The 60,948-nt window shown below is 37.3% G+C and overlaps 6 protein-coding genes across 10 annotated transcripts; 3 read left to right on the forward strand and 3 right to left on the reverse strand.

Moving 5' to 3' along the window:
- The first annotated feature begins 1,148 nt into the window (after positions 1 to 1,148).
- LOC135839657 (ankyrin repeat domain-containing protein 12) lies at positions 1,149 to 8,323 on the forward strand. Its single transcript, XM_065355777.1, has 7 exons — positions 1,149 to 1,310; positions 3,056 to 3,367; positions 3,503 to 4,031; positions 4,685 to 5,804; positions 5,895 to 6,107; positions 7,457 to 7,708; positions 7,936 to 8,323. Exons 2-7 carry the CDS (start codon positions 3,061 to 3,063, stop codon positions 8,113 to 8,115), a joined length of 2,601 nt encoding a protein of 866 aa, XP_065211849.1. The 5' UTR covers positions 1,149 to 1,310; positions 3,056 to 3,060; the 3' UTR covers positions 8,116 to 8,323.
- Positions 8,324 to 8,636: 313 nt separating this feature from the next.
- Positions 8,637 to 15,646, reverse strand: LOC135839659 (2-oxoglutarate and iron-dependent oxygenase domain-containing protein 3-like). Of its 4 annotated transcripts, none has more exons than XM_065355779.1 (9): positions 14,746 to 15,646; positions 13,903 to 14,639; positions 13,575 to 13,787; positions 13,402 to 13,472; positions 12,697 to 12,893; positions 12,382 to 12,616; positions 9,699 to 9,852; positions 9,349 to 9,475; positions 8,637 to 9,211 (listed from the first exon to the last, which is right to left on the reverse strand). In XM_065355779.1, exons 4-9 carry the CDS (start codon positions 13,425 to 13,427, stop codon positions 9,069 to 9,071), a joined length of 882 nt encoding a protein of 293 aa, XP_065211851.1. In that variant the 5' UTR covers positions 13,428 to 13,472; positions 13,575 to 13,787; positions 13,903 to 14,639; positions 14,746 to 15,646; the 3' UTR covers positions 8,637 to 9,068. The 4 variants fall into 4 exon arrangements, with proteins under 4 accessions (XP_065211851.1, XP_065211852.1, XP_065211854.1 ...); XM_065355780.1 differs by having other exon boundaries at positions 13,903 to 14,151; positions 14,416 to 15,646; XM_065355782.1 differs by having other exon boundaries at positions 13,908 to 15,646.
- Positions 15,647 to 15,960: 314 nt separating this feature from the next.
- Positions 15,961 to 40,842, forward strand: HIPP1 (HP1 and insulator partner protein 1). Its single transcript, XM_065355776.1, has 6 exons — positions 15,961 to 16,418; positions 16,815 to 20,060; positions 20,169 to 20,281; positions 20,599 to 20,774; positions 25,336 to 25,681; positions 38,248 to 40,842. The coding sequence occupies exons 2-6, from the start codon at positions 16,913 to 16,915 to the stop codon at positions 38,410 to 38,412; spliced, it is 3,948 nt and encodes a 1,315-aa protein (XP_065211848.1). The 5' UTR covers positions 15,961 to 16,418; positions 16,815 to 16,912; the 3' UTR covers positions 38,413 to 40,842.
- On the reverse strand, positions 25,878 to 29,543 carry LOC135839658 (uncharacterized). Its single transcript, XM_065355778.1, has 4 exons — positions 29,139 to 29,543; positions 28,689 to 28,898; positions 28,306 to 28,614; positions 25,878 to 26,232 (listed from the first exon to the last, which is right to left on the reverse strand). The coding sequence occupies exons 1-4, from the start codon at positions 29,301 to 29,303 to the stop codon at positions 26,017 to 26,019; spliced, it is 900 nt and encodes a 299-aa protein (XP_065211850.1). The 5' UTR covers positions 29,304 to 29,543; the 3' UTR covers positions 25,878 to 26,016.
- Positions 40,843 to 46,880: 6,038 nt separating the features above from the next.
- SRPK (SR splicing factor protein kinase) lies at positions 46,881 to 51,038 on the reverse strand. The gene has a single exon (XM_065355784.1). It carries the CDS (start codon positions 50,503 to 50,505, stop codon positions 48,313 to 48,315), a length of 2,193 nt encoding a protein of 730 aa, XP_065211856.1. The 5' UTR covers positions 50,506 to 51,038; the 3' UTR covers positions 46,881 to 48,312.
- A 6,897-nt stretch (positions 51,039 to 57,935) lies between these two features.
- On the forward strand, positions 57,936 to 59,673 carry LOC135839661 (uncharacterized). 2 transcript variants are annotated; one of them, XM_065355786.1, is made up of 6 exons: positions 57,936 to 58,126; positions 58,378 to 58,537; positions 58,618 to 58,776; positions 58,871 to 59,026; positions 59,116 to 59,250; positions 59,340 to 59,673. In XM_065355786.1, exons 2-6 carry the CDS (start codon positions 58,416 to 58,418, stop codon positions 59,521 to 59,523), a joined length of 756 nt encoding a protein of 251 aa, XP_065211858.1. In that variant the 5' UTR covers positions 57,936 to 58,126; positions 58,378 to 58,415; the 3' UTR covers positions 59,524 to 59,673. The 2 variants fall into 2 exon arrangements, with proteins under 2 accessions (XP_065211858.1, XP_065211857.1); XM_065355785.1 differs by having other exon boundaries at positions 57,937 to 58,126; positions 58,412 to 58,537.
- The last annotated feature ends 1,275 nt before the right edge of the window (positions 59,674 to 60,948 follow it).

Raw genomic sequence — 60,948 nt, forward strand, 5'->3', positions numbered from 1 at the left:
ACAACTCCAATTTGATGGAATTTTGTGGGAATTTCGAGTTTCAAAAATCTGCTGGAGGCTTCAGAACTGCTCAAAACGGGTTGAAACCGTTTCCAATCGATTTGGAATGTCGAAAATAGGGTATATCCCAAATTTCAGCTTTCTTGGTCAATTTGGTTAAAATTTTGATTTTTTCCCTCATTTTTGGCCTAAATTGGATTTTCAAAAATTCACCAAAAATCGAAAATGCACTTTAGCACTTGAAATTTTGACAGGTGATAAATTTTTAGGATGTCCCCTCTAAGAAAAAATTTGTTCCGGAGGATCGGCAGGAGGGGGTGCAACTACTCCTATTGTCATATGCCGGACTAACTAGCCAATTTCAGCAACTACTCTTTTTCGAGTACAGTATGGAAAAAAATAATCGAGTTCTCCATCGAAACAATCCATCTCAAGTGATAGTGAAAAGCTTACCATCGCATAAGTCAAATTCGTAAAAGCTAGGAACGAATGCACAGGGCTAGAGAAGAGAAGTAACGAGCTTTGCTGCAGCATTTATCATTAATTTCGTACAAATTACAGACAATTTATATGAAAAATTATCATCTTTTGAACTTTATCGATAACAATTTTGAAATAAATTTCGACTTTTCGAGTGATGAAATTTTTCAAATTTTTAATTTTTTGAAAAAAAAAAGTAAAAAACTTGTTTGTTAAGTTGGATATTTGAACGCATGGGGCGCTAATGTAGCAATGTGATTGAAATATTTTTCTTCATTACGTTACGGGCTACTTATAGACAGTAAAGGGAAGACTTCGCACTCAAAGCGGGACTAAATCAAAACCAGTCGCGTTTCGGACGCCAGGTTTTGAAGAATTTGTAGAGGGCGCCGCGCATGTAACTTCGCGATTCTATAGCGATGCTCTTGAATCTACGTAGTTCGTACATTTCTCGCGCTGTGAATTATAGAGGGCGCTCGCGCATGCAACTTCGCGATTACGAAAACCTTGCGCACGGAAAATGTACATTTTTATAACGATAGTGCGAAGTCTTCCCTTTACTGTCTATAGGGCTACTGTAGGCGTAACCATAACTGTAACGGGACCGCTATGGGCGTGACGAGCTTCGTAAAAGGTGACGAGCGTGACCTAGCATCCATTCTGTGTTTACACTTTGCCGTACGCAGATATCAAGTGATAAGAACTAAGAAAGCAGAAGAAAATAATTATTAATTAAATTGGAAGTTTGAAAACTTCGCGAGTAAATTATTCCGAGATTCTTTTGACAAGTGTTGAATAATAGGTAATACAAGGAGAACCTGGAAAATGCTGTAAGTATTCATTTGTTATGTATCTATGATTCTGAGCCACACTCAAACACATACGATTTCAATAACCAAAGTTCTTTTGAAACAAACGAAGTGTCATTTCATAGTATATTATGCTTGAAAATACCGAAGCCAAGAGGAGTAGGCTACTTGAATAATACCCTATTTTCCAACTAAATTCCGATATGGGTGTTAGTGTTATGAAATTCACAATGAACTGCTTTTGATCGCTACTGTGTGTAACACTTTTCATAAACTTTCGTAATTCTGGTTCAAAGTTATTGTGTTCGAACGTTCTAAAAAAAAATTTGGTTGCTTAAAGTATATAGATCTACCCATTATACTTGTATGTCATTCGATTGTAACTTGTAGTTATTATGTACCTATTCATCGAATCATCATGATTATGTTTTTATTATGGATGCTCCGCAAACTGCAAGTCCAGGTCCACTGCCCAGTATCATGCGTTCCCTCATGCATAGAAAGGTGTATATTTTTATTTTACAATTAGCGACACATTTGAAATAGTGGGCATCACTGGCATCATGTATTCGAATTCACTAAAAATTATTTTACTAAAGCTAAAAATCTATTTTGAAAAAGTCGATGCTAATTTCGTGAACAGGGTATCGAAATACCCCAATTATCACAACTTTCACGATAATTTTGGCAAAATTTTCCAAATTGGCTTTTTCATTCAAATACTAATAGGTACCTACTTACTTAATCGGTTAATCCTAAACATTCAAATCAAAGACCTTTTGATAGGTATAGGTAAAATCTGTTAGTGTCACTAGTTCTATGTGGAATAATTTTGTTGATCGTAATTTTTTTCGTAAATGCCATAGATTTTTGGAGACAAAAAGCAGACATCCGATAGAAAAATGAGTTCTGGGCCCCTATTCTTAAAATTCTTTATCCCCGTTATTCGTGCAATTTGTGTTATTTTTTTTGTATAGGGGTATTCTTGAAATTCTTTATGGTGGGTTATCTGTCGCTATCTGTGCAATAAATAGCGCGGATAGCGAGATCAAAAAGGTGTCGTTATGAACGTTATGAGTGTTATTTCTTGTAAAGACAGTTGGCTAAGAGAAAATTTCAGTGCAGAAAGTGGAGTTGTCCAATGAAAATGTGATAAGCTAAGGAGATCTTGAATTTTAGAAATTTCAGCTCAGCTTAAAATCAATTTTTTACTCCAGTTTTGAAGTTTTGGGTCTGATTAAAGTGAAAAATGTTGTAAGGATTTATAGAGGTGAAAAGAAATGCTTTTATAAACTATTTTTAGCACGCAAAATTTTCGTTAAAATTTTTTTTCAAGAATACCAATTTTAGATAACATAGATTACACTAATAACGACAATTTTGGGATAACTCAAATTGCACAAATAACAGGGATAAAGAATTTCAAGAATAGGCGCCCTGAACTGCGAGAATATCAAAAATAACTTTGAGAACATCGTTATTTAAAGAGACAATCAATTTTTTTCATAATTTTTGTGTTTTCAAATGTTGCATATTTTTTCCTCAAACTTTTAAAATCACTGAAATCAGTAAAATGAGTCAAAAAACGAAAATGTTATTTTTATTAACCAAACCATAACTTGACAAAAACTCAATTTTTTCTTGAAAAAAAAAAAAATGAAAAAACATTTTTCAGTAAATATGGAGATATCAATTATATTATGGAGTTTAATTTTGATCGACCAAAAAAACAGTGCTCATAATTATGTATTCTGTTACACTTTCAGAGAACATGGATTTGGAAGATAGAAATTTGAAAGGAAGTATTGGAGGCAGTGGTGGTACAGCCTCAAGTGCACCAGAGAAGAAAAATGAGGATAACGCATATATTGCTAAGGATGAAGCAAATAGCAGCGGCATAAGTACAGTGAGTGAAAATGTGGAAGTTGAAAGTAGACGGTCATCTGCATCCATAGACCAAGAAGAGGAAGGAAAACGTGTCAAAAGGAGAATTGATAAAGATGATCACATTCGCAAAGATAGTTACAGTCACAAGAAAGATGACCAAAATGTGAAAAAAGAAGATATCTCACTTAAAAGTATGTAATGTTTTCTCACTTTCAGTCTTTCACACGCTATTGTTAGTGTTGATGCTATCTCAGCCATGTTGCTGGATGCTGGAGTATTTTCAATGGTTTAATGTTGGTCTTTTGTTTCTCTTTCTCTGCTCACAGGTAAAAACCCATTTGGAAATGTTGGAAGTTTGAAAACAAATGTGGCCAGTGTTACAACCATGTCTACATTTGAAGTGACCAATGCCACTACAAGTGGCACAGCATCAATGACGGTGACAAATCCAACAACATCAACATTGTCAGTAGTGACAACAGCAGTTGCAGCAAATACCTCATCGATGATGGTACCTACAACAACACAATGCGACTCTTCAGAAAATGATGACCCATTCAGATGCGGTGTTGACAGCCCTGGTCCAAAAGTGCCACCATTAAAGATTGTTATACCATCTGGGGAAGCTGGGGAACAGGGCAATAGAAATGGTAAAATGGTGACTAGACAACATGGAGGTCTACCTTACATTGTTGTACCGAGTGATGAGACTGGTGCAGTGTCTCTGACATCTCCTAATAGTCCTAATATTATGAACACCATCAGAGATGACGACTCATCAATTACCTCATCTACTGCAAATCTATCTAATGAAGAGCAAAGAATTCAGCAGAGGGTCTTACGCAGCACAAACAGGTAGCTATCTCCAGATATGGCTTGATTATTATTTATTTTTTTCTTGTATACACTTGAGTACACATTTTCTGCCAACAACACATGAAACTAGTCAACAATTTGCTATCTTTGCTATCTCATTTCACCCTCCATGCACTCATTTCTCATCTAGTAAAATGAATTTCAATTTCAAGCTAAAAAATCATAAATAACTTATCCACTATAGTAGAATATGAGGGTTGTTCAATACATAATTCATAAACAGAAAAAGTAACTTGGAGGAGAAACAATTAATGAAGCTGTAGCGTTCAGGAGGGTTTCAGTTTGTTAAGTACAGTAGAGTGTTGGTTACGCATATGATCAGTTGTTGTAAATTTATGGTCATCTATTACATTTCAGTGAGCCCAAACCTGTGGAACCTCCATACACTATAAACACACATTTAGGACACTTTATTACCTCTTCATTATTCTCAATTATGTTTTTAAAGGTCAGAGGTCTAATAAGACAGAAATCACTGTACACTGTGTGGTAGGTGGTTAGTTCCCAGCTCAATTTTTGGAAAGTTTACCTATTTTGGTGGATTAGTGGAGGGTACAGGGAGGGGGGGGGGACATCTTGTTTGTAATATTTTTTCACTTGTGACTCGAATGATTTTTATTTCAAATTTTCAGCCACAAAATATCACTGAACAGTAGTAATGGCAACAACAATGGTGATGATAGCGCTGCTAGTAACACTAGTAGCAGCAATACTGATGCGACTCGTCATTCCAGTAATGGAGACAACAATAGTATTCTAGCTGGCAGTAGCACTAATATCAACAATAACAACAACAGCTCTACTACATCCATGAGCAAGTGTGATGCAAGTGGTATGGGTGTTGGTGGTAATGGCAGCAGCAGTAGTAATAGTAGCCTGAGCACTGCCAGCAACTCTGGTGTGAATTACAACAGTGGTAGTAACAATGTCATGAATAACCCCAACAATGTTGATAATGGGAGTAACCTTGGAAATAACAATGGTTCTAGGGCTGCTATTTGCAATTCTAGTAGTTCAACCTCTGCTACAAATGCTACCACTTTTGCTAATACCACTTCTACTAGTTCCATCACCTCCACAAATAATAGCAGTGGCGGAGGTAGTGGCAGTAGCTCAAACAACAACAGTTCTGCAGCCAGCAATATCACTACTCACAGTAATCTGACAACTGGTAGGACCAACAACAGTGGAGAATGCAGTAGTGGTAGTAACAGCAGTGAAACTAGTGGAAATTCATCTCCTGCTACTATGGAAATGTCTCCTTCTGGTGACACATTCATGAGTAGTGCTACTTTGAGCAGTAATAAAGAAGATGGAAATGATGGTGGGGGATCTGTCAAATCAAAAACAGAATCTAATAGTGCTAAAAGTGGTAGCACTAAAACTGAAGCTGGTGGTAATTCAGGAACAACAAAAATGAAACCTGAATTACACAGCAGTAGCAGTAACAACAGTAAGACTAAGAGTGATTTGGAAGATGACAGTAATAAAGGTAGTACAAATAGTGATACTAGATGCGCAATCACTAGTTCAGCTACTAGTTTTGTGACTTCTATAACTGATACACAAAATAAAGAAGCAACAGTGCCAGTTGTTGAGCTACATCCTCGTAAGCGGAAGCTAAAATCAAAGCAAGAAATCAATCACACAACGACCGAATTGGATCATTCCATCAGTTTTGGCTCAGCTCCACATCCCCATGAAGTACCTGTTACAAATTGTTATCAAATGTTTATGGACATTAGGAGACAGGTATGGTGCACTACATCTACCATATTATTTGCATAGTAGGTACATATGTACATCCATAATGAAACAAGGTAAATTTGTTGTTGACTACAGATAGATGTGAAACGTAAAGGATTATTTCCAATACAACCCAAACCTCCACAAGGATTCAAAGATTACCTGATGAATCGATGTACATACACATTAGCTGGTAATTCAATACCCAGGCTGAAACGGCGCAATGCAGAACCACCAGAGGGAATTGATGATAGGCTCAAAGATTTGTATCAGGAACAAGAGGCGGAACGCTACAGCTTGCGTATGCAGGTGTGTTGTCATGCTATGCTTTAGCCATACACATACAAACATGTGCCACATATTTATGAATCCATTTATATGCTTTTAAGCTGTTTTATTTGCATTTCACATTCTGCATCATGATTGGCAATGATGTTGATGGGTATTGTATATATTTATATGCAGATTGCATGGTGCATGACGTTATTGACATTAGTGTTTTTATTGTTTTAAATATTTCTGAACAGGGTTTGTTCTCATTCATTCAGGTCCATGTATTTTTTTTTAGTGAGTGAAAGTGAAACATTCAAATTTGAAGAAAGTTATGAAAAAAAAACTTTGATATTACAGTTGGTATCACACAGCAACAAGCTTTTTGTCAGAGGTGGCATTTTATGATTTTTCATTAGTGGCCTGTGATACTAACAAAAAATTCAATTTATGATGGCAGCTTGAACTTTCTCAAATTGTGGGTAGTGGTGGTACCCTCTGTGTGATAGCAAAATTAATTCAAAATTACCCAACTATTTCAAGTAAAAATGCTTACTTTGAATGTTCATGCTTTTCTTGGACTTTAGGAGGATGAAAATGAAATTTTAGTCATAAAAATTTGAATCACAGTAGGTACCTATTAAAAATGTAGAAGCAGAATGAAATTGTAAACATGTTTTGAATCAGATTTTCTAAAACTTAGACATGTGGGGTAGAAGGAAGAACTCAAGGTTCGGGCTGTAAAGTAATAGTAGGTATGATATAAGAAGTTTTTATATTCTACCTGGCTCTAAGTACTTACAGTATTAATTACCACATTTTAGTGATGACTGACCTGAAAAAAATTTGGCATCAGGGGGCTTGATGATTCTGGCTAACAGTTTCAGAGGCCCAGTAAAAAAACAAATTGGTGGCAGCAGCTGAGCCAATCCAAAATTTGGTATTTCTCTGTATGAAGTTCATGGCATTACACCAAGTTATTGAAAACTTTGAAAAAATACAGACTTGATAAAAATTCCAATGTATCCACAACAGCATGTCAGTCTTGGAAATTTATCTTATTTTGAAGCATTTTAAATCTGAAATTACATTATGTACATCAAACTTTTAGTAGTGATTTTCTAATAGTTCGCCAGATTTGCTATTTGTATTTAAATTTTGTCAGGCCTTTTTTAAAATTTGGGATTTCAAAAATTAAGTTGACTTTAGCAACAAACATATCCATAACTTGTATGTAAGTCAAAACTTTCCTATGAGAAGAGACTTTACACCCATTTTCTCATCATGCTCATTTATTTTTGATACTCTGCAATATGTACTGCTCAGATAGGTAGTATAATTCGAATGTCTATGTATAATTCTCGCATTTATACTTTGTTTATGCGCAGCATGTGGTAGAAAAAGAAAAGCTGGTCCTGAGTGTGGAACAAGAAATACTGAGAGTACATGGCAGAGCAGCCAGAGCTTTGGCCAACCAAGCGTTGCCCTTTTCAGCCTGCACCATATTGAAGGATGAAGAGGTTTATAATGTCATCACTCCCGAGCAAGAAGAGAAAGATCGCAACGCCAGGTCTCGTTATAATGGCCGGTTATTCATTTCATGGTTGCAAGATGTAGATGACAAATGGGAGAAAATTAAGGTGAGCAAATAGGGGCAATCTGACCTCGCAATCAAAGTACATTGCTAGTCTTACACCTACCTCATACCTTCCCACCTATTTATGGTTCCTCATTCTGATGACAAAAGTTTACTCAACTTCCAACAATGTGCAATAAATTGCCGCTTACCTAGCAGATAGAACCCATGCATGTTTTTTTTTACCTTGAAACCCCTCAATCTAGCCACTGTTTCATTTTGATTTTCTAGGAAGAAATGTTGGCTCGCCATCATAAAGAAGCCGAGAGTTTGAATGCGGTTCAAAAATTCAATTGGGACTTGAAAATGCGTCTTTTAGGCCTGTGGAAGAAAAAGAATACTGTTCCAATTGATGAAAGTCATGTTCCTATGATTAGTGTGAGCGACGATTTTGATCTGTTACCAGAATGAAAATCAACCTATCCACTGTAGAAAATGATAATTTTTGACTCGCCAGCAATGTTTTTCACTTTGAACACATGTGTGGTGTACATAATGTATAATAAATTAGTTTATAAGTATGTAAGTAAGGGATATTATTGGTCCACTTGTAAACAAATATGTACCTATACAATTTTTTAGAGAAACTTTCGTGAATAAAGTAATTTTATCTGTAAAATTTCAGTGTTGATACAATTGAATTTTGAATTTGCTGCAGTTAAAATTGAGCTGATGATGAAATATGCGTTTGCCCAATAAAGTCCAAAATTACAAAAATAGTTCACTTAAAAGTGGAATATCACTCCTGAAAAATTGTAAGATCTGTTTTCAAGTATGGCCACACTCAAAGGAGGGTGTTTTGATTCAATAAATACTTCTAAGAGATGAATTCTCAATCATGAGTTGATTTATTGACCATCAGTAAACACTTGAGGATTGAGAAATCAAAGTTGTATAAAATCATCTAAGGGATCAATCGATTACTAATAACATTACACATTGCATTAATTTGTACTTGAGAAATGAAAAATGTAACACGCAAATCAGTTTGTACACAACACAAAACTTAAGAGGTAGATAATACGAGAATGTAATACTGCATGTCTGTGTAGTATTTGTATCACATGTACACAGACATATTAATACTACACCAGGACCTTGCATTTTGTACATAAAAAATGATAAAGTGGAAGGAACAACAAAATACATAAATACCTAGTAGCGAGGAAATAAAAACAAGCGTAAAAAGAATTTTGTTTTTTAGTTTTCTTTTGAATCGGAATCCAAAAAAAATTAATTACATACTATACACTGACACGAGACAGGGTTGACCACTTTGCCTGTACCCAACGTACTCGATCATGCATTCGCATTGTATGTACTATAGCCAGCATCATTTGATACCGAGATCGAGAGTGCTGCGTTTAACGCAACTTGGTTGAAGGATCTGGTATCGCTTCTTTAGGATCACAAGTAAATGAAATTGTTATGGCAAATCTGACACCGTGTGTAACTCGTTCGACAAAATGCATATTCTCGTGGCCTGATGTAAACAATAGAACACGTCCTACGCACCAAGACATTTTATTACGTTTAAATGGACAGTTGAAACTATGTATTGCCTACATATGTAGTATTTCTACATTATTGAAATGGTGAACACTCAGAAGCACCTACTTATCAAGTGCAAAGGTGTTTTCTTACCTTTTTTAGGCTGCACAGCGCTGGTAGAATTACCTTTCTCCAAGAAATTGAACTGACCTCCGTTGAAATCGATTCCGTAATCGTTCAAGTAGAGTAATGTTGTGTAATGGAATGAAGGGTAGGTTTCCTGAAATGGAATAATACGTGTACCATACAATAACATATATGAGTATGAGTGGTATACATAATGACATAATGACTAATGACCATGCGCCATTCAAAGGCGGGTGTCTCCGGCAGTAAATTCTCAGGAGCATCGATGGCTGTACCATACGTATGTAATAATATTCTATACTAACAAACTCCCAGCAGAACTCTTGAAAAAAATAAAATAAAAAAACTATTATTACCTTATCGATGTGCGGATGCCAATACTCGTCGTTGCCGGATAGAGGTGGTTTATTAGTTAGACGTGAGAAAAACGTAGGTTTCGTTAAATAAACCTTGTTTGGTAAAATTCCAAACTTGGAAGCGAGAGCATTTTGAATTTTTTCTCGTACTTTTCTGTACACAAAAAACAAAAATTTCAATAAAACGACGACCGATCTCGTTGATGCGCTTACGAGTACCTATCTAAATCTATACTTGTCTTTCAATCATAATATGCATCTATGTTCGAGCTGCCAACTTACATTTTCAAAAAAAAAATTTCTTTTGGGTACTCGATATTTCTGCGCAGCCTGTAGCTAGAGGTACTTACATCAGGCTATACTCACAAGGGAACCTCTTGAGGTGTCCGCCTCCGATTTGAACGGGACCGCGATTTTTGGAAAGAGCATGTTCTAAAACCCCCAAATCCAAATTTTCAGCTGCCCAAGTTCATTTTTCGATTTTTGGCAAATTTTTGAAAATCCAAAATTGACTATTTTGGTGATTTATGCTTTTTTTTTAAGAAGTACGTACTTGATCAGTAAAAATGTTCAAAATAAGTCCTAAAACTAATATTAACCCCCCAAATCCAAATTTCGCCATTTCCAGTCATTCTGGGCCTCCAGCGCTATTTTTCAATTTCTCCAGAATTTTGAATTTGCTCCAGAAAGCGTGAATATGAACTTGGGTAGCTAAAAATCGAGTTGTGTCTTATACTCGATCTGTTTAACGAGTTTATCCACATTTGAGTCGATCAGTCGATTTTGGGAGGGACACCTCAAGAGGGGTTTTTTGACCACCTTTTTCCATAATAAGAAATCCAAAAAAATCAAAATTTTACCGTTTGAGAGGAAATTTTCGAAATTTGCGCGAATCGCTGTATTTCGAACACAACAAATCCCCTGAGGCCGAGTTCCGCCATTTCCAGCCATTCTGGAGCCTCCAGTGCAATTTTTCAATTTCTCCAGAAGTTTAAATTTACTCCAGAAGGCGTGAATATGACGTTGGGCGGCTAAAAATCGAGTTGAGTGTTATACTCGACCTGTTCAACGAATTTATCCACATTTGAGCCGATTCCGGAGGGGATACCTCAAGAGTGGGTTTTTGACCAGCTTTTTTCATAAATAAGAAATCAAAAAAAAAAAAAATTTCCGTTTGTGAGGAAATTTTTGTAATGTGCGCGAATCTCTGTATTTCGAACACAACAAACCCCCTGAGGCCGAGTTCCGCCATTTCCAGCCATTCTGGAGCCTCCAGTGCAATTTTTCAATTTCTCCAGAATCTTCAATTTGCTCCAGAAGGCGTGAATATGAAGTTGGGCAGCTAAAAATCGAGTTGTGCGTTATACTCGAACTGTTTAACGAATTTATTCACATTTGAGCCGATTCTGAAGGGGACACCTCAAGAGTGGGTTTTTGACCAGCTTCTTTCATAATAAAAATATCCAAAAATTAAAGGGAAGCCCAAGACAGGCTGGAAATGGCAAAAATTCGCTCTCGAGTGGTTAATTAATGACAAAATACTCTTGAGATGTCCCCTCCAGAATCGGCTCAAATGTGGATAAATTCGTTGAACAGGTCGAGTATAACACTCAACTCGATTTTTAGCTGCCCAACTTCATATTCACGCCTTCTGGAGCAAATTGAAAATTCTGGAGAAATTGAAAAATTGCACTGGAGGCTCCAGAATGGTTGGAAATGGCGGAACTCGGCCTCAGGGGGTTAGTTCATGACAAAACACTGCGATTCGCGCACATTTCAAAAATTTTCTCGCAAACGGAAAATTTTTGATTTTTGAATATTTTTATTCTGAAAAAAGGCTGGTCAAAAAACCACTCTTGAGGTGTCCGCTCCAGAATCGGCTCAAATGTGGATAAATTCGTTAAACAGGTCGAGTATAACACTCAACACGATTTTTAGCTGCCCAACTTCATATTCACGCCTTCTGGAGCAAATTGAAAATTCTGGAGAAATTGAAAAATTGCACTGGAGGCTCCAGAATGGCTGGAAATGGCGGAACTCGGCCTCAGGGGATTTGTTGTGTTCGAAATACAGCGATTCGCGCAAATTTCGAAAAGTTCTTCTCAAACGGTAAAATTTTGATTTTTTGGATTTCTCATTATGAAAAAAGGTGGTCAAAAAACCCCTCTTGAGGTGTCCCTCCCAAAATCGACTCAAATGTGGATAAACTCGTTAAACAGATCGAGTATAACACACAAGTCGATTTTTAGCTGCCCAACTTCATATTCACGCTTTCTGGAGCAAATTCAAAATTCTGGAGAAATTGAAAAATAGCGCTGGAGGCTCCAGAATGGCTGGAAATGCCGAAATTTGGATTTGAGGGGTTAATATCAGTTTTAGGACTTATAATGAACATTTTTACTGATCAAGTACGTACTTTTTTAAAAAAAAGCATAAATCACCAAAATAGTCAATTTTGGATTTTCAAAAATTCGCCAAAAATCGAAAAATGAACTTGGGCAGCTGAAAATTTGGATTTGGGGGTTTTAGAACATGCTCTTTCCAAAAATCGCAGTCCCGTTCAAATCGAAGGCGGATACCTCAAGAGGTTCCCTTGTCAGTACAGTACGTACAGTAAGCCTACCTGTTAAGTACGTACGGATACTAGCGAAATGAATTGATATCGCGATTCGACGACACTCACTTGTATACTTGCAATTCGGAAACCTTGAATAATTTATCCGGCGATTGTAGTTTGTAAAGATTGACGAAATGAACTCCTTTCGACATGGCGCCCGTGTGTAGATCCAATATAGAAGCTCCTCCGGAAGATCCGCCGAACGATAAGCCACGTCTAACCAAATTTAGCATTACGTCGACCTCGTTGCTAGTTACCACATTATCCATCACATATCTTCCGCATTTTTTTGGTTTACATCCTGCAAAATACGTACACCACATAAACAGAGTCGCCGCTGCGATTCCAACAAGTAGGTACATAGATCGTTAATAGACTTACCCGGATAATTGCTAATATCTCTTAGATATTTGGGCGAACACGCGACATGGACAGCTTTGAATTCGAACTTTTTTTCTTGCTCGGCGAATAGTCTGTTGTAGGCTTGCTCTTCTCTTCTGAACGCCGAGTATAAAACCATGCTGCCGACGACGAAACATACCAGCCACGTAACTCGTACGAATAATGTAACCGAATCGCTGTAATTTGAATATTGCCAAATAAAGGCACGAAAAAATACATTAAACTACCTGACAATTATCTTTTCGTAATGATGCGTTCGCTTTTCAAAGAACACACCACGCAAAGTTGTCGATTATCCATCCGGATACTTGGCGATTCAAGTTCAACTAAAATAATTGCGATCCTTTTGAAAAAAATTTGTCAACGTGAAAATCTATATCTGAAGCAAAAATGACGGTGGTCGTGGTCGCATCGATAGTGAATTTAGAATCTTCAAATTCAAAGTTCAGAAAAAGTGGACGTTGGTCAATTTTTCACTAGCTTTACTGACGTAGGAACCATATCCGGATCATCGGACATCAGTTTCGTATCCATCCGGATACTCGACAACTATGTATGTACTAAGCAGTAGGCGACAGCCAGCAATCGACAAGCGATTACGGTGGCGCAGGCGATCATACCAAAGCCAATTGCCATATGCCACACGAGTTACCTGCCGGCTGCTGGCTGCCACTCAACACTCACCTAACCAAGCGCTTCTTTTTTACCATTTCTTCTTCCACCAAGTCATACGGCTCGCTATAGCTCAACTGGATCTAAAAATTTGAGAGTTATTCAATCGCTCAGAAAATTAAAAACAAAAAAAACGCAGCTAGCAGAACGACACCACATCTTCATCCAACTATTAAGGTACCTACCTATTGCTTAAATGCAACATTTCAGCGAGTTTCGGAACGATCGAATGAATCTACTTTCGTGTCACTTACGAATTACGATTCCGCTGATGCTGGAGCGTTCATCGAGGCCATTTGGTAGGATTTTTCAAGTTCACCGATCCATGGTAGTACGATATCAGCTACGTATCACAACATTCACTGTGTACACGACGCAGCCATCGTCGCTTTTTCAGCCTAAAAAATCGAAACGTCATATTAGGAGGTAGGTAGGTATTTCGGCGGTGCCGTGTTGTATTACCAGTACCGTACGATGTACGCCAAACCGTGTAAAAACAAATACGATACCTACTATACCGTATATATAGAAGATCTTCTGAACATGGATAGAATAGCACACAGTCTTCGATTCCTTTCGCTCGCGTTGATGGAAAAATTACCGTTGAACGTGAAAAATACGCGAGTGATTTATTGATTAAGCAATTTCGCATTCGTACAATAAGTACTGATTTTACTACGCACTACGCCGGCTCTAAGCGAAGACATTGTACGTATCAATTACCTGATGGTAATTTTCGATTCTGTTCGCCGAAATATTCTACTACAAACGCCAAAAATCATGCCGAGCATAATTAATTAATTATTTTAAATTCGAATTATTACAAAAAATAATTCAAACTTTTGAATTTTTTGATAATACAAGTTGCAACAAAAAAAAAAAAAAAAATACACAAAAACAACGCCATCCGGGTTGGTGCGGTGCGGGGACGCATTTTACCATTCCCTACATGCATTTCAGCAACAAGGGATATTTATCACGTATGTATTGCTGTTTTTAGTGTTGGGGGGCGTTGTGTCTGCTCACCTCGGCTTCGCCTCGGTTGCGCTGGTCGCTTTGTCGTTCATACTATGTCGGTTAACTTCCCTCGGCCTTCGGCCTCCGTGAGTACAATTTTTTTATAAACAACCGCAAGTGCTACATACACGGTAAATGTCCAGCCTCCGTCTGAACTCACCAAGGGGAGTAATGTCGATCGAGTGAAATATAAATTATGAACGGCTCGGCTTCGCCTCGCCTAATTCGGCATACTATTCGAAAAATAAAAATAATATTAATAAAATACACTTGAAAAAAAATTTATGGTAAAAAAAAATTTTCAAAAATTTGGAATCGAGCGGGGATCGAACTCTGGACCTTCCGATTACTAAGCCTTCTGTCCTGCCACACCGCCATCGCTGCTGGTTGCAAGAACTCGTTTTCGAACGCTATTGAGGCTGCAACCCCTGGTGCAGCGCTAGTGTCGATATTAGTGATAACAGTTGAAATAGGGGTCTGATGTATTGGATTATATAGCAAAATTTTGAATTATTGCATTATTTTATAACTGAAAGAAGTAAAGACTTATTTAAATGTAAGCATCTTTAGTAGAATTTCACGCCCTTTCATAAAATGTCAACAGAAAAATTCTACGTGCAATATTTTCAGAGATATTGAATTTCAAAGAATGTTGAAATTCTATTTCTTCGTCATCTTTTCTATATTTTAGTAATAATATTTTAAAATAGTTGATACCCAACCTGTGAAAATGAGTTTTATATTTCAGTGTGAAACAGGAGTACATAATTTTGAATAGATATTTGATATTCGTTGTTTTGTAAGAGAGATAACAGCTCTAAAAGCATTCACTATCACTTTCACTAACATCAATTTCTTTCATCATTAAAGATTTTGTAAAGTTTAAACTGAAATTTAACTAACAATCAAATTAAAAATCATGAAAATACACGAATAATACGAATATAGAAATAAAAAAGCGCTAAATCAATTAAACTGATCATAGTGATTACTCAGTAATCACTGAATCACAAACTTTGAAATTCAATATCTCCGAAATTATTTCACGTGGAATTTTTCTGTTGACATTTTATGAAAGAGCGTGAAATTCTACTAAAGGTACTTACATTTAAAAAAGTCTTTACTTCTTTCAGTTATAAAAAAATGCAATAATTCGGCATTCTCCCATATAACCCAATGCATTAGACCCCTATTTCAGTTGTTATCACTCTTATCAGTATTTTTAGTTCCAAAAGTTGCAACCTCAATAGAAGCAGCGGAACAACGACGAAAACGAAAACTACTTATATACGCGTGCGCGCGCATGTACGCGTTGCTGAAACGATGTAGGGAATGCTTAAATGCGTGCGGGGACTACTTGACGTTCCGTTCCCGTTCCGTTTCCTCAGTCACGCTGTCACGCGCATGTCTCAAACTCGCCGATAACCGTATGAGTTAGGTTACGATAGCGTTACGGGTAGCGTTAACCGCAACGTGAGTCACGAGTCATGTCAACAACAACAACAACGGTAGATTTCTATTTACTTCCTTTTTTCTGTGCGTCCATATTTTTGTTCGTTCATTTTTTTTCTACTAGTGCGTTTGCGTTACTTTACTACACGAAACTCTGCATTATTTTTGTTACAAAATTGCAAAACATTATTAATTACTATTATTTGTCTTTATTACTATCGAAGTCGATTAATTTCGGTGTAATTCGAGTTCACCATTTTCGTTTTTGTTAATTTTCGCTATCGCGATCTAAATAAGTTCGCAAAATATTATCGATATCGATGCCTCGAGATATTGTTATTGTTTCAACGATTTCATGCGATAACTGTTGACTGACCATCTTTTTCAATTCAACTCAACTCGGACGCATTCTTCGAAAAGTATTTCTCGACTACTATCGTTTCGGATGAGTACAGATTCTGTTTTAATCTTTCGAGAGCACGCGGACGTAATTAGTGTTTGATTCTCTAGGCGAATCTATGAGACTGATATATATATTACCTTTACCTATTTCATTGCGGGTGAGTATTTTTATAACGATTTGTTGCGCTCGTATAAATGTACATAGGCACGTGTATTTATGTACAGAGATAGGTACATTATGTTGTGTGTGTAGTCGGTGGTAATTGGTTTCCGATACGATTTGATAAGACACAGTGTACAGGTACTTATCATCGTTTCGTACTGGAATGAGATTATTTAATGGCGGCGGATTCACTCGTCGTCACCGTTAGTAATAATATTATCGTTATCGGTACTTATTATTAGTTGATTATTTCGATTTCGTGTACATGCCTAGCTACGATGATAACTGTGGTCGATGTTGGTGTGTTAGCGTATCAGCATCAGCATCAGCATGGTTGTGGTTTATATGGCCATCGTTACTAATTGTTTCGCGTGTACTTTTCTGTTCGCAGGTGAATTTAGTCTGTATGTTGCGTATCGTTGAGAAGAAATTTGAACATCAATCGCGCTAATGAACGTATATTCGGCGCAGAAATAACCTACAGCCGCGATGAGTAACGTGAACGTTGATAGCAGCACCGGTGGCGGCAGCAGCAGCAGCGGAGAAACGAACGATGCGAGTGCGAATAATCGCGCCTCCGAAGAAAACAATGCCAACGCTACCGCCAGCACTAGCACTAGCACCGGCACCGTAGCTAGCACCAGCGGTAGTGGAAATGCCGACGATACTGTTGTGGGCCCGAAAACTGAACCAGTCTCCGCCGCTGATGGTGAAAAAAGCCTTGAAAATGGTTCGGAGACGACGCCGAAACCGGTCAGTCGACCGCCGTATATTCCACCTCATTTAATGGGACGCGACTTGAACGATCCGGCTCAAGATATGGTCGGTACTGGTCGACGTGTTCAGAAACCTCGTCTCGGAGTCAAGGTTCCGTATCGTAATTTAACTAGTCAAATCGTATCTCAAGATGAAATCGCGCAAGAAATATTGGAACGATCGATGCGAAAATATTCGTATTCCGAAGCGGAAGGAGGCGACGTGTTTTTTGCCATGAAATTAACCCATCGGCTGGCTAATAAAATTACTCCGTCGACCGAGTCGTCTAACGATAAAGCAGCCGCCGCAACCACCGCCGCCGCCACTGTCACCACCACCACAACCACCGGTGCTAGTAGTACCATCGCCAGTCCTAGCACCAGCGCTGCTGCCACTACTGCCGCCGTCGCTAGTGCTAGTTCCAGTAGCAAGGATGGTACCAGTGTCGCTGTCGGAGCGACGAAGAAAACAGAAACGGCTGAAATATCGACGAATGTACCGACCGTAGTCGCCACCGCCGCCACCGTCGTTACCGAAAAACCTAAAGAAACCGAGCCCAAAAATGACGCTACGACCCTCAAGAAAAGTTCGGAAACTGTTTGCAAAAAGAGCACAGCGGATGCATCTAGTAACGACGCTGCGAAAAGCGATACACGCGCAAATTTCGAATCGAAAGCGGACCAGTTGTACGCTGAAATATCTTCTACGTTGGGAGAAGAGTGTAAGCTCGGCAAACCGTTGAAGATTGTTTCATCAGGCGTGAATTGTCTGGCGAAAAGCAGTCCTGGTAAAATAGCAAATGGCTCGATCGATCAAACACCGACGACAACGACGACTGAAACAGAACTGGATAACGATACGTTGCTAGCTATACTCGAAGGTACCAACGATATTGGCGACCTGAGTACGAGCATGGTCGTAACTACGCCTAAAGTCGAGTTAGTTGACGAAGTTGAAGAACCGTCGCCGTCGCAACAACCACTACTGCTGCCACCACCGCAACAACAACAGTCGCCGCAACAGCAGCAAGTTCAACACCAGCGTAAAAAACGTATTAAACCTATGCTGGATCCGAACGTTGAAAAAGAGTTGGCGCTGAAGCAGCTGATGGATTTCGAAAAGAAGAAGAGCGAAGACAGACTTAAAAAATCAGCCGCCAAAAAATTGAAACTCGACGAAGAAGCGGCCCTTCTTGCGCAGCAGCAACAACAACAGCAACCTTTCAGCGGCGCGACAATCAGCAATATCAACAACAACAATATCGTCGTCAACGCCTCCGGTAATATTATCAACAACGGCGTTGTGAAGCGTGGTAACGACGCAATACAGAATGCCAGCGTATCGACGACGGTTGCGTCGACGAAAATGGATACGTCGGCCGAGCACTCGATAAAAAGCGAATCCGCGCCGTCTGCCAAAAAAGTGAAGAAGAACACGTTTAGCGGCGGTTCGGTGGCGCCTAAGAGATTCCCGAAAAAGTATCAACGCATCATCAAACGGCAGTTACGTAGCTCGAAATTGAAAGCGAAAACAACGGCGCCGGACCAGCAGCAACAACAGCAGTCGCAGCCGCAGCAACAGCCGCCACCGCAAAAGAAGTTGCCCGAAGTGCCGGAAGTTCAAATCGCTATCGACCGTTATATCAAAACGTACGCCAGCAAACGAAAACGCAAGCCTGAGACCGCTGCCCCTGCCCCTGTCGCCACCACAACCGCAGCCGCCGCCGAGTCGAAAGAGAAAAGTTTATCGGACCCGTCGAGCGCCGCAGCGAAGAACGCGGATCGCGAAAATACCAAGGTCGGCGCGGTGCCCAGTCAAACCGAAAGCGACGCCGGTGCTTCGAATAATAAGCAGCAACAACAACAGCAAGTCAACGCCGCTGCCGCCGCCAAGGTGAGCGACGGTGATGGAGAAGGCAGCAACGAGCCGTGTTCCGGCGTCGACGAAGAAATCAAAGAAAACTCGAGTCCGGCGACGACCAAACCAAAGGCTAATTCTAAAGTTATGCGCGAAATAAATCGTCTGCTAGGCGACGAAGGCGCGATCAATATGATTTATTCGATCGAGCAGAAACGTTTGCCGGACAGTAAACGCGACAGCAACATTCTACCGTCGTTACGTCGTAAGAAGAAAGATCTGCTGCTGAAGACGAAATTAGTGAAAAACGCGGTACTACGTTTGAGTATGTCGCCTGGTCAACTGAGCCCGGGACGCGTAAGGCGTACGTCTCCCGAAATCAGCACTCCGTCATCGTCGTCGTCGGCAACAACCGTCGTCGCCACCGCCACCGTTCACGGCAGACCAAGTATATCGCCGTCGAGGAAAGCCTCGATCGAATCGTTAGAGTCGAACGCGTCCGAGCATTCGCCCAAGCAGCGAAAAGTGGCCGCCGAAGCTTCTCGAATTATACGACGTCATTCTTCGAGCAGCGCCTACTCCAGCGACGAAGATGAAAATGGCGTCGTCGCTAAAGCTGTCGCGACCACAGCAACCGCTAACGCCACCGAAGCTACGAAAACCAAACCAGTCGTCGACAAAAACGCGAACGGCGCTGTCACTAGTGCGGACGCGGGGGAAACGAAATCGGTAAAGTCGTCGCCGGTGGTCGAAAAGCACCGTCCAACTACGAACGATTCAAACACCAACCATAAGATCAATACCCGCAGCAACAATCGCAACGTCGAAAATGAAGGACGTTCCGCCGTCGTTGAAGAAACCAAAAATGGCGAATGTAACGAGAACTCGGCAGCTGCCGCCGCCAAACGCGATGAGACTGCTGCCAGTGGAGCTACGACCGCTAAACGCAAAGATTCCAAAGAAGCGAGCGTCGGCGCAGTCGCCAAAACTCAAAACGAGTCTTCGACTGTTTCTAATTATTCTGGTGAGAAGTTGTACCAAACTCTTACTGCTTTTTTTTAGCTCGTACATCTACATATCTTGTAATAATACGTATTGTTATATTTTTACACGCCCAATGTATGTATTTCAGAACTCGTCGAGCGATTACATCTGAAAGAGATTACCCTTCGTAAATACGACAGCTTGGTGCAGATAATTTTAATATCGTCGTCTTGTAAAATGAAGAACGCTATAAATATTCAGGTATCGATATTACGTATTACCCTACAGCTGTACCTTTTACTTTAGTACCGAACCGGGTGTTTCGTAACGACTTTTGTGTCGAAAAAAAGCTTGCCGGCAGATTGCCGAATGAAAAGTAAACCCTGCTGTGATTCCTGCTACTGCATACGAAATATTCGCTACCTTACATTCGTTTGCGTAGCATACCTAGGCCTACTGGAGAGTGCAGTATTGCTACCGCAGCTTCGTCGTAGCAACACCGATAGTCCGATACCTATCGTTTGACTGTGTTTTGCTAGTTTTACTAATGCTCTTTTATTTTTGTTTTTATATCGCAGGTATTTAACGAGCTTACCAACGTTCTTAACGAGCTACAAAAGGACGAAAGTTGTCGAACAGTGCTGCTCACGTCTACCGGCAGCTCTTTCTGCCAGGGTATCGATCTGCAGGCTTTAATTTGCGCCGATATGCCGGAACGTCGTAAAGTAGTCGACGAATACATTACCGCTTTGCAGTAAGTTTTCCCATTCGCTATTCGCTGCGTAATTCCCTACTAGAGTGGGCCGTCTTTGACTTTTTTTGGAAATTTGAAGGGGCAGAGTGATAATAAGATGTGGGGGACCTCAAAAGACTGAGGGAAAAATTTGGGGTCTCAAAGTTCATCCAGCATTTTGCAACAGGGGTTCGCAATTTTGACATTTAAAAAAAAATGTTCAATGGTCATTTGTCGTATTATGCCTATTTATGACTGAAAACCATTTTCATTGGGTTTCTTTGACTTTTATTGGAGATTTTACCTTGTTCTTATGCAAAAACAGCAATTTTTGAGATAATTCACGATTCGTCTCGAGTTTTACAAATTGTTATTCATTTGAAGTCTAGGAGATCTTTTATCAATATGACTTGAAATGAACCCCTCCCCCCTCCCACCTTCCCGCCATCACTAGAGATCTCAATTAACGCATAATTTCGGTAGAAAATGAATATTGGCATTCGTGAAACGTATTTTTCAAGAGCAGCTCATTGAATACGATTTCGAAATTTACAGGTCGACTTTTTGAGTGGAATGGAAAAGTATATTTTTCAAAATTTGATTTCTATTCTTAAACTGATTTTTCCTTGAAAAATATCGGATTCTAGGATGATAAAAGAGAATTTTGCTAAATTATTGATAAAAGACTGGAAATCGGAGTAATGTTAATCCTAAAAGTAGAAAATGCAACCGAAACGTACTTCCTGAATTAAGAGTGAAACCATTTAACAATACATTCATCAAAACCGCAATCACGCAGATCATCCAAGAGTAAATGATGATCAACTGTATTGAATGCCTTCGCCACATCTATATACACGGCTGCCACTATTTTATTTGCCTCCATTTCATGCACAACTAGGGTAACGTGGTGAATGAGTGCTTTCTCAGTGCTCCTACCAGGGAGAAATCCAAACTGTAGATCCGAGAAGAAACCATAGTCCAAGAGAAAATCAAGGATACATTCTTTTACCACGGACTCAAAAACTTTTCCAATGGAGGGCAGTAATGAAACTGGACGGTAGGAAGAAACCTGCCTATTATCACCTCCCTTGAAAATAGGAACAACTATAGCCTCTTTCAAGTGCAAAGGGTAAACTCCCTCATCAAATGACTTATCAAGCAGTTCTACCAGGGGCCCTACTAGACAAGGAGCAAGTTTTTTCAAGACCTTACCAGAGACACCATCTCTTAATGAGCCTCCCCCTGTTGAAATTTTTGAAATGGCCCTCACAATCTCATCTGCTGTCACTCTAGTAAATGAGAACCTTGTAGAGGGAGGACATGAAAGTCTTTCTCAAAGCAGTTCTAATTCACTGTGTCCAGCAATGCCACCAAAGAAATCTGAGAAAGCACTGGCAATCTCTGTTGAGTCACTAAGTTATCAAAAATTACCTAAAAATTGAAGGATAGAGAAAAAAGCTTGAAACAAAAGTTGTGGGGCATGAAAAATCACACCATTCTGTTCAATCACATTTTGAAACCGGTTCATTGATTTGCATTTAGCAACCAGTTTTTGACAATCACCTAAAAATTGAAGGTAAAGAAAAAAGTTTGATACATAAGTTGTAGAGTGTGAAAAATTGACCCATTTTTGCTGATCAGATTTTGAAACGGTTTCATTAAATCGCAGCAAGCCGTCAAAAGTTACCTGGTTGTAAGTTAACCATTTTCAAAATCCGATCAGCAAAAATGGTTCAATTTTTCACACTCTACAGCTTATGTATCAAACTTTTTTCTTTATCTTCAATTTTTAGGTGATTGTCAAAAACTGGTTGCTAAATGCAAATCAATGAACCGGTTTCAAAATGTGATTGAACAGAATTATGTAATTTTTCATGCCCCACAACTTTTGTTTCAAGCTTTTTACGCTATCTCCAATTTTCAAGTAGGGGTAACGGCCCAGTTTTTTGTACCCTCTCTAGGGTTTTTTACCCCCCCCCCCACAGAATTTTCTGAAAAATAAGCCACGAAAGTCATGAATCGATTCGAAAACCATATTAACATGTTTTGCGCTTCTTTTGGAACACAGTGCCCTTGAAAAGCTGCATTTTCCATTCAATGTTCATGGTTCAGGAGACTTTGAAAAATGTGATGTGAGTTTTGGTCGATTTTTTTAGCACAATTTTAAAAAAGTGTGTTTTGATTTTAAGAATTGGACGCGCTAATTTCCACCAAAATGAGTTCGTGAGTACATCGCTGAATTCTACACACTCTGGTCTATTAGATGAGCTAGGTAGTTATTTTTCATCAAAATTGTTTTCTAAAATTTTTTAGAGGGGGTAAAAAAAATAGGGAATGATTTAAGCCCATTTTTCTATTTTCTTTATACCCGGTATAAAAATATTAAATAGAAATCCATATTAATTTTTCTTCTCCAATTCCCCCCCCTCAATTTTCAGAATTTTTGCTCGCTAACGACCGTTTAAAGGCGTGATATAAATTTTATTCATTTTTGGGGAAGTATTTGAATGTACGGCTTTGAACTTTTGTAAATAATATTGTCCAAAAAACACTTGCTACAGTTGATTAAATAAATAAATAAATAAATAAATTCCTTTATTGACTTTATGTACAAAAACATTACATATACAGTTGTTTCTTTAATATTTACTAGTAAGTCAGGCCCAAATCTTGAGCAAAGGATTCCTTTAGCCGGGCCCATTCAGCCCGGTCAAGCGCTATTCTGCAGTAGTGATTTGTCTTCAGGAATTTGACAATGTCATCCGACCACCTCGCCCTCTGTGCTCCTTGTCTTCTCCCCCCTTCTGGTATCCAGTTTAGAATTTTGTTTCCCCACCTACCGTCCTTCGCCCTCACAATATGTCCTGCCCACTCCCATTTTTTCCTTCTAATTTCGTGGGTTAACACCCTATTACTCTTGGCTGTTTGTCTGAGGCTTGACATTCTGATTTTTTGCTTCCTCGAAACCCCCAACGTTGAGCGAATCATGGCGTTTTGGGTAACGTTTATTTTTTTCTTGAGATTGCTGCTGAGGGTCCAAGTTTGAGCTCCATAAGAAATCACTGGGAAGACACATGCATTAATTATATCTGTTTTTAGTTTATTTGAATAACTTCCTTTTAGGATAAATTTTAAAGACCAGAATTTTCTCCACCCCATCGAAATTCGGTTATTAACTTCTTTTACCATTTTGTTCTCGAATGAAATAATTTGGCCCAAGTATTTAGTTTCCGTAACATTTTCAAAGTGTTCACCATTGATATTAATTTCATTCCCTTGCTACAGTTGATTACATCAATGTAAACAATCAACCAAAAAAATTGAATAAATGAATGATATCCCTTTGATATAGGTTTTCTATGAAAGCAAACAAAACAAAAACGGGTATCAAATTGAAGACCTTAAGTATAGCAGTAACAAGAAAACAGAAAATTGGAGCAGGAACTTTCACAGCAATTTTTCACCACCTATATCCGCAAAAAATAGCTTCTTGTGAAAAACAAGACGTTCATCTGGTGGTCCAGGAATTTTAAAGTCCAAAAATACGTGTATTGAATTTTTTTGTTGAAAATTTGCTCAAATAATCTTTATAAATTCTCAGTTTTATTTTCAATTATGTTTTCAAGCAATGAATACACTGATGATAACGGAAAGAGCACTTTTTGGCGTGGTTAATTAATAATTTGTTAGGAAACGTTGAATTATGTTGTTACAATTGATAACGCAGCAAAAATTGAGGGGGGGGGGGGTAAAAAAAATTACGAACCCGTTTTTTTTGGTGAACCTAATGAAATTAAACTTTTGGCAAACACTGAATCTTGTCAACGAATGTTTGCTGATTTCAATGCACTTTTCAGTTTTTCTCTAGCTTCATTACGTCAAAAGAAATTTCAAGATAAGTCCTTAGGGGGGTAAAAATATAGGGCCGTTACCCCTAATTTTGTGGAAACTGGTTGCAAATTTATGATCGAACTGGTTTCAAAATCCAATCAGCGAAAATGGTTCACTTTTTCACGCTCTACAACTTTTGTTTCAAGCTTTTTTCTCTATCCTCAACTTTTAGATGATTGTCAAAAACTGGTTGCTAAATGCGAACCAATGAACCGGTTTCAAAATGTGATTAGATAGAATTGTGTGATTTTTCACGCTCTTCAACTTTGGTTTCAAGCTTTTTTTCTCTATCTACAATTTTTGGGTAATTTTTGTAAACTGGTTGCACATTAATGAACCGGTTTCAAAAAATTCGTATCACGTTTTTGTCGCCTTGGTGTGTAAAATACATTCCGCCAATAAAAAATCGAAAATATTGGAAATTTTATTGATTTTTTGAACCCCTGTTGCAAAATGCTGGATGAACTTTGAGACTCCAAATTTTTCCAACAGTCTTTTGAGGTCCCCCACAACTTTTTGTCATTCCGCCCTTCCGAATTTCTATTTTGAAAAAGTCAAAATACGGCCCACCCTATTCCCTACCTGTACTTATTTTATAAAATAAGACTCGATCATTTCGCTGCATAGGCGCTACATCGAGTATCGTACGACTATTATACATTTATATTTTGCGTTTTTGAATTTTCAGTAACTTCGTCAAGTGTTTGTCGCAATTCAAAAAGCTATTGATCGCCGGAGTTAACGGTTCGACGGTCGGCCTGGGAGTGACCATGTTACCATTTTTCGATATGGTATTCGCCAGCGACAAAGCCACCTTTTACACGCCGTACACCAAACTCGGTCAAGCACCAGAAGCCGCAGCGACGCTCATGTTGTCGTATTCGGCGGTGGCCGAATTATTATGCGGAGGCCGTAACCTGACCGCCGGCGAAGCTTTCCAGGTCGGCTTGGTCACCAGAATTCTATGGCCCGATAAATTCGTCGAAGAATTATTACCTATCGTCAGAAGCTATAATGTCAGCCATTCTGCTCAGGTATGTTAATACAGGTAGCTTAGCTACGTATTAGTTTACTATTCCCGACTATTTCTTATCCTTAATAAGGTGTAAGTGTAGGTATCTTCCACCTGCTTGCCGCAAGTGGCATCGTCGATTGTCCATCGTACATTGGGGTACACGTTGTCTGACGATAGGTACTCGCGTAGTTAGTGAATAAGACGTTAATGCGAAATATTTTACGATTTATATTTTATTGCAACGTGGATGAGTGGATTAATAGATAGATAGATATTGGTAATTGTACATAATATAGGTATGTGTATAAGTAGACACAGAAGGGTACACAAGCAGTCAGTTGAGTCACTACTCAGCTAATCGTATCGCTTTCGGCAGTAGGTGAGAAAAGCCGGACCTTGGTACAGCATCTCGTTGACTGGACGGGTATCGGTGTCGAGGGCTGCAGAGGCACCGGTCGATTGATCCGAACGCAGGCAAAGATAGCCGTAAGGGCAGGAACACTTGTAGTAATTGGAATAAAGATCGATGCGTTCGTAACCGCACGTATCGCCGGCTTTACATTTAGGTAACTGAAAAATGCGAGTGCAAAACAAACAAAGAATTACGAGGCTGCATTACAATTACGAGTACTATAAGGACGCAAATGCAATAGTACATTAATATCAGCTATACGAGATACTTCGCGTACGCGATATTCGTAGGTACGACGCGACGGTACGAGTATTTAGTACGTTAGGTTAGGGTCATTCCATGTCAACTCAACCAACGTTTTTGAGTCATGTCTTTCGATTTCGCTCAATTTTTTTTACAGTAGGTAATAACCCCGCATCAGTTTGGTCCCAGCTCACTGAGGGGGCGGGTGGGGGGGGCTTCCATTATTTTCACATTGTCTCGAGGTACTCAACTTCAGCAGCCCATTCCTCCAAAACTATGATACTTTGATCAAAACTGATTTCACAGTTCGAAAGAGCATTGCATTTAGAACTTTTTAAGCATTTTGAAATTTTCAAAAGTTGAAAGTTGAACTTTCAAATTAAAAGTTCAAATTTCAAAATGGCGCTGTAAGTGGGAGCAAACATTTAAAATTTTGAAAAAATTTCCATAGATGAACCTTTTGATGCCTTTTCGAAATATTCACGTTTCGAGATGGGATCTTTTAATGGAGAGGGAGCACCCCTACCCCCCAATTTTGGGCGAAACTTTCGAAAGAGAATCTGGGGCATGTGACATATCGAATTCTATGTTTTTGGTGACGCTGAACACGAATATGACGTCGGATTTTTGATGGGAGCCCATCCATGGCCCCCAGCACCTCCCCAAAAAGGGTAAAAGTTCTAAAAAGTGTTTTGTTTGTACGACACATGGAATAATATGTTTTTGGTGACGCTGAACACGAATATGACGTCAGATTTTTGATTGAACCCGTCCACGGCCCCCAGGACCTTCCCAAAGGGGGAACCCCCAAAAACATGGTTACATTCGTGTGACACATGAAATAGTATGTTTTCGATATCGCTGAACACGAATATTGCCATAGTTTTTCAAATCGATCTCACCCATGGCCCCCATAGCCCAGGCAAATTGCAGAAAAAAATGGGCGAACCCAAACATAATTGCAAACAAAGGGTTTTTTTGGTGAATATTGTCTAAGGAGGTGTGTTGAACAACATACTAAAAGTCCCCGCCCCTACCCCACGAGCTAACCCCCCCCCCCAGTGGATCAAAGCCCCCCAAAATCAGTTTTTCATCAATAACTCCTGAAATATTGAATTTTGAGTAAAATGAGCCCAGTGATCATTTCATCTCCTCCCCAATACCTATCAAATGAGCTATCGGCCAACTCCCTAGCCTCAAGGAGGTAGCGCTACGACCCCTCAAAGTGATGTGATTTCAATGCTTTTACATTTTATGATTTGGGACTTGTAACCTGTTCTAATTGATAAAATGAAGTCAAACTTGGGGAATGGGATTCTTTCGGGAGCTAGAGTTGGCCTCTGGAGTGGGGAGGGTCAAAGTTGAAAATTACAGAAACGTCATTTTTTTGGAGGGGCATAACATGACCCCAAATGGATGAAAAGGGTCCAAAATCATACCATCGGACAGTACCCTATCTGTGATCAACATATCTAAATTTCAGCTTCCTAGGTCATCCCCACCCCCATTTAAAGCGGAATTAAGCTAAAAATCACCTTATTTTGCCCCTATTTTCGGTTTTTTCCATCTTAAAAGGAGTGGGGATGACCTAGGAATCTAAAATTTGAGCTCCCACTTACAGCGCCATTTTGAAATTTGAACTTTAAATTTGAAAGTTCAACTTTCAACTTTTGAAAATTTCAAAACGCTTAAAAAAGTTCTAAATTCAATGTTCTTTCTAACTGTGAAATCAGTTTTGATCAAAGTATCGACAGTTTTGGAGGAATGTGCTGCTGAAGTTGAGTACCTCGAGACAATGTGAAAATAATGGAAGCCCCCCCCACCCGCCCTCGGAGGGGGCTGGGACCAAACTGATTGCGGGGTTATTACTTACTGGGTGGGTATATGTATATTGTAAAACAAAATTTGAGCGAAATCGAAAGACATGACTTTCAAAATCGCCTTTTTTTTGGTTGAGTTGACAATATGGAATGACCCGTTAGACTTACTCGGGAGCAACGGTACGACGTGGAAGAATGGCTGACGGCTGCCGATGTTTGATTTTTTCGATGCGTGTGCGCTATCCAAGTATTGTGTGGCGGGCAGTAACATTCCGCTTTCGAGGTGAGCTTGTAATTTTTCGTCGTAGCGTTATCAATGGACGATGTTTCGGTGCGAGTTTCGTTGATCACGTGCAAAAACCGCTCCACCGGTACCGGCGCTGCCGTCGACGACGTCGTCGTATTGATGGAGTTTTCGTCTTCCGCCGGCGATTGTTGTTGTAGGCAATTTGGCAGCGCGGTGATCGGTTCGCAAAACTGTCAACACAACGTACATGCATTTACCTACATACATACGTCGAAAACCGAGTTTAGTTTGTCGATTTACTTACTTTGATCTGTGCTCGATTATTCAGCGCCATCGTGTACTTATCCGGCTCGCCGTTTTCGTCGTTGTCGTCGGACCAGCTGTTGGGACATTCCTGGCCATCGACGTCGCATCGACACAATCTTTCCACTTTAATGGAGAACCAGTAACGCTTGTGTACGACGCTGCATATCTCGTACGGTGCGCACGTCGACAGATCGCGTTCGCTTTTCGCCTGTCAAATGGTCAAATGAGTAAAAGTTACATTATACGTACGAGTATAGTATACCTATACGTATTCCGCTTAGGCAGAGTAAGGTTCGCTGTATTACGTATTTTGTGTTCTCTCCCTACCTTCCTTCCTCCCTCTCGCACAAATTTGTTATTCGTTTCATTCGACGATGTTTTTCGTACCCTTTTCGCGCTCGAACTGAACACTGTTTAGGTTGGCAGATTCGGCCATTGTTATACTTACTTGGCCCGGATAGACGAATTCTTGAGCTGTCGCACTTCCACCGCCGTAATCGGAATGCATTAAGGTAAAAATAACGGCCACCATCGATATCGTAGTAGATAGGGACACTCGAAACGGCGCCGACGCCGGCGTTGACCGATTTGATTTCACTCGTAAACCGGACATTTTTCGAAAACAAGACGCGCTCGCGGTTGTATGTTATCGTATCTGTTTCTCAAGTCGACGAATGAACTACGAATTGACGATGTTAGCGAACGAAGACGTAGAGACGTAGACTTGCACTTACGTACTGTGCCTATATACTAGTGTTAATGCGTGGTGTGTGAAGTTGCTCGTAACAGCGATATCGATAGCGATAGCAACTGCGATAACTCAACTCGCTAGCCACACTAGCCAAGTAGCCATAGACTGTCATCTATACACATTTACAAATCTGCATCTAATTACGTAACTGGGTAGAGCGCGGTGTGAGGTACGGTGAAGTACGAGTACGAGTACATAGTGCACTGCAGTACCTAATACCTATAATACAGTATACTCGAATGTACATATACCTCACGTACGCCAAAGTACGTACTTGTGTACATTGTACCTGTAGACACAGAGGCATAGACATCATACTACATCATAGTAGGACATAGTACATAGTACGAGTACATCTAGTTAGGCAGTTTCCGTAGCATTTGCGGCGTGCTAGATACCTACCTAGACATATACAATATGGCAATACCCAATACACGTCATACAGCTAGCTCTGATTACTCTTACTGGGTGTCTAACGGTCCTTCCAGGTCAGGAAAAGTCCTTCTTTTTGCCTATTGGTCCTTCTTTTTCAAAAAGTCCTTCTTTTTGCCCGAAGGTCCTTCTTTTTTTTCAAATTTTCTAATAATTCTGTCATTTAATAAAAATTAGGAATGGTGTTCTTTTACAGGGTGTCTAACGGTCCTTCCCGTCCTTCCAGGTCAGTAAAAGTCCTTCTTTTGGCCTATTGGTCCTTCTTTTTCAAAAAGTCCTTCAAAAGTCCTTCTTTTTGCCCGAAGGTCCTTCTTTTTTCCGATTTTTCTAATAATTCTGTCATTTAATAAAAATTAGGAATGGTGTTCTTTTACGTCTCATATTGTATCAATTTTCCACAGCTTTCGCCCTCGCTTCGCTCGGGCTAAATCATTTTTCTTCTCTTTTCTCTGACCGAAGTTAAAGGGTAGAAAAATATGACTCCTCAAATTAAAAATAATGCTGTTTTACTACTCAGGAATTGTGAATTTTCGAAAGCTTTTGCCCTCGCTTCGCTCGGGCGTTTTAACTTTAATAAATACCAACAACATTTTCTGAAAACTTTTAAAATTTGTAAATTTTGAAGCTATGAAAATCAACTTTTTGCATAAAAAATGATGTTTTATGTTTTTGTGCTATAGACGAGCCTAAATAGAAATAGTTAGGCAAAACTTGGTACATAAATTCAATGAGCCCATTTCAAGGTTAAAATCTATGGTGGGAAACTCGAGTGATTATGACAATAGGTAATACCTACTTATTCCTTAGTATGTTTTTTCCACTCGATTAAGAATGTGCGTTCGTATTTTTTCTGTAATTTTTTATCTTTAAATTTACCAGTCATTACATGACTGAATTCGAGTATTTTGTTTAAAATTGAACTTATTAAAATGATATAATTTCTCCGGTAACGCGAGTGTTATTTTGTGTTGCTATGAATTTATTTCACTAATTAATTGGACATCAATTCTAATGGAGTAAGTTTCCTGGTCGAGTTACCGGCAGGGCTGAGGTAAATCCTCTAGCCAATATGTTGGTCAGCATTTAGGTTCTTATTTCAAAGTATAGGGCTACGATATAATCTATGAATAGATTCAGTCCAACTACGATTGATATGGTCAAGGTAATGATTAGGTTAATGGTAAAGTAGTTAGAATTCATCTGAATAATCTAGGTAAGGATTTAATACAGTGATTCAATCTGAATAATCTAGGTATAGATTTAGTAGATTTCCAACTATTTCGACTTGCTTGCAATGTCTAGAAATGTATGTAAATTCAATTTACTTTTCGAGTTTATTTTCACACTGGGATACGTTCCAACTAAGATTGTGTATGATGTAGGTTCTACCTACCTTGTAAATAAAATCCCTTTCTTTCGATTGAGTATTGGTTGAAACATATCTTCGTGTATTTGAATTAAAATAGAGCATTTTTGTATTATGTGGTTAGGTAGGTTTGTCTTATCCTAATCCAAACCCATCCCAATATTTCCTAATCGTAAAATTTCCTAATACCTATCTTCTCATTATTTGTTCCTAGTTCTAAAATTCTCTCTTATTCCTAATTCCTACACCACATTTTGAATTACCAATTTTTCACAGCTTTCACCCTCGCTTCGCTCGATCAGATTGCAATTCTGCTACAACAATTTTCAAACATTTCCTAGAATGGAAAAATCAACTCGAGAAATTCCAAAAACATAATCGAATCAATGAAAAATTCAAATAAATTTTTTATTCGACATTTTTGTTTCCAACTTCCCTTTTTAAAAATGGTTTGAGCCACATCTGAACAATAATTCTTATGAAAAAATCTTGGTGAGGAGGGGGGAGTTTGGAGTGAAAAATTGGGAAAATCTAGGGAGAAAAATTGAAAGAATGTCTCAGTCTCACCCCCTGTCCATCTCCCACCAAGCATCATTTCTTCACGTCTCTGAAAATAAAATGTAATGTTTTGTGTGGAAAGTTTTTGCTCAGCTCCTTTTTCGTACAAGATTAAACAATTTTTTAGTAACTTTTTTGATTACTTTTTGGTTACTAAATTTATTTTTTGAGAAAAATTTGAGTACCATCCCTGATATTGAAATTGTTCATCAAGTAGTTTCCCTTACTCAGTTTTGATGTCTAAATAGTAAGCGAGGGTACTTGAGGCGTGACAAAGTGTAACTTGAAAATATGTCGTATGAAAAAAAAATGAAAAAAATAGTAAAAAAGTACGAAATTTTGTTTTTTGGATTATTGGTAGTCATTAGACAAGAAATTTATCAGGTCTATTTTGAATACCATACATATTTTTAATTTTTTTGTTTCTTTTAAAAATTATAAATTTTCGACGTTTTTTTTGGCAATTTTCTAAAAATGAAAGAGGGGGGGGGGTCACTAGGTGCATTTTTAATTTTAAAAGTGTCCTTCCGAAAGGTCCTTCCAAGGTCCTTCAAAAGTCCTTCTTTTTAGTTTTCAGATTTTGTTAGACACCCTGTTTTACGTCTCACAGGGTGTCCACAGGTCTGGAAAACCTGGAAAAATCAGGGAAATTGGTCGGTCTGGAAAAGTCAGGGAATTTCGTAATTTTCACGCAAAATCCCTGGAATTTTGAAAAAACGATCAATTGAAAATTTTCAATAAGGACCTGTGATGAAAGAAAAACACTGTTTTTTACTTTTCGAAACACAAATTTTCAAAAGCTTTTGCCCTCGCTTCGCTCGGGCTTGTTTTCTTTTCTTTTTCAAAAGCACCATGAAAATTTATAGATTATAAAAATTAAGTTTTTATGCAAAAAAATGAACCCCTCACGAAAAAAACATCGTTTTTAAGCATCTCGAAATGCATACAAATTTACAAGAGCTTTCGCCCTCGCTTGGGCCTGTTCCGTTTTCTTTTTCAAAATCAACTTCCTTCATAAAAAACATGATTCAAAATACTTATTCTAAAATTTTAGAAGCCAATAAAAGCTACTCGTCCTCACTATACTAAAAAAGAAACCAAACATAATTCAAATATTCTAAAATTTTAAAAACCAAAACTCGTCCTCACATAAAAAAAACCTCGTTTTTATGCCTCTCGAAACTCAAATTCTCAGAAGCTTCCGCCCTCGCTTCGCTCGAGCCTGTTCTATTTTTTTTCAAGAGTAAACTTCCTTCAAAAAAACATCCATTCCAATATTAAAATTTAAAAAACCAAAAAATAAACACTCTTCGCATTCAAAAAAAAACTTGTTTTCAGGCATCTTGAAATGAAAATTTTCGAAAGTTCTCGCCCTCGCTTCGCTCGGGCCAATTTGTCTCTCATTTTGAAATGAGCAAATTTCACATGTATTTTATCAAATTGGCTAAACTTGAATTGATGCATGTTTTATTTATTTATTTTTAATTAGAAAAGTTAATACCAATAAAAGTTCAGCTGTTTTTTATATCCGAAGAAGTATCCAGTTTGAAGAGAAGCTTATGAAAAAAATTACCCCCCCCCCTCCTCCCTAAAAAATTGAATTAAATTATGGGGTGAGCATAGAAAATTGAGAAAAATGGTCTGGAAAAATGAAAAAATTGGTCTGGAAAACCTGGAAAAGTCAGGGAAAATCATTTCCAGAAATGAGTGGACAGTTGGACACCCTGGTCTCATATTGTATCAATTTTCCACAGCTTTCACCCTCGCTTCGCTCGGTTTAGATCATTTTTCTTTTCTTTTCTCTGACTGAAGTTAAAGGGTAGAAAAATATGACTCCTCAAATCAAAAATAATGCTGTTTTACTATGTATTCAGAAATTGTGAATTTTCGAAAGCTTTCGTTCGTGCGTTTATTCATATTTTTATAGCTGTGATGAATACCCATGAAATTTTCTGAAAACTTTACAAATTTGTAAATTTTGAAGCTATAAAAATCAACTTTTTGCATAGAAAATTATGGTTTACGTTTTGAATTATCAATTTTTCACAGCTTTCACCCTCGCTTTGCTCGGTCAGATTGCAATTCTGCTAAAACAATTTTCAAACATTTCTTAGAATGGAAAGATCAAGTCGAGAAATTCCAAAAACACAATCCAATCAATGAAAAATCCATATAAAATTTTTTACTTGACATTTTTGTTTCCAACTTCCCTTAAAAAAAAATGGTTCGAAACACATCTGGCCACTTGGTTGGAAAAAATCTTGGTGTGGGGGAGGGGGCGTTTGGAGTAAAAAATTGGGAAAATCTAGCGAGGAAAATTGGCAGAATGTTTCAGTCTCATCCCCTCTCCATCTCCCACCACGCATCGTTTCGTCACGCCTCTGAAAATGAAATTCACTTTTTTGATTACTTTTTGGTTACTAAAGTTATTTTTTTGAGAAAAATGTGAGTACCACCCCTGATATTAAAATTTGTCATCAAATTGATGTCTAAAAAGTATGCGAGGGTACGTGAGGCGTGACAAAGTCAGGGTATCTAACAGGTAGTGCAAGTAGTGAAAGTAGTGAAAAAGTAGTGATTTTTAACATGGATAGTGAAAGTAGTGAAAAAGTAGTGAATTTTGTTAAAAAGGTAGTGAAAAAATTCAAATTCGTTCCTTTTTTTCGATCTTTATTCCATAGAAAAGAACTCGCATTTGTCGACTTTTTTAGAGCTTGAATTACCCATTTTTGAGAGCTTTTGCCCTCGCTTCGCTCGGGCTCGTTTGCTTTTTTTTCAATTTTGAATTTTTCACCCAAAAAAAATCATTTGAATTTCAAAATTTTGAAGCAAAGTAATAAACTACTTATAATTAACCAATCCATCACACTAAAAATCATCGTTTTTTTACATATGTACCTCCCTCTCGAAATTTAAAAAAAAAAGTTTTTATTCGCCCAATTTCATTACATGAGCACAAACCTTTAACATGAAAAAAATCAAAAATTGTTTGACATCCGCTTGCTTGAAAAAAATCTTGGGATGTTGAAGACATTGGAAAACTAAAAGCGAAACATTCTAATGTAAAATTTTGCCTCCCCCCCGGCTCGTTTTTAAAATAAAATCTCTAGTGTTTGAAACATGTGAAAAATTTGACTTTTTTAATTTTTTTGGGTGGGGGGGGGTCGAGTGGATGGCATTCTTAAAATTTGGTTGAAAAAAGGTAGTGAAAAAAGTAGTGAAAAAGTAGTGATTTTTTCAACAAAAAATCCGTTAGATACCCTGAAAGTATAACTTTGAAATATGTCTTATGAAAAAAATATGAAAAAAAGTACAAAATTTCGTTTTGTTGGATTTGGGAAATTTATCAGGTCTATTTTGAATATTATTAATTTTTTTGTTTCTTTTAAAAATTATAAATTTTCCACGTTTTTTTTAGCAATTTTGTAAAAATGAATGAAGGGGGGATCAATAGGTGCACTTTTAATTTTAAAAATGTCCTTCCAAAAGATCCTTCCAAAGTCCTTCCAAGGTCCCTCTTTTTAGTTTTCAGATTTTGTTAGACACCCTGATTAACAACTTTTGAGTTAGGCCATTTGGGTTTTTTACAAGATCTAGATAATGTACCCAACTCACAAAGTGTTATTTTTGGTTGAGGGGGGGGGGGGGGGTCATACAGACCCCAAAAATGCAGAAATGTCAAAATAATTTTTTTTTTGAGATGTAACCTTATTACTCCCGAGGTGCGATTTGTGGGGTGGCCTTTTTTTTGCGGGTTTCCCAGTCTCAAAGCCACGTAGGTGGTTGCCTAATTATTAAACAAACATAAGTCATTAATCATTAATAAACCAGTGGATTTGAGTGTTTTTTAAACATCCAAATCAAACCTAACCTAACCTCACCTAATTAAACAAACATAACACATTAAGTAATGAGATTTGGTTTTGAGTGTTTTGTAAACCTAACCTAACCTAACCTCATACCTCACCTAATTAAACAAACATAACACTTTCATGAAAATGTGGTTTAAAAACAAACCTAACCTAACCTCACCCCTTTTTTTTCTGGGTCCCCAGTCCCCAACCTGCTGGCGGGGTGGGGCAAGTTTATTAGAGGAATATCACATCATAATTTTTTACACGTTGGTTTTTAAAATCAGGTGCACACAAAAATAATAATAAACTGGACCTTAAGCAAATAAACATTAGAACTAACAGTAAATAAAACTTAGAACTAAATGCATATCTTATTATATACAGTGGAAATCGCTTACAACGAGATTCAAGGGACCAGACATTTCGCTCGTTGTATCCGGTCTCTCGTACTAAAAGGTTTTGCATTTATAACGAGTATCTTGTAATAACCGGATATAAAGATCTTCTCATTATAAATGATGCTCATAACACATGTAGCAAAAAAAAATTGCGAATTTTACTACTATTTTTGACTTGTCAAATCGATTGGAAACAGTTTTGAATCGTTTTTGAGCAGTTCTAGAGCCTCCAGCAGCTTTTTAGAAAGTTCTGTTTTTCAAAAAGTGCCACAAAATCTGTCATGAATTTCAAAATTTTACCAAATTAACCTACGAAGCCGAAATTTGGGATCTAAAGAATGTTTTCTGCATGAATACTCGTTATAAGCGAAAGAAAAAACAATAAAACGAGCCAAATTTCAAGAATTTCAGCTCGTACTATCGTTACCTTAATGCCGAATCCGAGTATGTCCATACAAAAAAAGGACGATTTTACGCATCACTGATAAGGCTCGGATATGCTCGGAAGGGTTCGTTGAGTTCTGATTGAACATCGGTCAGCTTCGTGCATCTTTGGTGGTGCATTTTAACTGTACTCCGATGCAAATTTTTCAATTCAGGGGTTCCCAGAGCCTTATCAGTGACGCAAAACGACGATGTTTTTTTGGATGGACATACTCGGATTTGGCATTAAGGTAACGCTATCCTGATTCCTCGTTATAAATGAGCTCGTTCTAACAGGTACCATATTGTACATGTTTAAATGGCGTTGTGCTCGGGACCGAGCATTTTGCTCGTTGTATCCGAATTCTCGTACTAGCCAATCTCATTATAAGCGATTTCCACTGTAGTTGTACTACACATCTTACAAAATGTAGTGATTCTATAGTTATATATATACGCCCTACCAATACTCACCTTTCTGGAATGTCAGGAGAATCGTTGGGGGCGGGCTCTTCTACCCTCTTGGTCCAGGGAAGTGCCCTAGCCTTGGAGGCTTCTTCACCCCTGTGACAGGGCCTTTATGTGTTATCGTTGGAGGCGGGCTCTTCTGCCCTCTTGATCCCTGGTATGCCCCAGCCTTGGAGGCTTCTTCACCCTGGTGATGGGGCCTTCAAGGTGACACTCATCTTTCTTCTTCCCACAGCTTTCTTATAGTGTTTCTCACTAACCTCGCCCTAATTGGACAAACATAACACATCAATGAAATGTTGTTTTTTAAAACCTAACCTAACCTAACCTCACCTAATTTAACAAACATAACACATTGATGAAATGTGTTTTTGAGTGTTCTCTAAATATCCAAATCAAACCTAACCTAACCTCATCCTAGTTGAACAAATGTGGCTTTGAGAGTGTTTTCTAACCTCACCTAATTAAACAAACATAACGCATTAATGAAAATGTGGTTTTGAGTGTTTTTTAAATATACCCAACCTAACCTCACCTAATTCAACAAACATAACACATTAATGAAATGTGGTTTTGAGTTTTGAGTGTGTTTTAAATATCCAAACAAATTTTTCAAGCAATGATTTCAAAAACTTTTGGTTTTTTGTGAAAAAATCAAAAATTAAGCATCCTAGAAAAACAACTAATGACATTTTGTCGATTGGAAAACTAATTTCCTACAATTTTCCTCGACCTTATTTTTTCGTAGACTGCTTCCGTCCGTCTCCACATCAATTTTTATGATTTTTGTATGAAACTCATTTGCAAATTTTTCAAAAGTTCGTTTCAAAAAGTTTTTGTTATTTGTCAAACAATCAAAAACTAAGCAATATCGCTTTAACAGGGCTGTTTGCCTTGTGTCGTTTTGTTCCAGCCATAAAGGCAAAAAAAGTGAGAAAAGTGGACACGTTTTGATTGATTTGAGGATCCAATCGTAGCTACAGCTAGCTAATAGCCATGCCTATTGTTTGCCTGTATTGTACGTACGTGTTCTATAATACATAAACATAAGTAAAACCAATGCGATCGACCTTTGACACCAGCAGCACCGCCATCGAGTTGACAATCGATTTTCATTACCTACAATTTCCATATTATTCGAACAATTACTGTTTCGCTGCATGCTACGATATTTCTTCTTCTTGTAAAAACTCTAAAGAGTCGGCTGCGTCGTTATATAATAATTTATAATTTATTAGTTAGTTAGTTAATTAATTAAATCAATCGGTCAATCGATATTAATCCGAGTCTTTTGTCAATGTTTACAGTCGATGGAAGCGATAAAATGTCTGAAACTGCAGAAGAAGAACGCAGAATTGCAGCAGCATCTCGAAACGGAAGCTAAAATGTTGCGCCAGCACTGGACCAGCGACGAATGTCAGCGTAGATTCAAAGACTATCTGCAGCAAGAGGCACTTTTGCAAAACAAATGAAATTTAATCTTTCACTTGCAATATTCATTCGTTTTGTAGTCAATTTTTATTATCGTGTATTTATTTTATTTCGTTATTCGGTTTAATTACCTAATCATTATTGTTCTCTTTTCACGTCATCGTCTCGTCTCCTCTCCTCGTTTCGTCTCGTCTTTTTTTTAAAAATTAAGTAACCTACCTAGCTTTAGAGAGATATGTATTTGTATAATTACGTACGTACGTATCGGTTGTATTTATTTTTTTATTTTAGTCGTGTTTTCCCTTTTCCGTTTCTCCTTTTTCGTCTTTACTTCTTCTTCTTCGTCGTCGTACTTTTACTTTTCGTTTTTCAATTTCATGTCAGGTACGCCGCCGTTGAGACGCTATTAATTTTCATTTTTGTCATCTCGAACCGAAGAACGTGTAAAATATCCTATCCAACCTGATCACTCGTCATCTAACAACGAGTACTGGCGATTGACGTATTTTGCTTGGACTTGAAAAATAATACCTATTATTACCTATCCTCAGCGTATTGTTTTCCTCGTGTTTTGTTTTGTTTTCCCTTTTTTTTTTTTTTTTTTTTGGTGGTGTTTTTTTCTTTTCTTCAAATTTTCATTTTCCATTTTTTTCGAGTGTTCTGTTTTCATTTCTTACGAGTTACGAGCGAGCTGTACTTACCTACTCGCTGCGAAAATGCAAAAATGCAAAAATGATCGATAACAAGTGCCTTATTTACGATACCTACCTGTAACTTTAATTCAGCGGTCGGTAAACTCGACCATGATGCTAATAAATGTCCACCTTGAATATTTTACCAAACGTGTAATGTTCTTCTTCCTTCTTCTTCGTGTTATTATTATTAGATATTATTATAAATTATTTAAATAAAAGAACGGAGAGCTTAGCTCTCTTTATTTCATTTGTGTTATTGGTTGCCGTCGTTGTTGATGTTGTTTTTATTTCAAAATTATTATACATTCGTGTAGATGTACGTACGACCGAACCTAACTTATCATTAGGTAGCTCTAGCTACATTATTGTAAAATGTACATAGTACATACGACATTTTACGTATACGTGTTGCAACATTATCGTTTATCGTTACTGTTAAGTTTTGTTATTATTACATAAATTAATTACCTATTATCATTATTTTCATCGCCGCCGTTACAATTATTACTCGTATAGGTAGGCTCCAATTTCTAACATCTTTCTTTTTTCGTGATTCCGATTACCATCGTCATCATCGTAGTTGTTATATAGTTTTTGTTTTTGTTAAATTTTCCGAAATTGTTTATCGGTCGCCGGTTTTCGACCTTTTACCGTACACCCTAACATTGTCGAGTTTTTGAAATTTCGTATTTTTTGTAATCGGCCCTTCGGTCGTCGAATAACTACGAAAATTCGTTATCATCTCCGTATCGTTGGATTAGTTAGTCGCGTTTCCCTCGTTCATTTTTTTTTATTATTATCGTGTTTTACTTTTTCTTCTTATTTTTTATTTAATTATTTCGTTTGTCGGGTATATTTATTTACGTAGGAATGATTACTATTTTTATTATTATTATCATTTTATCGCTATTATCGTTTATCGCTATTGTTACGTTTATTTTTCGTACGCCTTGGTTTACCCTACAAAACTATTCCATCCGCATTTTTGTGTTTTTAAATAGTATATGGAAGTTTGTGGGCAACAATTCGTTACATTTCGTTCACGTTCGAGACTCGAGTATAGTACCTTACCTACCTGTACAAATTCGCGACCAACGAGTACCTATATTTCTTATGTAAAATCTATATAAAATCGTGACGAAATGAAAAAATCGCGTATATTTAAAATTATTATTGTTATTTTGTAATTTTTTTTTCTCTATCGAGAGTAATTTCTTTTGTTGTTGTTTATTTTTTTTTTCAATTAATATTATTTGTATCTATTGCTAAAATGTTACATCGTCGTAGGTATTAGTGGTATGTAGTTTTATTAGTTTTTTTTTCCTATTTTTCATATCACGATTAATATTATTAAAAACCTACGTTACGTGGCAATGACAACGGAGTGTCGATTTGATATTTATTTCTTACGTTTTCTTCTCGTTTCTTCGCCGCCGCTCCCTCACTCCCTCTTTCCCCCTCCCTCTTACCTTATATAATCCGTGTTTTTCTGTATATATACATGTAAAATGTATTACGATTATTATTTTGTTATTATCGTTATTACTTTTACTATTATCGTTATCGCTATATTGGTTAAGTATTATTACGAGTATGATGATTTTTTTCACCCCCTCTCTGAAATATGTATTGGCGTGGGTAACAACTTTTGTTTTTCGGACTTGTCGTCGCTATACCTATTGTAAAAATATCGCGACTATATAGCAAATGCGTTTGTTCAATTTTACCTATACGAAAATCCGGATTAGTAAAGTTACGAAATGAATGAGCTGTGTATTCGTGTTTTATTATTATCGACTTATCGAGTGTCATCTTTTTATTGGCATAAATATTCCACAGACGGAAAATTGGCTGTCGTACTCGCTCTCGTTCTGGCAAGTTGAAGAAAATAACGAAGAGTCGAAAAATTATAATCGTGTAAATCTTCACCTACCCATCTACGTAGTAAGTATGTACTTGGAACATGTCCGTACTAGAAAGGACTTATTGGCTGAGATAGATATAACTCTACAGGGTGTCCGGGAAGTGGTAGTACAAACTTCAGATTTGGATACAACAGGGTACGACTAAGAAAAAAGGTCATGTGAAGGTGTGGCCTATCTTCAAAATTGAAGGGGCAAAATTACGTTTTCAAAATCCAAGAGCCAAAATCCTATTTTGACCATGGGGGTCGGTAGTACTTTGAAAAATGAACAAAATTACCTATTATGACTTTTTGCCTAACTTGCAAATTGAAGGGGCTACACATTATTTTTAATTTCAAAACATCGCGATGAAAAAAAAAGAATGCGGTAATGAATAATAGGTCAAAAAATAAACAAATTTTATTATTATCATTGTTTTTCTTACTCTAAAATTTAAGAAGTTTTTGAAGCTCAAAAATTTTCAAATTGCTAAAAATTGCATTAAATTTACAATTTTTGAGCTTCAAAAACTTCTTAAATTTTAGAGTAAGAAAAAAAATGATAATAACAAAATTTGTTTATTTTTTGAACTAGTATTCATTACCGCATTCTTTTTTTTTCATCGCGATGTTTTGAAATTAAAAATAATGTGTAGCCCCTTCAATTTGCAAGTTGGGCAAAAAGTCATAATAGGTAATTTTGTTCATTTTTCAAAGTACTACCGACCCCCATGGTCAAAATAGGATTTTGGCTCTTGGATTTTGAAAACGTAATTTTGCCCCTTCAATTTTGAAGATAGGCCACACCTTCACATGACCTTTTTTCTTAGTCGTACCCTGTTGTATCCAAATCTGAAATTTGTACTACCAGTTCTCGGACACCCTGTATAGGACCTCCTGATTGGCGATTACCTTCCTCTTTCGAACAAAAAACGTTATTATGATAAGTTGCCTATCTTGTAAAATGAAGGCGCCAAGTGCTCCGCAAAACTGGAAATTAACCAATTTTGAAAAATTCATCAAAAATAAGAAAACGTTTGAATCATTTAAGTGATGCCCCAAACCCATAGTACTCGAGTGGACCAACAAAACAAGTTATCATGACCAATTGCCTATCTTCAAAATTGAAGGGGCAAATCTGATTCAAAATTTCAAGTGCCTCAAATTTGAATTTTGAAATTGTAGTTGCCCCTTCAATTTTGAAGATAGGCAATTGGTCGTAATAACTTGTTTTACTTGTTTTGTTCGTCCACTCGAGTACTATGGGTGAGGGACATCATTTGAATGATTCAAACATTCTTCTTATTTTTGATGAATTTTTCAAAATCAGTGAATTGTGAATTTTAGTTCAAAAATGGGGTAATTTCTTCAATATACGCAGACGGTAAGGAAAATGTTTGAATCATTCAAAGGATGCCCTTAACCCATAGTACCTACTCGAGTGGACGAACAAAACAAGTTATTATGACCAACTGCCTATCTACAAAATTGAAGGGGCAAACCTGATTCAAAATTTCCAAATTTCGAGTGTCCCAAATTTGAATTTCGAAATTGTGCTTCAGCGCATTTTTGAAATTGGAATTATCCACAAAAGTTCATCAGATGGAGTTGGAATTGAATTCACGCTGCAAACTAATCTCAAATTTTAGTCTAATAAATGGATTTAGCCTATTTCCTGATTTTTTTGAAACTCGAACAGCACATCTTTGCCTCAGGCTCAGACCTTTTCTTTTGTTTTTTCAAAATCAAATTTTCTAAAAATCGATTATGTATTCAAATGTTTAAAAAAAGTTTAAATCAAAAAATGAATTCCTCATATAGAAAAAAATATATTTCTCAGAATACAAAATTTTGAAATCTTTTGCCCTCAATTCGTTCGTCCTTTTTTGCTTTTCTTTTTCAAAATTGAAATTTCTAAAAAAAAATCACTAAAATTTCAAGTCAAAAAAATAGATCATCTTTTATAAAAAAAGAACATTGTTTTTTAATTATTAAAAAAGGAATTTTTATGAGCTCCGAGAAGTCCGCTGCAGATAGTTCAAGTCATTTTTAAGCCTCTTGTGACTTTTTCAAAATTTTTAAACCTTTCAGCAGATTTTTGAAATATCCACGAAATTTCATCAAATGAAGTAGAAAATCCGAAATTCACTCTGCAAACTAATTTCAATAGATCAATACCGTTCAGGCTTATGCACAGGGTGTCCACAAATTGAAAAACCAGTTTGGTTAAAAAGTTCAAACTGGTTTTTATTGGCGCAATGTATTCTACACACTATGGCGACAAAAACGTGATATGAATTTTTTGAAACCGGTTCATTAATTTGCAACCAGGTGACAAAAATTACCTAAAAGTTGGAGATAGAGAAAAAATCTCGAAACAAAAGTTGTGGGGCATGAAAAATTACACCATTCTGTTCAATCACATTTTGAAATTGGTTCATTGGTTTGCATTTAGCTGGGTCATTCCATGTCAATTCGACCATACTGTTTTTGAGTCACGTCTTTCGATTTCGCTGAAATTTTTTTTACAATACCTATCTACCTACCTAGTTAGTAAGAAACCCGCAATCAGTTTGGTCCCATCCCCCTCAGGTGGTGGGTGGGAGGGGCTTCCAATATTTTCACATTGTCTCGAGGTACTCAAATTCAGCAGCTCATTTCTCCAAAACTATGATACTTTGATCAAAACTGATTTCACAGTTCGAAAGGGCATTGCATTTAAAACTTTTTAAGCATTTAGAAATTTTCAAAAGTTGAAAGTTGAACTTTCAAATTGAAAGTTCAAATTTCAAAATGGCGCTGTAAGTGGGAGCTACCATTTGAAATTTTGAAAAAATTTCCATAGATGAACCTTTTGATGGTTTTTCGAAATATTCAAGTTTCGAGATGGGATCTCCAAATGGAGGGGGAGCACCCCCACCCCCCCAATTTTGGGCGAAACTTTCAAAAGAAAATCTGGGGAATGTGACGTATCGAATTCTATGTTTTTGGTGACGCTGAACACGACTATGACGTCAGATTTTTGATAGGACCTCATCCATGGCCCCCCAGCACCTCCACACGGGGGGTAACCCCTCAAAAAATGATTAGATTCGTGTGACACATGAGATAGTATATTTTGAATTTTCGATATCGCTGAACACGAATATAGCCACAGTTTTTTTAATTGACCTCACCCATGCCCCCCAGAACCTCCCCCAATAGGTAAAAGTCAAAAAAAATTGTTGGGGGCCGTGGATGGGGTCCAATCAAAAATCTGACGTCATATTCGTGTTCAGCGTCACCAAAAACATAGAATTCGATATGTCACATGCCTCAGATTCTCTTTCGATAGTTTCGCCCAAAATTGTGGGTGGGGGTGCCCCCCTCCATTAAGAGATCCCATCTCGAAACGTGAATATTTCGAAAAAGCATCAAAAGGTTCATCTATGGAAATTTTTTCATCAGAATTTTAAACGGTAGCTCCCGCTTACAGCGCCATTTTGAAATTTGAACTTTCAATTTGAAAGTTCAACTTTCAACTTTTGAAAATTTCAAAATGCTTGAAAAGTTTTAAATGCAATGCCCTTTTGAACTGTTAAATCAGTTTTGATCAAAGTATCATAGTTTTGGAGGAATGTGCTGCTGAAGTTGAGTACCTCGAGACAAAGTGAAAATAATGGTAGCCCCCCACCTGCCCCCTGAGGGGACTGGGACCAAACTGATTGCAGGTTTCTTACTTACTGGGTGGGTAGATATTGTAAAAAAAAATTTAGTGAAATCGAAACCATCGAAAGACATTACTTTCAAAATCGCATTTTTTTGGTCGAATTGACATGGAATGACCCACCTAAAAATTGAAGATGAAGAAAAAAGCTTGAAACAAAAGTCGTGGGGCATGAAAAATTACACCATTCTGTTCAATCACATTTGGAAACCGGTTCATTGGTTTGCATTTAGCAACCAGTTCTTGACAGTCACCTAAAAATTGAAGATAGAGAAAAAAGCTTGAAACAAAAGTTGTAGAGAGTGAAAAATTGAACCATTTTCGCTGAACAGATTTTGAAACCAGTTCATTAATTTGCAACTAGTTATCAAAAATTATATAGGTACCTATAAATTGAAGATAGAGAAAAAAGCTTGAAACAAATGTTATGGGGTATGAAAAATTACACCATTCTGTTCAATCACATTTTGAAACCGGTTCATTGGTTTTGCATTATTAGCAACCAGTTTTTGACAATCACCTAAAAATTGAATAATGGTTCAATTCTTCACACTCTACAACTTATGTATCAAACTTTCTTCTTCATCATCAATTTTTAGGTGAATTGTCAAAAACTGGTTGCTAATTATGCAAACCAATGAACCGGTTTCAAAATGTGATTGAACAGAATGGTGTAATTTTTCATGCTGTACAACTTTTGTTTCAAGCTTTTTTCTTTATCTACAATTTTTAGGTAATTTTTGATAACTGGTTGCAAATTAATGAACCGGTTTCAAAATCTGATCAACGAAAATGGCTGCAAATTAATGAACCGGTTTCAAAATCTGATCAGCGAAAATGGTTCAGCTTTTTCACGTTCGACAACAAACTTTCGTTTCAAGCTTTTTTCTCTATCTTCAATTTTTAGGTTATTGTCAAAAACCGGTTGCTAAGTGCGAACCAATGAACCGGTTTCAAAATATGATTGAACAGAATTGTGTAATTTTTCACGCTCTTCAACTTTTGTTTCAAGCTTTTTTCTCGATCTCCAATTTTTAGGTAATTTTGATAACTGGTTGCAAATTAATGAACCGGTTTCAAAATCTAATCAATGGAAATTGTTCAATTTTTCACGCTCTACAACTTTTGTTCCAAGCATTTTTCTCTATCTTTAATTTTTAGGTGATTGTCAAAAACTGGTTGCTAAATGCAACCCAATGAACCGGTTTCAAAATGTGAGTGAACAGAAATCAGAATGGTGCAAATTTTTTAATGCTCTACAACTTTTGTTTCGAGCTTTTTTTCTCTATCTACAAGTATTTTTTGTCAACTGGTTGCAAATTAATGAACCGGGTTCAAAAATTTCATATCACGTTTTTGTCGCCTTATTCTGTAAAATACATTGCGCCAATAGAAACCAGTTCGAATTTTTTGACAAACCCGGTTTTTCAATTTGTGGACACCCTGTGCATGGGCCTGAAATTTTCAAGGTCGCTTCTGAAAGCCCTTATTTTTCCCTACTCAACGTCGCTTCATTCATCTCTCTAGCTCTTTCCACTTAGAAATAAATGCCACCGGGGACTACTTTTGTGTCATACTGTATGAGCTAGCTGTTATTGGAACAGTGAACCATTTCCGTTTCCCTAAACTTGTCAAATCTACGCTACGTCTGCAAATTTGCTTGATTTCCCAGACAGAAGCGACGAAATTGATAAATTTTGAACATTTTTAGTCCTCTTAATAAGTGGATTTATTCTCCGATTTTTATAAAAACTTGAACAACACATTTAGGCTAAGGCTCAGGCCAGTTTGTTTTGTTTTTTTTTACAATTTTTCAAAATATCCATACTGAAGATGATTAAACAATTTTTTCAACTGTATCGTTGCATTCTACGCAAAAAATTACTCCGTAAAACATCTCATTTCGTGTTAATGTGCGATGAAAAGAAAATTGCATAAAAACCTTTAAGATCATTTTTCTCGAAATGAACTTCGTCAATAATAAATTCGCCAATTTTCAACATTTTTGCGCGCAGTTTGTCTTGAAATGTTCTACACCTGTGCATCTTTAGTTTTTGATTTTACTTAATGATATTTCAATGTTTAGTTTTTCATTGTACCGTCACACATCTTGCGTGACTTTTCAGTTATCAAATTCGGTACTATACTCGTATATAATCATTCTCGAGAAAGTTGAAACGTCTAATTACAGGAAAAAACGGCACGCGTCAATAATAATTTTAATTCAATCAATCGATAATTAGTTTACTAAGTAAGTCAAAATGTTAGATCATTCGAGCAGGACACGAATCGGTTTCATAATATATGTAACAATCGTAGTAAATAGTACAGTACATTCGATAGAAAAAAAAAAAAAAAAAAAAAAAAACTTTCAAACTTTACAAATAAAATTAATAGACAAAAAAAAACAAACGAACGCGCATTGATTTAAAAAATAAAATAAAATGATAATGATGATAAGAATAAGAATACATAAGAATAATAAATAATAATAAATAAACCATATTCGTTATAATGAATTTTTTTTTTTTGCAAAATATACAGACAAACAAACACACACGTCAAGACATTGCTAACAATAAACAATCTACATATCCCAGTTGCACGGTTTCCAAAGTGAAAAAAAAACGATTCGAGCAAATACTATATGTGTGAATCGTTAGCGGTGAACAATGAAAAAAAATAATACAGCACACGGACGCGGACGCGCTTACGCGCTACGGTAAAAATGCCTACGTAATAAAGGAATATGTATCTCTATCTATGTAGCCATAAGGGGTACTCTTAGTATACAAAAACCTACGACGAATTCGAGTAAATACCTAATACGTACACATACGATCGGTGCTGAGTGGGTTTTTTTTTTTTTTAGGTTTTTTCATTTCCTACGAGGAAGAACGAATAAAATGACGCGAATCGCCGCGCCCTGCTGCTAAAATTTACCTATACGTAATCTCGTACGAGTACCCTAGAGTCTCTAGACCAAGCATTTGACACGTACCGGCGAATATTTATTCAAATTTTGATCTACGTAACTAAAAACGAGAGCGATGCTACTGGCTATCGTTTCGAAAATTTCTAGGTAAAAACAAAAACCGAACAAAAATAAATAAATAAATGAAACGAAATGAAAAAATAATGCTAATAATAAAAAGAAGACGACGAAGAAGAAGAATAAGCGCGTAATAATTTTGAAAGCTTTATTCTCTTCTTGTTACACGAGCCCCAAAACGCGAAAAAAATTTTCATACGTAGCTGCTAAATCATTCGTCCACGAAGAAGAGAGACGTGTTATCGGTGATAGAATTTTCAACGTTCAATTTCGATGGTATTTACGGAGAATTTTACGCGTCACGTTCGTCGGAGAAACCCCTAAAATCACCGGCGGCGGCGGCAGCGGCAGCAGCAGCAGCAGCAACGGCGGCGGGAACAAATAACGAATTAATTTTGAGAGGGTGGCGGGATAAAAAAAACAACAACAACCAAAAAAAAAAAAAAACACGAAACGCAATAAATACACGATAAAAATAATTGTCAAACGGACTACAATACAAATGTATTTACGAAAAAAAATGTCGACTATTCAGCGGCCACGAAACGAATCGGATGCAAGTGGAAAGGGGATCGTCGAGCTAGATTAACTAGCGGTACCGAGCCACTTGTGATTGAGACACTGGGCGGCGGTAGCCCTTTCTTTCGGATCGTACTTCAACATGGGCGTTAGAAAGTCAGCGAATTCCTTGGCGTTTTCCGGCTGCCAGTGGTACTTTTCGATGAGCACGTCGAACAAATGCCACGGCTTGAGTCCGGTAATGTTACGTAATTCGCCTTTGCGATTGAAGTAAGTCTTGGAATGTTTGCCTCGATCGATGACGTGCTTGGGTATTTCGCCTAATAATTCGATTATATGGGCCAGGTGGTCTTCGTCTCGGCTGTAGCCTTCGCCGGAATGCGGTTCGAACAGATAGTCGCCGGTGGCCAGCTCGAACGCCATGCAGGCGACGCTCCATATATCGGCTGACGTGTCGTAGCCGGCGCCGACCAGCACCTCGAGCGATCTGTATTGTCTGGTTTGTATGTCTTCGGTGAAATGCCGGCTGGTCCAACACGCGTTGCCCAAATCGGCCACCTTGACTCGGATGTCGCACGGCTCTTGAGACGGATCCAGACCGTCGCACGACGACTGCAACGAGCTCTGCGATCGATGAAAGTTGGACGATTTTTCTTCGCCGACCGCGTCCGTCGTCGAATTGCTCGATTCGCAGCCCTGATCGTTGTTACGATCGCTGGATTCGACGTCGACCTCGATGTCGGTCTCATTTCGACAACCGTTTTCCAGCACGGTCGTCGTCGTCGATGAAGCGTCCGTCGTTATCGTCGCCGTCTTTTCGACGTCGTCGTCGTCGTGACAAAAATTTGGTTGATTATGGTGGTGGTGCTGTTGCTGGTGGGGGTGAGGGTGGTGGGAGTGAGGAAGGCGGTGTTGACGGTGATGCGGATTGCTGTCGATCAGCGTGTCTCCGGCCGACGAGACGTCGTTATCGTTGACGGATTCGAAGCAGCCACCGCTTTCGTCCATCTCGTGTCGACGGCGATCGCGATCGACGTTACTACGATGATGCAGATGTTCTGGGCCATCTTCGACGTCGTCGTCTTCTTCTTCTTCCTCATCGTCGTCGTCGTCGTCCTCGTCGTCGTTGTTGTTGTTATTATTGACGACGTTGCCGCTGCTGTTTTTGGTCGGTGACGTGCATTTTTCGCCGGATTCGGCGTCGTTGGCCGAATTACTTATCACATTCGTATTCGTATTCGTCGTACTATCGCCTTGGTCGTTGCTTTCGATTTCTTCGAGTTGTTGCAACTGTTTCTTCAACAATTCGGTGTGTCGTTTTTGGCGTTTTTTCAGCTTCTTCTTCTTACTTCTGGACATGAAGGCGTTCGGAGCGGGCGTCTGGAACTCTTTGGGAGCGGTGCTACGCAGCGATACTGGTAATTTCACTCCGCTCGAATGCCATTCGGTCGCTTCGGAAGCCAGCTTGCGAATGTATTTCTCCGACACGCACAGCAACACGTTTTCCGGCTTGATGTCGGTATGGATAATATTACATTTGGTATGCAAATAGTCTAAGCCTTCCAACACTTGTTTCACGATCGACTTGACATTCTGAATAGGTATACCGCGATAGTTGCTCTTTATGATCAATTTCAGCAAATTATGGCCCAGCACTTCGAACACCATGCAAATGTGCGTGCCGTTAATGCCTCGTATTTTGAAATCGTTCAACAGCAACACAACCCGATCGCGTTTCATATCTTCCGGATCACTTTCGCGAACGCATTTCAGCAATTTGATTTCGTCTATGGCGGTTTCGGTGAAATGCGAAGCGCTTTTCACCACTTTCAAAGCGACGAACCGCTTATCGGTTAAATCCCAGCACAACCATACCGTTGAGAAGTGGCCCCATCCTAGTTTTCTAGTCACGTGATAACGGCCTAGGAACAAATCGCCGATCTTGACCGGATGATAACCTCCTTTACAGTAGTCGGACGAGTCTTCTTGCTCTTCCTCGTCCGAACTGTGCACCTCTTCGACGTCGTCGACGTTGTTGGCTTGGTTCGGACTACTGGCGGCGTTGTTGGCGTTGTTTTGTTCGGTATTCTTAGACGATGCGGATTTCGTTTTCGACGTCGTATTCGTACTTGTATTCGTACTCGTACTCGTGTTCATCGTCTTGCTGATTTCGGGTTTGTTACGACGTTTGCCGCCGTTCTTATGCCATTTCTTCTTAGCTTGAATGGCGAATATCCTTCGATTGATATCCCTGTTCATATTACACAGCTACGGCGTCTCGGCGATGGCGACAGCGACGATAATTAACAAACTAGCGATCTTATCTCCTCCACTACAATGCAACATAACACGAACCACTCACCGAACGTAGTACTTCGATCGACATTCTAGTTTCAAAATTAGTCTTTCCTACCCAAGTGATAATCCATCATCGTCAATCGCGAATCGCGAATCGCGTACTATGGCAGTTATAGTTGTTATACGAATACGATACGATGCGTGAATTAGGTATTATGTCAATATATCATCGTACGCCAAGTTTAACGTTCAAGATGAAATAGCTTGGTAGTCTAGTCGCAGTTGGTTAACCAAGTAGGTACGAACCTCGACGCCTCGAACAACGACCAAACAAAATAATCGATCATTAATCACGACAAATAAGTTGACGAGAAAGTATTTATAATAAAAAGCAACGACTATATAAGAAGAATTTAGCGATTATTATTACAGTACAGAGCCAGACAGACAGCAGAAAAATTATTAACAAAATTTTTTTACAACAATAAATTTTGTAATTTTTTTTCTTTTCTCATTTTCTTTTGTGGCTTCCAAGATTTACGTCTTACGCTAACATCTGCCGAGTGCCGTGCCCAGGGATGTTCCGTCAAATAACTAAAGTTATTTTACTGTAAAATAACTGTGTAAAATAACGTAATTTTACATTGTCAAATAATGCGAATTGTTTGACACATGTCAAATAACTAAAAAAAATGTAAAAAAACTACAAAAATGCTCAAAATCAAATTCTCACAAGCCAATTAACAAGTACTAAATTTGAGTATAATTAGATTTGAAAGTTTTGTGAAAATAAATGTGAAAAGGAATGAGATGAGATCAATGGGTACTGTTGGAAGAGCAATCATTGTGAAAACAAATCCGAATAATGATATTAATGAATAAATTTTCATTGACTCGACTGTGATTTTGTGTTTTAAACGTTATTTCATGAGATGAAATGAAAGTGTTACTTTTTGCAGCCTTACTGGTGGTAATTTATTTAAAATTTTTCCATTTTGAAACGAATTTTGACTCGTAATCATTCATAATTCATTCTTAAGCTGAAAAATTACTGAGTTATCAGTTGTTATCAGTGAATTTTCCTTGTCTGTGATTGGCTGAATTATTTTACATTCTCAAATGTAATTTTACATGTTATTTGACACTAATAGTTATTTGACAGTTATTTGACATGTAATGTCAAAAAAGTTATTTGACATGTCAAGGAACATCCCTGGCCGTGCCGCAGTGCCTAACCGTGCTGACTGCCAAGTTATGAGGTCACGTTCTACTTTCCGTTCCGACGGAACGGTTCCGTTCTTCACTTTTCAGTAACGAAAAACTGAAACTAAAACTAAAAATCGCCCATTTTTGGCAAAACGAACTACGAAGGGGTTTGAGTGAATTTTTGTAAGAACATAATTTAAAGAAAATTTACTATCGATTGGTACATTTCATTGAATATTGTGCAAATACAACGATTTTACGATCATTTTCATTTTCGGAATTTTTACTGTACGCGAAGATCAAATTCAAATTGAATGCTCTTTAATTTAGTCTTTTATTTGAAGCGTTAGCTTTTATCCTTCAAAATTAATAGTCCGCCATATGACAATAGGAGTAATTGCACCCCCCCCCCGCCGATCCTTCGGGACAACTTTTTTCTTAAAGGGGACATCCTAAGGAACATTTTTAAGCAAAGTTGCCAAAAAAAAAGTTGGCCTTACTTACAACATGACGGCCATTTTGATTGACAGGTCAGCCAAAATCGCAGATTTTGCGTTTTAACATAGGACTTGCACGAACTTTTTCAAACTTTACAAAGGTAGATCGAAAGATCATACAAAAATTTATCACCTGTCAAAATTTCAAGTTCTAAAGTGGGTTTTTCGATTTTTGGTGAATTTTTGAAAATCGAATTTAGGACAAAAATGAGGGAAAAAATCAAAATTTTACCAAATTGACCAAGAAAGCTGAAATTTGGGATATACCCTATTTTCGACATGCCAAATCGATTGGAAACGGTTTCAACCCGTTTTGAGCAGTTCTGGAGCCTCCAGCAGATTTTTGAAACTTCAAATTTTCACAAAATTTCATCAATTTGGAGATGGAAAGCTGAAATTTACTCTACACTACAATTTTAACACCCTCTGAAAACGACTTCTGGTAAATTTCAAGTCATTTTAGAGCCTCTAATGATTTTTTGAAAATTACTGGAGCCTCCAGTAGATTTTTGAAACTTGAAATTTTCCCAAAATTTCATCAAACTAAGATGGAGAGTCAAAATTCTTTCTGCAAACTAATTTCAATACGATACGAAGTTGACTGCTGGTGAATTTCAAATCGTTTTGGAGCCTCCAGCAACTTTTTGAAATGTTGTATGACGTTTTTTTGGAAAATTAAAATTTCCTATAAAAGTAGCTGGAAGCTTCAAAACCATATTTTAAAACCACCATGTAGTCTGCGAAGTAAATTTCAGCTGGCCAACTCCATTTGATAAATTAATGTTGGGGAAATTTCAAGTTTCAAAAATCTGCTCCAATAATTTTCAAAAAAGTCTCTGGAGGCCCTAAATGACTTGAACCCACCTAAAGTCGTCTTCAGAGGGTGTTAAAATTGGAATGTAGCCATTTGATGAAATTTTGTGAAAATTTAAAGATTCAAAAATCTGCTGGAGCCTCCAGCAATTTTCAAAAAAAGTCGCTGGAGGCCCTAAAAGGACTAGAACTCACCTGAAGTCGTCTTCAGAGGGTGTTAAAATTGGAGTGTAGAGTAAATTTCAGCTTTCCATCTCCATTTGATGAAATTTTGTGAAAATTTAAAGTTTCAAAAATCTGCTGGAGGTTTTAGGAATTTTCAAAAAGTCGCTGGAGGATCCAAAACGACTTGAAATTCACCTGCAGTACTTCGTAGCGTATTGGAATTGTGGTGTAGGATTTAGGAATAAAAGAGATTTTCAGAACTAGGAACAAATAATGAGAAGATAGGTATTAGGAAAATTCACGATTAGGAAATATTGGGATGGGTTTGGATTAGGATAAGACAAACCTACCTAACCACATAATACAAAAATGCTCTAATTTAACTCAAATTCACGAAGATATGTTTCAACCAATATTTTATCGAAAGAAAGGGATTTTATTTACAAGGTAGGTAGAACCTACATTAAACACAATCATAGTTGGAACGTATCCCAGTGTTAAATTAACTCGAAAAGTAAATTGAATTTACGTACATTTCTAGACATTGTAAACAAGTCGAAATAGTTGGAAATCTACTAAATCTATACCTAGATTATTCAGATTGAATCACTGTTATAAATCCATACCTAGATCATTCAGAGAAATTCTAACTACTTTACCATTAACCTAATCATTACCTTGACCATATCAATAGTAGTTTGGACTGAATCTATTCATAGATTATATCTTAGCCCGATACTTTGAAATAAGAACCTAAATGCTGACCAACATATTGGCTAGAGGATTTCCCTCAGCCCTGCCGGTAACTCGACCAGGAAACTTACTCCATTAGAATTATTGTCCAATCAATTAGTGAAATAAATTCATAGCAACACAAATAACACTCGCATTACCGGAGAAATTAAATCATTTTAATTAGTTCAATTATTTAAACAAAAAACTCGAATACTGCCATGAAATGACAGGCAAATTTACAGATAAAAATTATAGAAAAAATACGAACGCACGTTCTTAATCGAGTAGAAAAAACATACTGAAGAATAAGTAGGTATTACCTATTGTCATAATCACTCGAGTTTCCTACCACAGATTTTAACCTTGAACTGGGCTCATTGAATTTATGTACCAAGTTTTGCCTAACTATTTCTATTTAGGCTCGTCTATAGCACAGAATTAGTTTTTAGAATAAAGTTTAGCTTTACAACTCCAATTTTATGGAATTTTGTGGGAATTACGAGTTTTAAAAATCTGCTGGAGGCTCCAGAACTGCTCAAAACGGGTTGAAACCGTTTCCAGTCGATTTGGCATGTTGAAAATAGGGTATATCACAAATTTCAGCTTTCTTGGTCAATTTGGTAAAATTTGGATTTTTTCCCTCATTTTTGTCCTAAATTCGATTTTCAAAAATTCACCAAAAATCGAAAAACGCACTTAAGCACTTGAAATTTTGACAGGTGATACATTTTTGTATGATCTTTCGATCTACTTTTGTAAAGTTTGAAAAAGTTCGTGCAAGTCCTATGTTGAAACACAAAATCTGCGATTTCGGCTGACCTGTCAATCAAAATGGGCGTCATTATGTAAGTAAGGCCAACTTTTTTTTGGCAAGTTTGCTTTAAAATGTTCCTTAGGATGTCCCCTTTAAGAAAAAAGTTGTCCCGGAGGATCGGCGGGGGGGGGGGGTGCAATTACTCCTATTGTCATATGCCGGACTATAATGAATGTTCAAAGTTTGAACTTTGAAAACATGCCGTGCAGACTACAGAATAAAAATTCAACTTTGAATTGAATTTTTTACTCGAAATTTTCAAAGAACACGATTAGTACGAAAGTGTTTTAAAAACCAAAATGAAATGTTCAAAATTTTAATTTTATGGTCTTTTACCTATGTGGATTTTTATTAGAAGCGCTAGGTTTTATAGTTCGAAATTTATGAAAGTTTAAAGTTGTAAAAAAATGCCATGTGCAGTAGAAATTCAACTTGAAAAATAAAATTGAACGAAATTTTTTTTAGCAAGCATAATTATGATTGACGAGGGAACCTCTTGAGGTGTCCGCTTCCAATTTGAACGGGACCGCGATTTTTGGAAAGAGCATGTTCTAAAACCTCCAAATCCAAATTTTCAGCTACCCAAGTTCATTTTTCGATTTTTGGCGAATTTTTGAAAATCCAAAATTGACTATTTTGGTGATGCATGATTTTTTTAAAAAAGTACGTACTTGATCAGTAAAAATGTTCAAAATAAGTCCTAAAACTGATATTAACCCCCCCCCCCCCATTCAAATTTCACCATTTCCAGCCATTCCGGAGCCTCCAGTGCGATTTTTCAATTTCTCCAGAATTTTCAATTTGCTTCAGAAGGCGTGAATATGAAGTTGGGCAGCTAAAAATCGAGTTGTGTGTTAATACTCGGCCTGTTTAACTAATTTATCCACATTTGAGCCGATTCTGGAGGATACACCTCAAGAGTGATTTTTTGACATGCCTTTCCCATAATAAAAATATCCAAAAATTTGAGGGAGGCCCCAGAAAGGCTGGAAATGGTGAAATTCGCCCTCGTGGGGTTAGTTTATGATAAAATACTGCAATTCGCGCAAATTTCAAAAATTTTCTCGCAAACGGGAAATTTTTGATTTTTGAATATTTTTATTTTGAAAAAAAGCTGGTCAAAAAACCACTTTTGAGGTGTCCCCTTCCAGAATCGGCTCAAGTGTGGATAAATTCGTTGAACAGGTCAAGTATAACACACAACTCGATTTTTGTCTGCCTAATTTCATATATTCATGCCTTTTGGAACAAATTCAAAATTCTGGAGAAATTTAAAAATCGCGCTGGAGGCTCCAGAATGGCTGGAAATGGCGGAACTCGGCCTCGGGGGGGGGGGGGGGGTTGTTGTAGACGAAATACAGCGATCGCAAATTTCAAAAATTCCCTCACAAACAGTAAAATTTTGATTTTTTGGATTTCTTTTATTATGAAAAAAGCTGGTCAAAAAACCACTCTTGAGGTGTCCCCTTCAGAATCGGCTCAAATGTGACTAAATTCATTAAACAGTTCGAGCATAACACACAACTCGATTCTTAGCTGCCCAACTTCATATTCAAGCCTTCTGGAGCAAATTGAAAATTCTGGAGAAATTGAAAAATCGCACTGGAGGCTCCAGAATGGCTGGAAATGGCGAAATGCGGATTGGGGGGGGGGGGTAAATATCAGTTTTAGGACTTACTTTGAACATTTTTACTGATCAAGTACGTACTTTTTTTAAAAAAACATAAATCACCAAAATAGTCAATTTTGGATTTTCAAAAATTTGCCAAAAATCGAAAAAATATGAACTTGGGCAGCTGAAAATTTGGATTTGGGGGTTTTAGAACATGCTCTTTCCAAAAATCGGTGTCCCGTTCAAATCGGATGCGGACACCTCTAGAGGTTCCCTTGTGAGTGCTAAAAATCGCACTGGAGGCTCCAGAATGGCTGGAAATGGCGAAATGTGAGAGGGGGGGGGGGGGTAATATCAGTTTTAGGACTCATTTTGAACATTTTTACTGATCAAGTATGTACTTTTTTAAAAAAAAGCATAAATCACCAAAATAGTCAATTTTGGATTTTCAAAAATTTGCCAAAAATCGAAAAAATATGAACTTGGGCAGCTGAAAATTTGGATTTGGGGGTTTTAGAACATGCTCTTTCCAAAAATCGCTGTCCCGTTCAAATCGGATGCGGACACTTCTAGAGGTTCCCTTGAGATTGCTTTAAAAACCTATAGAATTATTATCACTTCACCAAAACTTTGAATTAGAATTACCTAATTGAAATTTTTAGTAAGCACATGAGTGTTTTAAAAAATATCTAGAATCTTATATACTCTTTAATATGATTTTTACTCCTCAACATTTTAGTTTTTTGAAACATCTACGTGTCCAGTGTCCGCTGAAATTTCTTTCCTCAACATGATTCAACAAATAGTCAACAGATGTTGACACAATTTTTAAAATTTGATTGTCTATCATTTTGACGTATCATATCTAAATTTCAGCAAATTTAGTGCTGTAGAAGTCGACAAAATAATTTTTTTTTCGAAATTTTGAAGGAAAAACTTTGAACTTTGATTTTCTCAAAATTACTTTTTTGTAAGCAGAAACTTCAATTCAACTGTTCATACTTCAGTCGCAAAAAGGGCTAGACTCAATCTCTTTTTTTTTTTTAAAAAAAAAAAAAAAAAAACTAAAATATTCAGATTTCAAATTACGCCAAAAATTTTTCCGACTTAGGTCCCTGGTCCCTTTTTCACAGAGCGCATCACATTTTACTCCTCAACATTTTAGTTTTTTGAAACATCTATGTACGTGACCGGTGTCCCGGGTGTCCGCTGAAAAATTTTTGGTACATTAAAACAGTTAAAAAACTTCACTGAAAATTTAAAGTAATTTCAATTAAAACTTCGCATACAGTAAGAATTCGGAAATAAAAATATTTGTAAAATCGTCATTATTGCACAAAATCGGATAAAATTTATACCAGTCGATAGTAAATTTTAATATCTCCGAATTATGTTCTCATAAAAATTCACCCAAACCCCTTCGTTTTGCCAAAAAAAATTGAAAAACCATAAAAAAATTACGCGACCATTATTATTATAATATGGAAGCTTCTTCCAAGTGACGTCACGCGATCGATGGGAAAGAGGGAAGCAGTCGCCCTGTTTTTTCGCGTAAAACGGGTTTTGGTGTAACCTCTTTCAATGTATAGATGTTGGATTGTCCCTGGGTGAACCATGATAATTTTATACAATTTTTACGAAAAACGAGTAACGAAATTGATTCATTCTAAGAAAATGTCGTATAAATATTGAAGATATCATACGTTTTTAGAATCAGTAAAGTTCATTCTACAAAATTATGTAAGTTTCATTTTCATATCACGATTATTTAATTTAGAAACACTGAAGTGAAAACAGGGTATTTTGGTATGAGAGATGAACCGCTCTAACCGCTTATATTTCTAAATCGAAGCTGAAGTAAGCGTCTAGACCACTATTACAGCAAACCAGACACATTCAGCATTATTTTAAGCTATTTAACATCAAATTTCAATGAAACCTGTCTTTTTAAAAGAACTTTGAAGTGTTGGTTTATGGTTTGTTTACACTAGATTTTAATTCAAATTTGCGGTTTTGTTTCCTTAGAAGAATGGTGGCGTGCTTTGTCTATGGTTGTAAGCATCGGTCAGATCGTGCTAATGCCCAAAAATGCCGGTTCAAAAGATTTCCACGAGAAACCAAAATGTTAACTAAATGGATAGATGTTATTAGGTAAGTAAAGTATTTTTGAAATGAGCTATTAGAACCGTATAATATTGTTTTTGGTTTTCATAACTGAATTTTGCCCTTAGGAGAATAGACAAACTCCCCAATGAACACAGCAGAGTGTGTATGTGCCACTTCGAGACTCAGGATTCTTCAATTCCGTCGATATTCCCGTGGAATATCAACAAAAGGTTCGATTTCAATTTCAAATCACCAGAAAGGAGGACCAGGAAGAAAAATGATAGGTTCAGCTTTATTTACTTATTGATGAAACTTCTGGAGTATTAAATTTACTCGGATGTGTTCGGAAGTAATTTCTACGAACTAATTTAATTTCAGATCATTTTCACAGAACGCTGAAACGGGTGCAGAATGTTTACGTACTGATGGCGGGATACATTTTGCTGCTAGAATAGAGAATGTAGTGTGTTCAGATATTGATGATGGAATACATTGCCTACAGGATGTCGAATCAGATCCGCTAGAGACTGAAAGGTACCAGTACCAGTATTAATATGTACTATGTGGGATACACCTGAGAATCCATGTTTCAGATTCATTTTTTCAATATTTTGATCTTACAGGCTCGATGAAATAAACCCGTATTTGAAACTAGATGTGGAAAAATTAAAGAATGAGAATAAAGATTTTTGGGCACGAATTCGTTCCTTCGCTTCTGTGCAAGATGAATTTGAAAAATTGAGAAATGATTATAAAAGGTACCAGTATATTAATATTTATGTACTATGTGGGATACACCTTTGAATCCATGTTGTATATTTATTTTTTCAATATTTTGATTTTACAGGCTCCATGAAATAAACTCGTATTTGAAACTTGATGTGGAAAAATTGAAGAATGAGAATGAAGATCTTAAGGCACAAATTCGTGCCTTCGCTACTGTAAAAGATGAGCTTCAAGATGTGAAAAAGGAATACGAAGATTCAACTCAGCAGAATTTTGTAGAATGCGTAGAATGGAATAAATTTTGAAATATCAAATGTAGAAAAAATGTTCCGATTAAGTGATTTGGTTGGAAAATTGAACTTTACCAAGCTTTTACTTTACTTTTAGATGGTTAATTTTAATTTGTTAATTAATTATGTTCTTTTTTTACTATTATAAAATGCTGAAATCTGAAATTGTTGAATTAGAGATGATTGGAAATTTTCAAGGAAAACTTTCGGGAAATTTCCGAAATTTTGAAGGAAACCTTTTGAGAAATTTTTGAAAGAAAACAAAAAATTTTTGTGAAGATTCCTATCCCTATTATCCCTATCTAAATACAGGGTGCCCAGAAATATCGAGCACCCCTAAAAAAGTTTTTTACTAAAATACTTTGGTTGGTCATAGACTCATAGTGAGTGATAAACTGATAATAGCACATGATTGGTTGTTGGATTGGAGAGATAACATTCCACCAATCATATGCATCTATTTCACGTTGCCAACAGCCAACCTATATTTTAATTTTTTAATGAAAAACTTTCTTTGGGGTGCTCGATATTTTCCATTTTCTGGGCACCCTGTAGGAGTGTAGGTAAAAATGAAAAATGATTAATTTTCTACATATTTTTCCTTTTTTCGTGTTTTCAATTATCAATTTTTTTCCCCTCAATTTCAATTATTTAATTAAATTTAAAAAAAAAAAAAATTATCACAAAAAACTCAAAAATCAGCAGGGATTTCCAGCCAGCCAATAGCTAAAAGCCAAAAGCCAATAGCTAATGCAAGCTAATGGTATTTAAGCCAATAGCCAAAAGCTGGCTTAATGAAAAATTGCCAGCCAATAGCTAATAGCCAAAAGCTAATGAACTTGGGAGTTGGGAGTGATCGAGTGATTTTCAAATTTTTCAATTTTTTAAAATTTTTTTCTCAGATTTTATTTTTTTTCACTCGTGACTCTCGTCTTACACTCACTGACACCACAGAAATGAAAATTGTCCTTTTAATAATCGTCTACATGTCATAACGAGTATTTTGAGGGGTCACATGTATTTTTGTTTTCGTAAGGCGGAGGTTATACTGACGATGTAAGATGCGGATGAAGATGTCTAGTCGCACCTGATTGGTTAGTGATAGTAAATTGACCAATCAGATGAAAGATGCGGCGATGAAAAGTAAATTTGATTTTACTTTTCATCTTCGTCCGCATCTTTCATCTTCAGTATAACCTCCGCCTAAGCCAAAAGCCAGCCAATCGCCAGCCAATGAAATTTTGCCAGCCAATAGCCAGCTTTATTTAAGCTAATGAAAATCAAGCTAAAAGCTGATAGCCAGGGATGTCTAGCCAGCCAATAGCCATTAGCCATTAGCCGTTAGCTTATTGAATTTTTGACGTTTAGCCATTAGCCATTAGCCAGCCAATCAACAAAAAATTTAGCCATTAGCCAGCTTTAGCCAATTGATTTTGGCTA

The sequence above is a fragment of the Planococcus citri genome, chromosome 3 (assembly GCF_950023065.1).
Source record: "Planococcus citri chromosome 3, ihPlaCitr1.1, whole genome shotgun sequence".
In the NCBI taxonomy this organism is placed as follows: Eukaryota; Metazoa; Arthropoda; class Insecta; order Hemiptera; family Pseudococcidae; genus Planococcus; species Planococcus citri.

Bases quoted from the DNA above. Each gene is read 5' to 3' on its own strand.
- LOC135839657 (XM_065355777.1), top strand. From the start codon at position 3,061: ATGGATTTGGAAGATAGAAATTTGAAAGGAAGTATTGGAGGCAGTGGT. The intron at 6,108-7,456 runs GTGTGTTGTCAT...GTTTATGCGCAG, and splicing joins GCTACAGCTTGCGTATGCAG to CATGTGGTAGAAAAAGAAAA. The intron at 7,709-7,935 runs GTGAGCAAATAG...TTGATTTTCTAG, and splicing joins ACAAATGGGAGAAAATTAAG to GAAGAAATGTTGGCTCGCCA.
- LOC135839659 (XM_065355779.1), bottom strand. From the start codon at position 13,427: ATGGTAAAAAAGAAGCGCTTGGTTAG. The intron at 12,894-13,401 runs GTGAGTGTTGAG...TTCAAATTACAG, and splicing joins AAAAAGAAGCGCTTGGTTAG to CGATTCGGTTACATTATTCG. The intron at 9,476-9,698 runs GTAATAATAGTT...ATTCCATTTCAG, and splicing joins GGCATCCGCACATCGATAAG to GAAACCTACCCTTCATTCCA.
- HIPP1 (XM_065355776.1), top strand. From the start codon at position 16,913: ATGAGTAACGTGAACGTTGATAGCAGCACCGGTGGCGGCAGCAGCAGC. The intron at 20,282-20,598 runs GTATCGATATTA...TTTATATCGCAG, and splicing joins AGAACGCTATAAATATTCAG to GTATTTAACGAGCTTACCAA. The intron at 20,775-25,335 runs GTAAGTTTTCCC...TTGAATTTTCAG, and splicing joins GAATACATTACCGCTTTGCA to TAACTTCGTCAAGTGTTTGT.
- LOC135839658 (XM_065355778.1), bottom strand. From the start codon at position 29,303: ATGTCCGGTTTACGAGTGAAATCAAATCGGTCAACGCCGGCGTCGGCG. The intron at 28,615-28,688 runs GTAAGTAAATCG...TTGTGTTGACAG, and splicing joins ATAATCGAGCACAGATCAAA to TTTTGCGAACCGATCACCGC. The intron at 26,233-28,305 runs GTAAGTCTAACG...CGCATTTTTCAG, and splicing joins CGTCGTACCGTTGCTCCCGA to TTACCTAAATGTAAAGCCGG.
- SRPK (XM_065355784.1), bottom strand. From the start codon at position 50,505: ATGAACAGGGATATCAATCGAAGGATATTCGCCATTCAAGCTAAGAAG.
- LOC135839661 (XM_065355786.1), top strand. From the start codon at position 58,416: ATGGTGGCGTGCTTTGTCTATGGTTGTAAGCATCGGTCAGATCGTGCT. The intron at 58,777-58,870 runs GTTCAGCTTTAT...ATTTAATTTCAG, and splicing joins ACCAGGAAGAAAAATGATAG to ATCATTTTCACAGAACGCTG. The intron at 59,027-59,115 runs GTACCAGTACCA...TTGATCTTACAG, and splicing joins GATCCGCTAGAGACTGAAAG to GCTCGATGAAATAAACCCGT.